The sequence below is a fragment of the Colius striatus genome, chromosome 1 (assembly GCF_028858725.1).
Source record: "Colius striatus isolate bColStr4 chromosome 1, bColStr4.1.hap1, whole genome shotgun sequence".
NCBI lineage: Eukaryota > Metazoa > Chordata > Aves > Coliiformes > Coliidae > Colius > Colius striatus.
This window is the reverse complement of record NC_084759.1, coordinates 44,447,418-44,519,506: the sequence shown is the minus strand read 5'-3', so window position 1 is coordinate 44,519,506 and position 72,089 is coordinate 44,447,418. Positions and strand designations below refer to the sequence as shown.

Below are 72,089 nucleotides of genomic sequence, written 5' to 3'. Positions count from 1 at the left end.
ACGACAGGATTTGCCCTACAAATGCCACAGAGGAAAACTACAGATACAGTTTAGTCTTAGGGAATGTTTTTATTTCTTCCAGTAGGATTTAAATATTTTTTCTGTAATTTGCTTCCAAAGGGTTAACTTTAGGTGGTTTTAAAAAAAATAAATAAATAAAATAAAAGCTTACAGCTCCTGAGATAGTATCAGCCCATTAAACATAGGTAAGAATATGAGAGGGAAAGAGAAGGGAACAGATATTATATATGTAAGGAAAATTAAAACTCAGGATGTTGGGCGTGGGGGGAATGTGCTTTGAAGTACAAAAGATCCATTGTTAATGTGGGACAAAACCTCCCCAGTATGGGACAGAGATAAAAAGAAGGGAGTTTCTAACAGATCAAGGTCAAGCAAGATATATGAATAACATAAATGCTATTAATCTCGTACAGCATGAATCAGAGAATTGCAGCAGGGTATAGCTGTGTGGCGGAGTTCATGGCATGAGTGTTTTATGCCACTTTGTATTAGATAATGAGCGTATTCATCACAGACTCCTACACATCATCCAAACTGGCAGAGAAGGAGCTTTAAGGAGCTTGAGAGAACAAATCAAAGGGCTGAATCTAAAGCTCAGAAAGGTAATAGGGATGTTCAAATACTGCCCCAAGTTTAGGTATTTGCAGGCATCCACACAATCTGACTCTGCAGGAAACGGCGTGAGAAAGAAGCTCTCGGGCAGTTTTCTGCTTAGTATTTATGATGCTGCTTCTGTCATAACAGCCAATTTTAACAATTAGAAAAGATATAGAGCAATGCAGGAAAAGACTACACCAGAAAAAGCCTCTCTTGCCTCTGGGTTTTTTTAATTTTTTTATTTTTATTTTAAATTCTCATGGCTGCAAGTTCAGAGATACAAAAAGAATCAATTTTCATCTTGGAGGGCTTAATCTAAACATTGTTAGGAAGCAAAAGACTGAGCCATACCAAAGCCAAAAAAGTACACAACCAGATGTAATTCTGATTTCACATGTTGCATTTCCACACATTTTAGTCTCCTGGAATTCCAGAGACACATGTGTTCCGCAGGAGAAGCTTAAGGGATAATTTATCTTGGGGCGGAAGGAAATGAAAATGTATACATGTGTGTATATAATTTTGACAACAATCTGCAACCAGATTGTTTGCAGCGGTTTGCACTTCCACTTATTTATTCCAAACAAACATTTTAACTCAATGACATGGATCTCTGTAGCACGGTTTCCTTGTTATCCTTTTCAGATTTTTGAAAGAAAACTGAAATACAGTTGGGACCAAATTAAAATTCCAAAACTGACTAATTCCTTCTCCCTGAGGTTAGCAGGGTTTTCTCAGCATGAACCTAGACTTGCATTCAGTTCCACATTTGGTGCCACGTAATCAATGGAAAAGGGCAAGCTCCATAATAGGGCCAGCTCTCTACAATGAGCACATCCAAACCTTAAAAAAAAGGGGGGGATTTGGAAAGAGAGGCTGCTTGTTTGTAATGCAGTAGCATCTAGCAGCTATGCTGCGTTTGGAGCTGTTCTGCAGTGCTCTATATGTGCAGGTACACACATATATAAACATATGCTCTGTGCATGTACACATGTGCTATGTGGGCATGTACATGTGTGTTGTACATATACACACATGCAACATATACCATAAATTGTTTTGTTACCTGATCTTTAGGAGATACATTGTTTGAGCTTAGGGAAGGGCAGATGGAGCAGGGCAAGGAAGAATAAAAGGAGAAGAAAGAATGGTTAAGGGTAAAGAACCTCTCAGCAAATACCTGGGGACTGCTCACAAAGGCAACGCCAGTTCCATAAGCATGAAAAATACCATCATTCCTTCAGCTGACTTACAAAACAGGCTTTAGCAAGACAGGAAGAGCAATGGGAGGTCAAAGAAAAAGCAGATTTGTTTAAAAAATTTGCAGCACAATCAACGATTTTAGTAGGGAAAATCAAGCAGAAACACAGAGCGACATTCAGACAACTAAACATTCCTTGTGTTTACCTAAGTAGCCAAAGTGTCCTGAAAGCTTACACTGGCCAGTAGCATCCAAGCCTGAAGATCCTACAGTCCCCCAGTGCTTCTCTGGGAGTTTCTAGAGCCCCTTGTCTTGAGCACACTCCTCTCCGGGAAGAAGCAGCCACCTTCCCCTTCCAACTCCTACCATTCTGTCATTCCACACAAGCTCTGTAAGGTCCTGTTCTACATCCCGCAGACCTTATCTACATTAATGAATATAATGAGCCTGAGATGTCTAAATGCTACTCCTCTTAAAATCAGTGCTTGCTGCATCCAGAGTCCCTTCTGGGAATTGGTCTGGTGTCCTATGTGGACAATGTCTCTGGAGAAGACATTTCAGGCTTCACCTACAAGTCTACCTGGAGAGCCTATGGTGAAGAGAAGCGCTTTGATGCTGGCCTGCCCTGCTGCCAGGGCCTGCTACTTCACCTGATGGAGACAAGCCATAGAGAACGTTAAGTCAGAAGAGAAGGAAGACTTTGGGACAGAGGAAACACAACCCTACAGGCTCATCATTAGGGCATTAAATCAAGAGGTAGGAATCAGAAATATAAGATCCAGCTTCTACAATTCTCTGGTCAATACATGCCTTAGGTAAGACCCATCCCTAGACTCCTTCCACTCCTTGAAAATGGCTGGCTACATTAAACAGGTACCCTCAAGCAGCCATTGCTCATACAGAGATGGGCTGCCCTAGTGAGAGGAAATTGAGGCAGCCTCTATTTCTGTAGGGTAGGGGAAGATCTGTTGTGAGAGGAGGCACGAGAAATGGCTCGTTCGCATGAAAAAGCAATGTAAGTCAGATGTTCTTCCTTCTAACTGTAGAGATTTAGAATATTCATGCTTCACTGGTGACAGCAACCTCACAAAGCTGGAAAGACAGTGTGAGATGCTTCAACCTTCGCTCCTGACCCATCACATAGACACTCAGCCAGCACATGAGAAAGGGCTAAAAAAATGGTAATATTCACAGTCACATAGTTATGGAGTTGTGAATGTAACATTTGGGTTGGTTTGGTTTTTTTGAGGTTTTCTTGTTTTTTTTTTTCAATGTAATTGCTACATTCTGTTTAGTCGGATGTGCAAGATCAAAAAACCCTCCTCTCTCAGAAGTTTTTACCTCATAGTTAAATATAGTGGTGAAGCAGTTAATATACTTCTGTATCACCATGTTGGCACAGGGTTTTTATCTTTTATTGGCACCATTTTATGCCTGGAGACAATAGAAGATTGTTCTCGCTGTGTGTAAAAAGATCTTGTTCTGGCAAGTAGGGCTTTTCCAGACAACAAGTTTAAAATCCTTGGTAAGGGATATGTACGCTGTGTTCTGACCGGCCTGCTAAGCATCTCCTCATGGCAGCAGTTGCTTCACCATGAGCTGCTCCCAGGGCTGCTGCAGCACAGAGAGAGCCCGTGCCTGCTGTCAAGTGAGGCAGAGAACACCAAATCCACAACCTTCTGTCATACTGTTACTACAAAGACACGAAGAAAAAGCTGATTGATTGTCTCTAGGCACATCATATACCGTAACTGTTAAAAACTACATGGTGAGAGGAAACTATGTACGCTTAGAAGCCATTTTGTTTGCTAAAAGCCACAAAATCCATATGAAAACAAAGGCTCTGATTCCCAGCTTTGGGTGCTTTTGTGTGCCCCAATATAAAAGATGTACAGGATTTCCTTTTTAATTTGTATCTTCCTGGTTGTATAAATAGCACAATACATAATTACAGCAGTCAGAGGCATTAGGGATAAGAAAGTGTTTACATCAGTGATGTACATACAAGATTATGTGTGCATGGTAAAATTTTATCTCCATCTTTAAATAAATATTGTGCTTTATCCACACCCAGAGTCTTGAAAGAAAGCTGTTTTAGTGTAAACAGTTAACTTCCTGGCTGATTGTTGAATTATTTGATGACTTGCTGCTGAGAAATTCAGATTCTGTACTGCTGGATACACAAATTTTGATTAGACAGATAATCCACCCTAGATTCAGCCAGACGTTGTAGTTTACTTGTAACCATACCACGGTATTTGGTTGGCCCCGTGTTCCAGTTGTTCTCGTTTGCAGAGGCTTTAGAGCCATTTGGCTGCTACTGGCTTTGTTAGCATTTAGAAATACAGGCGTGAGCAATGGCAGCCTCTGCTGTATGCTTCAGGAGTGCCCATGGTTCAGCCTTTCTGCAAAACACGCTTTGGATCTCAGATTACATGGAAAAATAAAGCCCCTAGCAGTTGGGGCTGCAGTCAGCTTTCAAGATGTTTACTGAGAGTAAGGCGGTGCAGCAGCGATTACAAATCCAACCACAGCACCGGGCCCCGTGGCGATACAAACCGCCCAGAGGGTCGTAGCTGAACCACCATCCTATAACCATGACTATTTTCCAGATGCAGTGAAATTCATCATCTTGCAGCAGATGGAAAATGAAAAGCTATCTCCTTGCCCTGCAGGGATCAACCTGCAGCTGCATTTCCTCTGCCTTTTCTCTGCAAGGCCCAGCTAGCTATAGATGTGTCAATACATCCTTTGCATTTGTTTTTGGTTTGTTTTGATTTTTTTTTCATTTTACTTCAGCCTTAGAAGGAAACCACTGAAAAAAATTAAAGAGTATTGTTTTTCCGAAGAAAAATGGGATGTGAAGAGAAGGCCCTCATTGACATTAAACCAAACCAATTGTTTTAGGGCAAACAAAACATCCAAACATCTGCACTTCAGCATCACAACAAAGTGCTCTTATTCCATACCCCGCATGCAAGATTTGGGAGATACTGGTTCAACCTCTGCCCTTCCCCACTGAGATGTGAAATCCTTGGCAGCTGTCTCTCAAGAGAGGATCCTGCCTGCTCCAACAAAGCAGTCTTGCTCTGCCAAGCTCTCCTCCTGGAGCTGTTTCACCTCTTTGTATAAAGTAATTACTTAAAATATACACTGAACAAAGGGAGAGGGAAATGACTTTAAGGCCTATCAGTTAGAGCACTCTATTGGGAAGTAAAGGAAACCAGAGTATAATTCATTAATGATGTTATTATTTCAGTGACTCAATAAATTTTTATTGAGGAAGAAAAAGTCATCACTGGGGATTGCAAAAACAGCCCCCAGGCACCTTATTACTTGGGTGCATTGTTTGAGGGGAGCAGTTGTCACAGCTCAGATGGATGCGAATCAAAAAAAATCCCCTGCAGGTGAAACAAGAATAGAAGCTTCCCCGTGCAGGCACTCTAGTGACAAACTTGTTGGACAAAATGGGAAGTGGAATTTGTTTGCTTGTTTCAGAGGCTTAAAAAGCCTCACATCTTACAAGAAAACAATCACAGCTGAGGCTTTTAAGGAACTAAAATCAGCCCACATCTTTAATAAATTAACTAAACACAGAGACTAACTGCAGAGTTCCTGAGTTAATTGTTTTAAAAGCATCCTTCCTGATTTATTTGGAGGTTCTGCACGCCAGAGGCCAAGTATCTCTGTCTGGTGCAGTTCCCTCTTTTCCTGGTACTGCAGTCCAGGAAGAGTCAGAGGCGCTGACTAGGCAGATACACCACCTAAGAGCATCTTAGATACCACAAAAATCAATAATAAACTCACACATTTCCTGATATACAAGAAAGAAGGAAGACCAAGAGACTTGACAGTACCACAATAAAGGCCCCAAAGACGCAACAGGAAAGTGCAGTTTAAATGAACCAGATGTCATCAGGAGTAATGAACATGACAGTCAAGGAACTTCATGCCCGCAATATTTTCAGCTTTGAACCATAGTAAAGCCGAGGAAAGGTGGTTAGCTACAAAAGGTAAGTTATTGTGACAGAAAGTATGTTGTTTAGACGTTCCTTCTGTAGAAAGAAGTGAGGTGATACCCTGAGGTATCCCACCTCCTCCTGACCATGGAGAAGTCTGCTTCTGCCTTCCAGAGCCTGAAAACTTTGCCATCTGTTCTCACTTGAAGAAATTTCTCATTTTATCTTTTCCATTTGTTTTAAGCTGTTTTCAAACAGAAGAGGCTCAAAATACAGGCTTTGCAATTGCATATGATACAGTTAATTTCTCTTGCCATCTAATGTTAACAACATATGGAGAGGGGCCTGAGCTGCCAAGGACATAAATCTACTCTTGCCTTCCAGTTTGTTCCCTAATCTCCATTTTTTTTTTATTATTGCACATTCTTCCACAGGACTTCACCAATACACCTGGTAGGGACCTTCCAGAGGAAGGAATCTCACTATGCAGAAGGGACTCCTCTTCCCCCAACCCCAAGAAAAAACAAAACATCTCCTGTCAAACTTGTTTCCTCCGAGTCCTGATTTCCAGTTCTATTGGTAAAGCACATTCCATTAATAAAACTGATTAATGTTTATAGTGTTATACAAATGTCTACAGTGCACCGGATGTTTCTTTAAGGCTGTTTGATTTGTGGGTGACTTCAGAGCTCCCGCGAGCAAGGGACATTAGCATCAGCTAGAGCCAAACCGACAGCAGGCAGGTATTGTGCAAGCTTCCTCCTTGTCGTGCCAGCTGACCTCACTCCTGACCTGCCAGTTCTCTGTTATTCCCTTCGCATGCCAAAGTATCTGTGGTTTTGAGATGCACACAAATAAACTATCAGGCTCTTTCCAACACACTGAACTAACCAGTGTTTGAATTCAGGATGAAGATGTTTACATGGACCTTGAACTGCATTGCAACCAAAATTCAGCACTTCAAGGACAAGAGTGATTTGAATTATCAAATGGAAATCAATCTTCTACCTTTTCTTAGCTAACATAGAGAAATAGCAGGTGTAACATTGGGAAGCAAAATGTAACAACAAATGAGTGTTCAGGGCAGCCCTCTGGAAAGCCACTGGAACAGGGAGTGATGCATCAGACTTGAAACAGGCATTTTTCTTTCACTTTCTGAGTACAACTTCAAACCAAATGTGGATGTCTTTGTGCTTCTCTCTGTGTTAAACTATGCATTTTTAGGTACTGTAGCCATGAAAGACGGAGTCTGCTTGAAATCAACACATGTATCTGGTCTCTCACAAAGCTTGTATGCAAATGCTAAAACAGAGCTAAGTCTGAGATATGAAACCCATATCTGCATCAGGTGAATCCAGATATTAACTCATGCTTGTTTGTTCTCCTTTCTATGTACCCAGTCTCTTTACAACATATGTAATGTACACATTTCATTTTCACGGTAGCAGTATGAATACCTTTCCAGTCTATCAGAGATGGAGGACTATGAACTCCTCTCTGTTAAAGCAAAAGTTAAGTAACTGAAGTTTACTGGTGATGGGGTTTTTTAGCTGTCTGTATGATAATTCTGACCAGAGCTGTCCATAAAACTTAGTTCAGGAATACTTTTGTAAAAATACCTAGCTGCATGACCTTGAGCAATAATTCTGGCTTTCAGTATTTACTAGACTATCTTATGACAAACAGCATTATTCATGAGACATTTCTTTTGTCATACTATCTTGCATAGTATGAAGCCGTCTGGGTTTCAAGGAATGTGCAGTGTTCCATCTTGACTTTACTTTTTTCAATTACTTTTGTTAATTATTTTGATACAAGTTTGTAATTTTCCACCTACCACACTCCAGTTCTTAATCCCCCTTTCAGGAACATACGAAGAGTAAAGAATATCAGCATGCAATAAATATTATTTCAAGAAAGAGTCTCTTCTTTGTATAGATAAATTAATACAGAGCTGGGGGAGAAAAAAAACCCTAACTCCTGGAGCAGCAGGCAGAAGAGGAGGAAGCAGGAGAGAACACCATTATGACAGATGCTTGAATCTCTCCCTGTAAAAGCATGATATGCTGCATCCATACCCACTGCTTTTTTGGTGCTCAGGTGCACCACACCTTCCAAAAGCAGTGAAAGAAAGGATGCTGGATGCTGCAAACGCTGCTTTATCCCTATGTCAACAATAGCACCAACTTCGAAGTTTAGCAAGAGCTGTTTACTTTAGGCCTGAGAAGTTTCTGGCTGGCTGGGGCAGATGGTACCCACTCCTAGGTTGACCAGGAAATGTCTCTTTTCTGGTGATGGTACAGCAAGGTGCAGGAATGCAGTGCCCAGCTGCTGTATTTCACAGCTGGTGAGTCCAGGTCAAGCTCTCACTGCCTCAGCTGGATCCCATTGAGAGTAGATGAGAGGGTGGTTGTGGTACAGAGAGCACGAGGAGCTCCCTCCCATCCAGGCTATTTGCCAATGCGGAAAGGAATCTTGCAAATAGGTCACTCATTAAAAGTTGATATAGCTGAATTCAGGAAGCCTCCTCTCAGTAGAACAATGGTAAAGGGGAAAGAGAAAAAAAATAAGAGAGTTTTGTTGAGCCCTCTGGGTGGGCACAACCACCATGCCTGAAGGGGAAGCCCAGGTGAAGCATTACCTTTCAGACACTCATCCAGCCCCTTAGAAAGCAATCAGTTATCATTTATCCTTGCATCAACAGCTCTGCAATCCTTTTTGTACCTCTATACAGAAACCTACAGGAAGAAAACTTGACAACAACATTAAATGAGTCACACTTGCTGTGCTTTCTTTTTAACCAAAACCACCAATCGAGATTTTCTTCTAAAAATCAGCCTGAGAGCCAGCCCTACAAAAAGAGGCCTCTCTTCTTAGCTCCCTCTCTCTTTGAGAGCAAGAGGACCCCTACAAATGCAAAGCAAAGATTATGTGCTAATGTTGGCAGGATTTGAGGCCATACAGCTTGTGAAACTATCCGAAACGTGGTTTCTCTGGCTGGGCAGGGTGAGCGTATTTGGTAACACACCTTCCTTTCATAGCTTTTTCAGACCCTGGAATATTTTCAGAGCTCACTGCAAGTCCTTTCCTTTGTACGGAAACCAGGCTGCCAGAAGATGGGACACAGGGTACAGTTGGGAGCAGGGAGGCCCCTCCTCCATCACACAGGATGGAAATTAAATATTAACTGGCACCTTCTGCCACCTGCCAGGAAGTTGCACAGTCTCAGCATTTTAACTTGTATAGTGGTGGTGAGGGCAGGTTTAACTTTTTAAGTGGTGGGTAGACGCTCCTGTTCCCCAGTGGCCACTACTAAATGCTTCTTGAGTCCTTCACCTTACTGTGCTATGTTTTGGATCACTTCTCATTTCATAGACTAAAACGTTCAGGCTTAATCTTCCTGATTCCTAAGAAAATCCTGCTTAGTTTGGAGGAACGAATCAAGTTTCCATAGCTGGAGAGGAAACCTACACGACTTAACTGCAAGCTCAACAAGATAAAACCCTGCAAGAAGTCTCTAATGCTGTTAAGTAAATTTGTGGTATCATGAAAATAGGTTTCCAGGTTATGCCCATGTTAGTCAGTGAAGGAGTCAGGAAGTAAACACAAGCGCTGGAGCTCCAATCTTCTGCACTGCTTAGCTGCTGGGTCTCTGGTGCTATTTTGGATGGCTCTAGCTAAGCTCTCTCCCCATGATTGAATTTACATGCAGTTCTGAAAATAAATTATTCCAGAGGAGGCTCCTGACAGGCAGCATGGCTAAGACTGCACCAGGTTTGACTTTCTTTCCTCTGCTAGTTTGGTTTTTTTTTAACAAACAACATCTCTGCAGACTTGGAGCCACTAAACAATCTAAAATATTGCAGATCACTTGCTTCATGCAAGAAAAGCATTGGTCTGAAAGCTGCACTATAGGCCACATTTCAGCTACTTTGAACTAAAACATAAATGCAAAACAATACTCTGCCTTAGGATCCAGCAACAGCTGAGGCCACATATACACAGTGTGGATGCAGCCACACAGGTCTAATGGATCACTGCAGCAGAGATGTAAGCCTCTCTGCCACCATTGGCCTTGGGGCCAAGGATCCCTCTTTGCAGTTATTTAGAAGCCTAGAGAAAAGGAGGCTGAGAGGAGATACGACTACTCTCTCTACAGCTACCTGAAGGCGAGTTGTAGTGAGGTGGGGGTCAATCTCTTCTCCCCAGTAATGAATGATAGGACAAGAGGAAATGGGTTTAAGTTGCATCAGAGAAGGTTTAGATTGGACATTAGGAAGAATTTTTTTTGCCAGGAGGGTTGTTAAGCATTGGAAGGGGCTACCCAGGGAGGTGTTGGAGTCACCATCCCTAGAGATATTCAAAAGATGCATAGATGAAATACTGAGGGATATAGTTTTGTTTGGTGATGGGCTGGGCAGTGTGAGGTTAGTGGTTGGACTTGATGATCTTAAAAGTCTTTTTCAACTGTAACAATTCTATGATTCTACCAAGAGTCTCTGGCAGCCTGTCAAAACCGGTTTAGTTCACAGCATTTTAAGTTCCTAAGGCCTATCTAGAAAGTGTTGTTGAGCTGCTGTGCATCACTCTTGCAGACAGTTTGTTTTTCTTCATGCCAAGCTGATATGACAGATTCAGAACTGGTAGAGCTCTTGCTTTCACAAGGGGAGGATTCAAGCATCTAGTGGGGCTGTAGGTCTCAGAGCACTTGGGTGACCTGTCAAAATTTCAAAATTACTGATACAGCCATTAATCAAGAAATAACAGCTACAAATACCATTCATAAAGTAGGTAAACAAGCTGGGAACGTGACAAATTTTGACCAGCAGCTCACTGAGTGGTATTCCTAATACATCTTGCCAGCTTTATCATGAAAACAAACATCCCCCACAAACTACATCAAAGCCATTTCCATTCTCTGGTCACAGACATTGGTTTCTCTGGTCTTTATAAAGACCTTAGTCACCCTAATCACAACAAATATCAAAATAACAGGGGAAAGTGTCTCACGGCTCAATTGCATGTTTTGTGCAGTCAACATTTGCATATTTGCTTCATTATGTCCCCTCAGTTCTTCAATCAGAAGGGAGGAAATGTCTGATCTTTATTTGCTTGTGAAACAAAGTCTGTAGGGAAAAAAAAGGGTTTCACAAACCCCAAACCATTCCATTAGAAACACCATAGACTGAAGTCTACTGCCAAATACGAGGCAGGATACTGGGAGAATCCAGGAGATTGGCAACTCTGGAAGTTGTGGTATCCTCAGCCACAGGACTGATGTTCCCGAAGGACAGGAACGTTGGAAGCTGGGCCAAATTGTTCAACTGGATTTCAAAGAAAGGAAAGCAATTTTCCTATAAATACAGAACACTTCAGCAAGCTCCAGAGTGACCAAAAGCTCTTGTTTTCAGAAGAACCCATATGGCACATTTTTCAAAAGGAACTGACAGGTATATTTGCAGTCCAAATGCTTTTCAATGCTGATTTGGTTGACTCCATTTTGGACATATGGCTTTAGGTGGAAAAATGCACAATTTGCAGAAACATCTCTTGATCTGACTAGAGAGTAATCTTTAGTAATGACCTTAGATGAGCTGCCTAAACTTTTAGGTAAATGAAATCAGATTACACAAGTTCTGCTGCAAGTGATCCAGACACAAACCAATAGTTAGTCTGAAATTGGAATCATGGGAGAATACCCAGGTGTCATGTATGGAGGAAGAGTCTTCATAGTTGTGACAATTTTAGGAACAATTAAATGAATTCACAGCATCCAGTGCTCTGAATGCCAGGATGCTTAAACAAGTTGTCAGGAAATAGTGGAAGACCCACCATACTTTTCTAGTGTTGGAAATGTGGGCAATTCATTAGAGATCAGATACTCTCCCAAAATGCTTCGTCACTTGACAGCTGAGCAGTTTGCAGGGCTGCTTAGTAATGCAGAGACCCAGGTTACATCCCTCCTCACAGAGGGACCCAGCTGCCAAGAGAGCTCTGAGCAGCAAGGTGCTGCAGGAACCACTGAGCACATCCCTCTTCAAAACTTGGTCAGTGCGGACGACAAATGGGGATAATGAAGCACTAGGGAGCATGGGGAATCACTGTGCTCTGGGGTCTTCAAGATCCAGCTGACAAAGTCCTAAGCAATGTGGTCTGAATTCAACACTGGCTCTGCTCTGAAGAGGAGCTTGCATCAGATTACCTCCTCTGGTCTCATCTAGTTCAAATGACCGATTCTGCAGTGAATGTGGAAACTATTGGTCCAAGGGAAAGGAGGTAAAAGGCTACTCAACTCTTTAACCTAGCTTTACCATTCAGACAGGAGTTGGGACACTCAGAGAAAGAGATTTTCATTTATGTAAAGCACAAATGAAAAATAATCCTGAGAGCAGGAACTCAGCTTCATCCTGTTGTTTACTCATGGAATACATCTAAAACTGGGTTCAGAGAAGAACTTAAATGTTATATATATTATACATTGATACTCATGACTCACTACCATGAAAAAAAACATCTAGTTAATATGGATACTCAAGATGTGCTGAAGAGTGTGATGTTGATGCTTAGACTGGCCCAAAACACATATGCTTGAGCCTGACCACATTTGTTTTACCTGAGTTACAATCAGCCACACCAGACCCAAGCTGTCTCCATATTGAAATTCCTGCATGGTGTTCCCCACTAGTCCAGGTACTAGAGACAGCCTAGGAAACTAGAAATGGCTTTGCATGTTGCTAGCTCAGTTGCAAAGGACTTACTAGCTCAGGATCTGGGACACTGGGGGGCTATGATAACTTCAAACTCCAACTTAAATCCAGGCTCATTGTAGTATAATTGCTGTAACTAAACTGATGAACACAGAGCTGGCAGCCAAACAAGACCACTGCGGGTGTCAGCCCATGGCATTTACCATGCAGATAAGCTGAGAGTTAACCGTATGGTATTTCTCACCTGAGGGACAACACAATTCTGTGCTAATTCTGAACAAAAATATTACTTGTGTGCATTTTATACATTTCACAAACCCCAAACCTGGATTAAAAAAAATCACACACACCAGCTCTCCAATAGCTTTGTAATGCAGATGCTGTATAATTAGAAGCTCTAGAAAGATGGGGAGCAGGACTTTGCTAAGCACTGCACAAGTATTAACACAGGCCTCAAAAAACACAAAAACCCCAAGGAAATAAAGATGCAAAAATCACCACTATCACAGCAATTTACTTTACAATTTAGGGCTGAAATACGTAATAAATAAATAGTCTGCTGAAACTTCCAAAGGAAACCTCACTAGATTTTTTTTCATTCTAAAAAAATGAACCCATGGGGAATCTTTTCTCTTGATATTGTAACAGAAATATATACTGCATGCACAAAACACACAGTAGGTCACTTTATAGGCATAGACCACAGAGGCCAAACTCTATATACAGCACTTACGTACCCAAATATCATCATGAGAAAGACTTTAAAGAAGCTGCAGGGAAATAACAACAGACATGTAAAAACACTTTGTGATAACATTTACTGGCAGCATACATAGGAATTAGAATAACAGAATTATAGAATCGTTTTAGTTGGAAAAGACCTTGAAGATCAAGTCTAACCACTAACCTAACACTGCCAAGCCCACCACTAAACCATATGCCTCAGCACCTCATCTATGTGTCTTTTAAATATCTCCAGGGATGGTGATTTATCTGCCTTTCCGGGCAGCCCATGCCAGTGTGAAACAACCTTCTCAGTGAAAAAACCTATTCCTCATGCCCAATCTAAACCTCTCCTTGTGCAACTTGAACTCATTTCCTCGTGCCTTATCATTCATTACTGAAGAGATTGACTCCCATCTCACTACAATTCCCCTTCAGATAGTTCTAGAGAGTGATATCTCCTCTCAGCTTCCTCTTCTCCAGGCTAAACATCCCCAGCTCCTTCAGCTGCTCCTCATAACACTTGCTCTCCAGATCCTTCACCAGCTTTGTCGTCCATCTCTGGACACTCTCCAGCATCTCAGTGTAGTGAGGGTACCAAAACTGTACACAGTATTCGAGGTGTGGTCCCACTAGTGAATGACTAAGTTACTTTATTTTACCTTCCCAAGTAATCTTCACATTCACAGTCCAAAAGCAGTACAATCCTCTAAGCACAACCAAATAAAGTGACTCAGTCTTTGAGAACTGCAATAGTCAGTTGGTTGGTGTTTGGACTTGATGATCTCAAAAGTTTTCTCCAACCTAAACAATTCTATGATTCACCCTTTACCTAACTACACTCCCAGAGGAAAAAAATTTCTTACAAATTAAACATAAAAATTGAAGTTAGAAGCAAGTAAAAAAACCCCAAATATTCCAACATGAAAAATTTAACACAATACTTGAAAATTTTCATTCACTGATATATTATATTAGACACTATTAACAAGAACTATTAGTGTTTTGGGCTATGCTCCTCTTCCAGCTGTTGCCATAACTGGATAGATAACATTTCTACTAAGCAGAAGTTCTCTTTAAAAAAAGTACAAGTTTCATGAGTAAGATAGCAATGCCCAAGAAGCCAGCCACAAATCTGAGTGGCCCCTTTGTATTGGGTAGTTACAGGGAGTTTTATCCTAGATCAGGAACTGGTGTTCGTGAACACATCACATCATTTAAAAAACATGCTGGGAGGGAACATACCTTTTTCCACCTTAAAGTGAACCTTGTCTATCTACCACACAGTAAGATCTTTCTGGTAAGAAAGATGCCCAGCATCACAAGATTTGTGACAACACTGATTTCTTTTTTAACATAAACCTCAATGTCAGAGGAGCTTAGAAGGGTGCACATGCCACACTTCTTGTATAATCAGAGACAAAGATGTAGGCTGCATTCCCGCTGGCAAGACAGCGAAAAAGCCAGTGGTATTTCCTATGGGAACAGCTTGGCTAACAACTGCTGGCCAAGAGCCTTTATGGACAGCCAGCTGGGACCTCCTTCTCTCTGTCCAAATGGAGGAGAGTTTGCTACTTCAGTTGTCTGCAGGAAGAAAAGAAAACGTAATGGCCCTTTTCACAGATTATATAGATACATAAAGTGGTTGGTTGACAGGGGAGGAAGGGGGTGAGGACTGTATTCAGATGTGCTCCCATCATTTGCCAGAAACATCTGCTATATCAGCTGTTGCAAATCCAGAGTTAAAGGTCCTTCCTCTGTTTCTCTTGCTCCCTTCTTGAATACACAGCAACCCCAGCTTGAACCCATGACATATCCAGAGCACACTGCATAGCAGCATTCACCATCCTTATGAAGGAATAATTAAGCAGAGACTCAAGCCAAAGCACATGTAACCTGCCAAGGCCAACACATCACATCAGCTTTCAGTCAGAATTCAGAAACAAATTTAAGTCTCCTGAATGCATATGCTTAAAGCTTTTAAACCACAGGGTCACCCTGTCAAGTGTTTCTTAACATATCACAGAATCACTGAATGGTAAGGGTTGGAAGGTACCTCTAAAGATCATTTAGTCCACCCCTCTGCTAAAGCAGATCCATCCAGATCAGGACATATGCCTATGTAATGATGAACATCACCAGGACTGAAATAAATGTTGCAAGTTTCCTACAAAAAAAAAAAATACCCAAAACTATACCTAAAACTTTGACTCTTCAGGGAAAAAATAGTAGCACCTGAGAACCCAAAGTAAAGCAACACTACAACCAATTGCCAGTAATTACTTACAATAGAAATTCCTGCTTTTGCTTAACTATAGTGTCAAACTGTCCCCAAAATAACAGCTTTTAAGTAGGATCTGATTCACATTTCAGACAGAAATAGTAGCATTTAGCTTATCAGTTTGATCTGGAGAAATGATTTCCATTGTTCTGTGTACACAGAGGACTGAACCGATAGATAGGGCTGTCTTCAGAAGCTCCTTATTCCGAGAGGTGCGGAGGTAAATTGGATCCATCAAAAACAAACTGTCATCCTGGAAGACAAATATCCATACAGACTGTCTATGAAAGTTGCATGAGATATTGTCAAATCAATTCAAGAGCAAACCAGCTAAGCAATGGTCCCAGAGGCTACCAATTACACAATCAGTACTGCCAGTGCTACTCCAGCAATGCTCCCATCGCTAAGAAATAATTTATAGCAGCAGCAGCAGTCTGTTCCATGTGAAAGTGAGCATTTGGAAGCCATGGGACCACATCAACCTAGAAAAATCAAGACAGATGGGCATCTGTGCAGCCGTGCAAAATGAAGAATCAATGAACAACTTCTTGTATTAAGCGAAGGATACTCCACAGACACAGTGTTTCTTTGTCCAGGAGAAATAAGAGTGAAAACTACAAGAATAGATGCAAAAACATGGAGATAACTGTAACCATCTCTCAATACAAAATATACAAACCAAAATGTTTTAAACTTCTTTGAATATACACCTTTCTGTTTTACACACAAAATATGTGACCAATACCTGGGGAGCTTAAGCTGTTTGTGATACTTTTAACCCTTGCTGCATGCAAATTTCCTTATGCAGAAAATATACCATCAGCAAAAATCCAGAAAAGCTGACTTTTCTTTCATTTGGGAAGGGTGGAGGAAAAAAAAAAAAATGATGTATCAAAAAAATTTTTAAAGTTGATCATGCAGATACTTCAGGAGCTAAAAGAAAATATACCTAAAACCAATTTGTGCCATTGTTTTGATTCCCCTTGCATGTTCATTAAGTACAACAGGTGGATGGCGCAGTCATATAGTTTAAGCATTTTCAGTTGTCTGAAAGTCACTTTTTAAAAAGTTGGCTTACCTGTAAAATCTAGATGTATGAAAACACAAAGCATCATTGTAGTTATAGAAAAATTAAACCCACAAAACCAAGCAGAAGAAAGAAAATGCTAGGTGGGCTATTCATTAACTGCAGCCAACATGCTGCAGGGCAGCCTTCTGCCTGTCCTTGCGGAGTACGTAACAAACACATAGATAAAGGAGAAGGGGTAGGGAATTGGAAAGGAGATGCTAAGCAGAGATGATACAGATGATACAAATATCCTTGGAAGTATGAAGGAAAAAGGATCTTGAGATGGTGGAAGAGAATAACATATCTAGGGCCCCACTGCTGCTGGGTAGCTGTGCACACATGCTAATTACATTTTAACATTATTAGATTTCTTTTTTGCCCCCTATTGACAGTTATCCATTTCCACATCAGAGGTTATTCATCTTCTCTTCAGAAGTCCAGGAAGCAATAGTAATGTTATGAGGTGAACTTTTTGTCCAAGTGAACAATGCCAGCAACCACACAGGTGGGACTAGTGCAGAGTATTATGGGAAAACACTCTCAAATGGTGGAAAGGAGATTAGCAGATTTCTGATGTTAGGATAGGGTGTTAATAAAGCCACTTTTCCTCACCTGTTGTCCTTGTTCAAAGCATACTTAAAAAGAGTAAGGTGTTGAAACCAGGCTAAAAGGTACTGCAAGATGAGGAGGGTGCCCCTACTCTAGGTAAGACAGCAAAGTGAAAGCTTGGAGACAGTCTCCTCTCCGTAAGAGGACCAGAAGGGTGAGTGATGGATCATTTCTGAAATGTGTTTAATAAGATAAGGCTACTTAAGATACAGGCTACTTGAATCCCATTTGAGATGTCCATCTTCACATGGCATCCACATCCATACAAGCAGATAAAACTCAAGAAATTGTGCTTATGACAGTTGCTCAAACAAAACAGAATTTTCTCTCCCCCAGCTGTTCTTGCCCCAAGCTTCAAAGCCTTATTTGCATTCTCACAAAATCTGTTTACAGTCAACTTCACTGTGATACTGGAGCTTCCCCTTCCCCTTTTCCCCCTCCAGCCCCTGACTAAGATACAAAGCAAAGCTGGCCAGGTGTCTCTAAACCACAGAGCCAGCTGCTCCTAACCAAGCTCACAGGAAATAGCAAGGAAAATATGCAGCATTTGACACATCTGGAATAGATTGCAGAGTCTTTGAAAACAGTGTCCCAATTCCCTTCCTCCTGCTGATGAGATTTCAGGCTACCAAACTGCTGCATCAACTACAGAGGATTAGATAACATGTGTACATTTTTAACCCTACATATTCTTTCTGTCTAAATAGGAAATTTTCCAAGATAATCCCAAAAATAACTCCAAACCTGCAACAAAACCAAGTATCTGTATGAAGCTTTCTGTAAAACGCAGAAAACAGAGAAAACGGAATAATTAATTCAGAAGATTGCTCATGAATTTGGTAAAATTAATACAGTTAGAAAACAGTACTAGGTGCTACTGGCAAACATAGAAAATGAATTAATATTGTATACTTTGTACAGCTGTATTAACTCATTAAAAGAAATGCCCTTCTAGTTTGTTGCCACAAAACACGAGATTGAAAAGGAGAACAGAGAGCATTGGTTTGTACCTGTTTTGCCAAATAATCCGTCTATAATTCCATGCTGACACCAATACTGCACTGTGCACTTTTTAACGTGAAGTACGATGAAACAAAAAAAGCATTAAGTCTTAATTAGCAAAACAAAGCAATGTTTTATTATCTTCTTCTTCTTCATATGGACAATGAATGCAAAAGAACACAGAAATCAACAGGTAAGTTTGGAAGGAAATGCCAATCAGATATTGAACATAATACTTGATTTTATTCTTTCCATAAAAAGGTGAGAAGTGGAGGTGCCCCTAAAGCTTTAATCACTTTTAGTATCTCTGAAAGATTAAGAAAATGAATAATGTGACCAGTCTACACATGTATATTTTAAACATTCATTATAGATACAAAACGGAACACAGCACTAGCTTAAAACAACATAAACCTCATTGTTTTTAATGTTAGTAATAAAGAGGCAGAATTCTAAAATATAAAAGAAAAACTGGAGGAAAGTATTTGTGTTTTCTTTCCTTAAAGGTGCAATCAACAATCAATGTATTTTTGCAACTGAGATTCCAGTTGTACAAAGGACCGAGAGATGTATTCTCCTAATTAAGGAGGGGAAATACATTTCACAGACTTTAAAGGAAACCACACAGGCATGAACAGTAGACAGTACTCCTTAAAGAGATGATATTTATAAGAAAGTAATAGTATACCTTAAATGAATACTAGGAGAGGTGCAACACACATTTTCTACTTTCAGAGCTTTGAAAGAAAGATTCGTTTTTTTTCTTTCAGTGATTATTTCCAGAATTACCTTACATTTACATTAGTTTATTCTTAGGAAACGGCAAAGTATTTATTCTAAACAAGCATTGTAAGATAGCTGCATGAATTTCTGTTTTTTGAGAAGTCTTCCAAGTGGATGTTGTATTTGTATTGAACTCCAGACTTCTTACACAGAGCCAGAGAAGAGAATTGCAATACTCTGTTTTCAAGAACAGAGGTGCATCTATGAGGATCCAACTGTATGACCAAGGACTAAAGATGTAAGGCTGTCCATCCCTGCTAACATCAAACTCCATGTTTTAATGGGATCATGTATATGAGTAACAACTTTGAGGCTCAAGCCTAAACCAGTTAACAATACTTCACATGAGGAAAGTTAGGATTAGACCAACAATCCAATGCCTTTACCTCCAAAATTACATCTAACAGTAACTATACCCTTAATAGCCAATTAACAAAAAATACATATGTAGCTCTAAGATCAAACAAAATTGAGAGAATATGCTGTTACAAAATATATTTTGACATATTTTCCTAAGAAGCATTTCAAACAGTCATTTATGCAGAGTTATTTACAGGGGACTCGAAGTGAAGAATCCATTTTAAGCAAACCAATGTACTGGTTTGAATTTGATAAAGTATTGGTGAATGCAAGTTTGCGACAACAAGGAACTTTGGGGTTTAGTAAACTTAAAAATGTTCTACATAATCATTAGATGAATCTAAATTATAAAAAAACCTGTCTGAACCGGTTAATCTGAATCATTTAATGCATTTAATTGTACTCAAAGTTCAGATCAACAAGTCAGTGGTACGTACATGCTGTGAAACGAGTTACCACTTAACTCTTTCAGATACAAGCACAGACTATCTGAGTCTGACTGTACCTATGGTATACTAAAAAGATGGTTTGTTCTTACTTCAACATTATCTTTTTAATAAGCACATAAACAAGTGTGCCAAAACAAAAGGCAGCAATTATAAATATTTCTAGAATGACCAGAACTGATATTTGAGCATAAACCATACTGTCACTCGTTTTTGAAGCCGTATCTTCACTAATTTGTCTTCTGGTTTTAGTAGACGTCTACTAACTCGAAGGGTTACAGATCATCTGGAAGTTTCACACTGGTACAGGAAAGGAATGTCTGTTCGAAGCAGTCTGGAGATAAAGAGAGAGTTGTATTTCAGTTCGTTGCAGTCATCTGCTAGAAGCAGCTCTGCTAACTGTTGCTAAACTCAGAGGCAGCAAAGCAGCAGCCTTCCTCAACTCATGTCAGGATGTGAGAAAAAGTGAAAACTTACTGTTATTTTGCAATCACTTCAAAACAACACCTTGAGAATATTTTGTGTGGAGGCAATATTTGTTGTTTCTTAAATCCAATAGAAGAATGCTTATTAAAACTACAGAAGAACTGTAGAGAAAGTTAGGTGACTGTGAGAAGGAGTATATTTAAGTGTGATAGCAATTAATTTGAATTTCTTGTTTCAACACTTAAGATGCTTGAAAAAATTAGTACTTATGTGGTCATCTCTCTAAACACTCCACAGACCTTAACAGCCCATACATCTCAGTGATGCTTATAGTAAAAGAAAAATATTAAAGCCACAGAACTCAGACAGTAAAACTCATTATCTTCACTTAATGCTGAATTAAATAGTATTTTGTCCCAAAGCAGAATTTAAACTGCAGGAGAGCAAAGAACCCCAGACATTATCTTACACTCTCATTATTCCCTTCAAGCTACTGTTTTCAGATACTACTTAGTCCCAACAACTTGTTTTAAATAGTATCTTTAAACTTTATTGTGCCAAAAGCTAAAAGATATCTTCAGTCTCGTCTCTACAAATTTTCGTGCTCTGAAGTTTATCATGTTACTAAGAAAAGGAACAATCTTGAAGGACTGTAAAGAGGAAATGCTGACATACATATGTCAATTCAGGTTGATTACTGAAAGGCAACATACACTGTTGTTATTTGACTTAGTACATAATTTTGACAAAATGGCACATTAAAAAGAAATATCTTGTGGTTATGTTAAATAGACTTATTCCATGACCAAGAACTATATCGTATAGCACAGATACATATTATTAGCAGTTTTTAAATGTACATCACTGCCTTACATAAAAATAACTGTTGGGTTTTTTTTTTCTAGGCAAATACTATTTCAGTTTTTTTCAGGTTTCAACAGTGTGTTGCTGGTTACTTCATATTGATCCTGAGACCAATCTTGGAGGAAAATTACAAAGAACTGCTTTGTTAACGGCAAACATAGGTCCTCAGCTAAGTCACTACACCACATTTAAGCATTTTAAGTACCTGCAGAGTAGCAAAACTGCTACAGTACTTATTTCTAGTCTTAAATTTATCTCATCATGCAGTTCCAGTAGAAAAAAGCTGAACACAAACTTAGACCCCTGGTTTAAATTACATAGTGAAGTCCAATAGATGCACCTAAGGGATAAAAAGTATTTTTAATGTGAATGTGCCAGAGAGAATATGTGCCAGAATGATTAGTCAGCTACCTGAAGGATATATAAAGCACATTGTTGCATACACAATAATAACACTTGTACATGACTGTCTTAATCCAGTCATGTAAAAAGAGACAACATTCATCTATTGTTTGCATGTTCAGACCCATGTCAATTAGATCTAATATATAGGCAGATTAGTGCTTCCTAACTCGCTGACAACAGGTTGACTACTAAAGTCAGTTTTCCAACACAAAGGACAGTATTCTGACAAGCAGCAGATACTCATTCTTGTGAAGGAAAAACAACAGGTTCCTCTTCATTTTTGTTACAGAATGTTAGTTCCATGGAGGACTGAAGACAACCAGGATCTGTTACTTAGTTTCCAATTTAACGGCTTGAAGAGACTTCAGATATTTCCAAGACCGTGCAGAATATATGCAACATTCATGACAGACGTTCAAAAACATCACTTACCTTCAGTACAAGAAAAAAAATCTTGTTCTGTGAGCAGCTGCCATGCTTTCAGACATATTTCTGACTTTAAGATAATTAACAAATCCTCGAAAGAAGAGGAGGAGTCCTGAAAACATAGAAAATGCACAAAACAAAGTATATCAACCAAAGTACATGCTAATACACATTATTCTTATTAAAATAATTTTTAAAAAATCTACATTACAGCAAGTAAAGCGAGGTCTTTACGCATTATTCACAAATTCAACAAGCAATTCTTCTGCTTTTATCTTGTGATATTAGGATACAGCCTTATGGAAAGCCTTCAGAAATTTTATACTCATTCTGGATTCAAATATCATCTGCTAAAAACATTGTGTGAAAGAACTTAAAATTAAAGGGGGGGGGGGAAGTACATGCTTCACATTCTTTTCAAGTAGAATTCTTAAAATGTTATTAGTGTGTTCGAAGATTACAAAAACCACAAAACGTACGTCTAGAAATGTGTAAGATAAACGTATTTCAAGTCAAAAGAGGAAAAGGAAATTTAAAATATAGACAGTACAGACTGTTTTAGCAAGAAGCCAATAATAAATTATAGGAGATTATGGCTTGGAATTTAACCATGAATGAAAATGCACCTATTCAAGAAGAGGAAGAACAACAATTGATTCAAAGAAAATTACTCAACACTTGTTAGGATTATATTTCTTTGGTCAAATCCACATTTCCAATTACTTTTGAATATTTAAATTAGAACTGCATTTGAAAGAGTAATTCAGCGCCAGTAAGAGGAACAAGACAGATAGAATACTGACACAGAAGTTACAGTTGAAAAAAGGGAAATCATTAACATGATGTTGTCAGCATTGTGTTATCAATTCGGAGATTCATTGGACATCTGAACAAATTAACCCAGAAAAACACATTGTTGCATTATGGACACAGCTCCTTGGCCCACCACCAGTTGGATGAGGGAGAACCCAACATAGATAAAACCATCTGCCAAACTGCTGGGAGTGGTCAAAATCTGAATTCTACACCCAGTGGAGAGAAACACGAGTCTAGAGAGCAATTCTTCTTGTTTAACGAACACACAGGTGCCTTAAAGACCTAAGCCTATGTGTATATATATAAGCATACATTACGATTCCAACAGTTCAAATGAAAGCTTAGCAAGTTTAGTAAGATTTAGTCTTCTCATCACCTTACATCTCAATAAAAAACCTCTGTGCTTACACTGATGTTCTGCTACGCAATGCACCTTTATCCCCCCCACTCTCCAGGTTGGGACTGAATTTTTTCCTCTGCTCATTTCTTCTCCAAATGCTTTTTACTTGTACATTTTTATTTTATTATTTACTTTCTTTTTACACTTTTAAAACTGAAGCCTCGTTAGGACACACACACAAAAAAAACCCCGACCGAAATGCAGACAACGCTCCACTTATCACTGGAACTTTGAACTAAGCCAGACACATTTCTGTGATTAGGGTGAATTGTGAAGAGACAAGAGTGCACTAAAATCAGGACCAAAATTCTACTACAAAAGCTGCTACTCAGACGTTACCAGAGATAGTCTCACATAAGCAGCTAAAACAGCAAAAGGTGGGCAGGCACCTCTCTAAGGTGCCTGAAAGCATTTTTCATGCATTACACATGTTGGAAAATCAGTCCAAGTTCAACTCATATTTTATATTTCTCTGTTTAGGAAGAAAAAAAAATTTAAAAAAAATCAACCCACTAACACTTTCCATTGTGTTCCTCAAAAAGAAACATTAGCTAACATTTAAACTTAAGTTTGAATTATCTCTCCAACTTGTTCACTGTACATGACAGCTCCTTGGAAGCAGACCACTTCACTTTTCCATGAAGTGTGAGCAGATTTTTCCAGACATTGAAAGAAGGGAGCAGAAACAGATAGGTGAACACAAGAAGAGAGAAGATGACAAAAGATGGGCTCAAACATGCCAAAATGATACACAATGATACAAAGGAAAGAATCCAACTCCATTAATTCACTTCTGAAGAGACTGAGACCATGCTACTTCATGTACTCTAATGGGAAAGTTATCAGAAGCAATGAAATATAGATCTGCTTGGCAGAGCTCCCATAACTTGATAACACTCCTCCATGTCCAGCTAAGTAAGTATCTTTGTTGGGTTACATCCATTTGTGGTGTTCTGTCAATCTCGGTACATTCACTATCAGTTTAAAAACACTGTTGGTGTATTCCATGCAAAAACATGGGTAAGATGAGGGAGTGCTGACAGCTGGATTCACCCTGACTGTCTCACAGTGTCTTTTATTCTGAGGAGTATCATAAACTTTGTGAGTTATAAAAAAAAAAAACCACAAAACCAAAACAACCTTCAGACAGTTAAGGCTGAAGATAAGGCTTTCCTTCAGCTAACTTCTGAACAAGTGCAAGTGAACCTTTTGCAAGGGTAAGAAAAAGAGGAACCACAAATGCATAGACATGGTTGGAGGAAAATGTTAGGGAAAGAACACACTGTTCTCATCCAAGTGAACACAGTGTCAGACTCCAATTTCAGGCACCACAAGGGTTTGTGTTAAATAAAGGTTTATCTGGAGATGTTTGTACCTGTACAGAGTCATTTCACTCACTACTTAAACGCAACCACTTCAACCAGCATATGAAAGCATTCAAGAGACTGCTGCTGTGATGTGTTAAAACATTTGCAGTTTCTGCATATGTCAAGTGAACAGTAAAGTGAGTATACAGACCTCTGATTAATGTCCTCAGACTTTACTAAAAGGCAGGTAAAGTTTTAGGTAACATAGTTTAAGATTTTTGGCATTTCTTGCAAGATAGATATTGGGTCACAAACAGACAGGATCCTAGTGTTGCATTCTGTTTTTTTATAATTTGCTCTGATTTCATTCCAACATTTGCTGTTAGCCATTTGAGTCAACGGACTCAAAGGAAAGAGTGCCACCTACTGAATCACCAACAATCTACTGTGCTGCCAGAGATAGTAAAATGAAAGGGATGACAGCATTCACTTCTGTAAAAGAAAATCATTTCAGATTCCATATTCAAATTACAAAATCCACAGTAGGAAAAAAGGTAGAGTGGTTATGGTATGGTGTATCCTAATTAAAAACAGACAGAAAAGCAGAATTTGATGCATGTAAGGCTTTGAACATGGGCAGACAGACCTCTTAAGAGAAAGCTGACATCATGGGAGCACTGTGATCAGAAAGCATGAAGCCATTCTCTTCTCTGACTGAGAAACTACTGATGCAGTATGCATTTCAAAGGACTAGCAAAGGACATTTCGTGACCTATGTCCAACACATCCAACTCCACCTTCCTAGGAGCAGTTACAGTTCTTAAAATTTAATATTTGACATGCAGGTTTATGCATGTGAGTACTAAGTATCATTCACTTTCCAGTAAGTTCTCCACACAGACCTGAAGTTTTATTACATAGTTCTGCACCCATACATAAAAAGCACAAAATCACAAGCCTTGGTTATGTAGATAATTCCACATGTAGAATAAAAATTTTTGAGCTGAAGGTTATTCAAAGTGTCTGCAGTTCACACAATAACACCACCGTGGCAACCAATAACCCTGTGAATGTAATGGAAATAAAAACAACACACAAAACTATCAGCAGGTCAAGAAAAACACATAGCTGAACACGCTACAGAACTCTTACTTACAGAACTCTCACTTAAAATGACATGATTCATCTTCAAGTACTTTCATATCAAAACAGAAATGTTTTCAATTGGTACTTACCCAGTACAAGAAATATCCACCAAAGCCAGTACTGTCCATTGAAATATCCAGTGAAGTAATCTGAAAACTGAAATTCATACATGAGGCTTAGCTGCAGTAGGACAGATGACTAAGGCACATTTAATGGCACTATGCAAGTACAGAAAGCATAGAGGAAATTGCAAATTTAAATAAAAGTAATATATTCAACTAAAATGCCAAAAAAAAAGGTATTTGTGCAGCAGTTTAATATACAAATAACAATCCCAGTGCCAGCTGGTCTATGGAAAAGTTATTTTAAAACCTCTAAAAAAAAATACAAGTGTGTGTAAAAAAACCCAGCTTGTATCTCTTGCCAGAATCTCTTGACATTTTCTATTATAATAAATTACCACTTGTCGATTTTCCTTTTTTTCCCCCTCAATGCCTGCCATCCCAAACACATTACAGCAGCCTGCTGCTTTAGATATTAACACCAAAAGCCACATTAGTTTAATCTTATCAGACAGGGATGTTCTGCTGACCCCTCAAAAGAGGAGCTTTTGACCTTCTGTATACCCCCTACTGTTAATCGCTGCCAAGAATACCAGCCCCATAAAGACCCCCAACTCATTAAAGTCTTTTCATTTTCAAACCAGCATTCAGTTCCCAGCAGTGAGTTGAAGCAACTAAATGAACCTTGAAGTGGCATTTCAACTGTTCCTGTTAGTGACCATGGTAGACAGTTTTGTCCTCCCTGTGATGTGGGAGGCAGCTGGAGGGCAGCGTGTGATGGTATTGGAGACAGGTATCTGTGCCTCTACCAGACTACAGACTGCATGCTTCACTGATAAAAAGGCTAATCAAATGTCTCCAAAACTCACATAAGAAGTAGGAATGAGGAGATGTGTGAAAAGCTATAAAATAGCCTGTTTAGTAGTTCTACACGCTTTTCATACACTTCTCATTCTAGTAACATTCAGTATGCTTACTGTATCCTGCCATAGTGCTTCCCATTTGGCATTTCTAAGATGCTTCAGTAGCATGAACCAAGAAATCATGGAATTCAGGTACTTAATTCATTGTACTCTGTGCCACATATACAAATAGATAGAAATCCAGGAGATTTAAAGAGCTCCAGATACAGTTGTTTTTTTCTTCAAGTAACTGTGCACCTAAATGCACGTTTTCTACAGAATAAAGCCATATCCTGTGAATTCTTTACAAATTTAATCCTGCACTGTACACATTTCTATGAGCAATCCAAGGAAAAAAAAAATAAATCAAGAAACACAATTGGTACTTATCCCTATATAAATACTGACATTTCTATGATTTGTCAAAGAATGTATTTTGTATCTTGACACCTCATTAAAATACCAAATGAATACTCAATTCCCAGGAAGATGACAACATTATTAATCCCATCTCACCTGACAGTATTTTCAATTCTCTAAACATAAATACATACCAATGCATTTTTTTTAAAGTTACAAATTCATTTAATTGGAAAGAAGATTTACTAAAACCAGTAATTAAACACTGGCCTGTGTGCATTACTCTCACACTTTGTTTAGGCAGAATTTCCCAACGCCAAATTGTGCTTTCGTTCTCCCCTCCATCCACAGTAAAAACTGATACAGAGCAAGCACACATGAATTCAGACTGTTTAGACACTATAAAGTTTTGCATGACTGACCCTGAGTGAGAAAGGGCAGCATAAGGTTGTGGAAGAGCTTTAAACAAAGGAACAGAACCATTTTGTGCATATATTCATGCTTGTGTGTCAACACTAAAACAAAACTGCTGCCACACACCTTAGGAGCTTTCTGCTACTGTTTCTAGAAAAGGAAACAACACAGGAAGATGATAGTCTTCACTATGAAAAAATGCCACCTCTGAGTTCTTGGAATTGGTCAGCTCTGATATTTTAGAACTAGCAACAGATTATATACAAGAATTTAAATGTAGTCTAGAACACAGTAATTCTTAAGGAAGTTTAGCATATGTTAATTTTGTGTTTGTTATGAGCATATTTTCAAGCAGACAGGAGTAATAAAACCAACACAATGAGCAAGTTCTGCCCTCTGTTTCGCATGCCTCAAGGGAAGCTGAAAATATTGTCAATGAATGCATAGTTGAAAAATTCATGTCTTCTCACTCCTTTAAGATAAATTCCATCCCCAAACCCTGAATTCCAACTAAATGCATGAGAGTCATGTCTGGTCCCCCAGCCCTGGGAGGAAAAAAAACCTCAAACCATCATCAAATAAAAACAACCACCAAAAAACACTCTCAGGTCTAAGAAGGATGCAAGACATATTCAGGAAGGACCATATAACCTCTTATCTACACAATCCTGGCACTGTCATAATAATACCAAATCAAGTTACTAGCACATACAGGATACAAAAAAGAAAAAAAAACCAAAAAAATCCACCAACAAAAAAAAAACAAACAAACCAGAAAAAATGTGGAGTTGGAAAGGCAGAAAAGATGACTAAGTTATTCAAGATCCAGGATGATATTTTAAATGTAGTGTCTCACAGACATGTAGAATTCATGTTCAGAAAGGATAATTAGATTTCATCTAGCATCCACTTAGTCAGATAAGTAACTGCCATTTGGCCAACATACCTTTCTGAAAAAGATCTAGGCTTGCAGTGAAAAATGTCAAGAAATTTGACATTTAAGATGGTAAAAATGTGACTAACTTAAACATCAAGTCAAACTTCATATATCTGAATGTTTCTTATTTTTCTCCTCCTTCCACACTATAGGCTGAGCCATTTATATATCTTTTTACATAAGACGCTTTAATACCACTGACACTTTAGGTATGTGCTCCACTTCTTCTGTATGCTTTTATGTATTTGGGCAAAGCGTGAGTCATACTGCATTTATTTTAGTGGAAAGAGGAACGTAAAATGCTATACTGCATAAAAATAGACTAAGCTTCGTCATTAGTAAGCACATAGGAACATACAGCAATTAAATTCTCTTCTAAAGTCCGAGATAACTCTAGACACCATGTTAAGTACTGGAATTTAATATGCTCATTTTTAATTCTATCATTATATATCTTTTAATAAATTGTTACGTTTTGGTTCTACAAACAGAGTGTGTACAAAGTGAATGAAGAAACATACCCGTACAATGAGAATCCATTTGATCAGAGACAGACCAAATCCACAGATTGCACCATACCTTCCAGCTATGGTATTTGTTATACAGAAGGATAAACAAAATCCAATCCAGTTGAAAATAAACGCCACTATAAGATAAAAGAAACAGTAGCTTCTGTTAATCTGTATAGCTAAGCAAACAGACTTAACATTATTTTCACTTTTAAACTTATAAGGACATGCTTACACAGTCAGTAATTCCCTTCCGGTAATTCAGGCTTTCAGAGACTGACTTTGAACCCAGACATTCCTCATGGTATAGTCAATTAATAACAAAGCAAATGGTAAACAGGCTGGAACCTACTACTTTAAACAAGAGAAAATTCCACCAGAAAAGAAAGTATTACATTCCTACAGAAATCTAACCAGATGACACTAGACATGAAAGGTAAACACAAACAAAGGACTGTAACATACAAAACTTGGATTAAAACAAAGGGGGGAAAAAACCTTGCTACACTTTTATAACCAAAAATAGACTTATATGCACACATACGTGCATGTATCAAGGCTGCATATTCAGCTTTATCCAGTTTGGATCAGATTAAAAGTATCCTCTCTTTCTCTGTAAACATAGTATAGAAATGATGGTAAGTTGAGAAGCTGATGTTTCATTGGTTACTGTCTTCTCTTATAGACCTATATTGAAGCATAAGATATAAGAAGCCTTTAAGTTTTACATACAAGCTTAAGAAAGCAAGAAACAAAAAAGCAAGAAACAAAAAGGACAATGAGCAAAACTACCACTGTTACTTCATTTAACATTTTTATACAACTCCCCCTAGTTTTACAATCTGAAGTTTCATATCTGCATATGTATTTGACAACCAACAACATCACCTCTACTGACATCAGTTTGTGTGCATTAGGCCAAAATGTGGAAACTCTCAATTTGTTGACATCCCAGTTTGAGAATAAGTGAGGGCAATTAATGAGAAAACCACCAAGCAGAAAAGGGAGGGGAACTGGCAAATGACAACAGTTCAGGACTTCTGAAGAGGACAAGACAGTGAAAAATTGAAAACGTTTGGGAAACTCACAATAAACACAAGAACCACTAAGAGGCAAGAGGGAATGTAAGGGTGGTAGAGTGGAACAAAACCCCTGCACACAAATTCTTAATGTTTCAAATCTCCAAATTTAGGGAAAAAAAATCCAAACTCCAAATAAAATTCAAACATTAAATCACCATAGGAAAAAAAATTGGCTTTTCAGTAAAAATTTGAGGACTTAATAGCAAAACATTAGGAACAGGAAACTGGTCAATAGTTTTCTTAAATACAAGTAAAATTAGGAGGATTATCTTCAAACAGACACTTATTTTTTGTAATTTAAAACCCTGTTACAACTCCTCCAACAATCCACATGAGGATGCATTGATTTGCCCACAGATGCAAAATCAGTCTGAAAAACTGAAGATTTCATGGGCTGCTAAGAAAGTTCTAAGAGAAGTTTTGGAAGACCTTACATCAACAAAGCCATTTCATACAAGTGAGAAAACACCTTGCCTTGGACATAGACATAGGTAATAGAAGGGGATAATGAGAAAACTTATAGCCTTTAAAAAAATCCCACAATCAAAACCATAACAACTTTGAATAAATGCTGATCCAAATTGGTATATGCAGGGAAGGAACAAAACCACATTTCTATTACATAAGAACTACAGAACAACACTGTGACTCCAAGATTTATGCATCTTTCCAAAGCACAAGAAAAGCATTTGCATTTGAGAAAGCCTGGATACACTGTTTTGAAAATAGTATGTCCCTAGTTTAAGCAAGCTCTCTAAATCCATCGTACTTTTAAGAGGAACAGATTTCAGAAGCTAATTCTTCAATGCATCTCTGTTCTTGTGTCAGCATTAACAGCCTACTGCCCTCTTAATTTCTCCTCACTACTCAAGCTACAATGGCTGAATTCAATTGTGTCTCCAAAGATGCTAAAAAGGATAGAAGATAGACATATTTCTAATGGACTATGCAGACTAAAGTAATTCCTAAAATACTTACAATTTTAATAGGTATATATTGAAAACTTAGGATTTCTGCAACACCTTTGTACACGCATTATAAAAATTGGAGACTCCCAATCATAAATATAGCAAGGGTAAAACATTAATTCTTAAAATCAAAGTTGAACACAGTGACAATTTCATCCTCCTTCCAATTTGACTCTATTCAAAATAGAGTCCACAGTCACTGGTTGAATATTAGATGTACTTTTAACACTTAAGTTGTTTGACCAGCTCCTGAAAGCAAAAGCATCATCTGTATGTTCCAACCTTGTTCAAAATAGCTTTTTCCTCTTTTAAACAGTGTGCTGTTCCATCAAGCTATATAAGCAGACAAGGCAAGTGGGAAAGAAAAGGCATAACCTACACAAGAGCTGTAAACTACGCAAGGTCACATACCCTAATAAAAATGGACTATGTAGAGGAGAAAAATCTCACTATTTATGTTTCAATCTGTAACTATTCATTGGAAAAAGTCTGCAGTGAGAACCTAATAAAAATTCCCTGTCTTCAGCAGTTTGAGGAATGTATTATTTCCACTTCTCTAAAATCTAGGAAACACGCTGGGGAAATTCTCCCAACATTGCTTTGGTGTTGTGTCACTTTAACAAAGTTCAAATAGGTGATAGTAACATTTTCGATATTATTTTCAGTATTTCCCATTAGTTCTCTCTCACCTTCCCTGTCCTATTGCTATTCCAAAAATCATCTTCACTGTCTCATTCTGGTTGCAAAATCCATTTTTTCCTTTCAGAAATACACCTCTGTCTTCTGAGCAGACTGCAATATACGAGTCTGTCTATCTTCCGATCACTCTTCTCCACATCAAGATTAGCCTCATCTACCGATCTGTATCTTTTTCCATGTGTTATCCTCTGCCAGTCACGCAAGTGATCTGAGCTTTGGGGACTATGCTAGTTAAGAGTTAATGTTATTTTCTGTATAATTCCTGCCTCACCTCATTAATGCAATAGAATTTGTCTACAATTTTCATTCTTATATTGACATAAAGAAGCCACAGCACAACTTTATCCACCAAGCTGATAAAGAAAATAAAATGATGAGGGAAGAGACTAATAAAAGGAAGTATCTACTATTTTCTCTAGACGTATCTACTTCGTTCTCTATCTGCTAAATAGAGGCAACTAGGTCATTGTGTGAACTTCCTGCTGCAACAAATGCAATCCTCCACTATTTGCCTGTATCCACTCACTTTGTGAAATGTAAACGACACTGCTCAGCAGTTAAAAAAAACCCTCATCCTTCATATCTTTTCAGCTTCCCATGACATTCTCATACAGACAACGTTCTTATCTGACACTAATAGATGCCATCATAGAGATGAAAGTCATTCCGAAAAATGAGATAGAAAGTCTAACAGGCTGCTGCAACTACATCATAGCTTTAACTAAAAAAAATGTTAAGTACTGTCTACCCATCTTCTTCATGCATCACTCTGATTTCAGTCCCTTTCTTTGCTACTCTAATATCATAAAGACAAGTGGAACTAATAAAAGTATGATTTTGGGCATTTACACTTTCCTGAAGTGACAACAAGAGATGAAAGTAGATCTATATTAATGGAATTCACATAAAGAGAATACAATCAAGTTGTTTCCTCACAATGAAAAAACTTACAATGAAAAGCAGGTAAGAAGTTGCTTTTTGGGAGGAAGAGGGTTGGACTAAATGTCTCAAAATAAAAAGCCTTCCTGATATCCATTGTAGCACTTGTAACAATTATGTTGTACTTTTATCTCTCTTCATGGTTTGCTGTAAGATAGCCCTAGCTGAAATACAAAGCCCAGGATATTCTAAATGCTGTAAAAGTCTTAGAACCTGACACTCAAAATAAGGCTATTTGTCAGCTATTTCCACACTCAAAGGCCTCTTATAAGGGCCAGTGGTCAGTAGAGAAATTTTCATATCAAAAATTAAAGTTAGATAAAAGATTTTATTATTATCAGCAATTTCAAAGAAGCTGGAGTAAAATAATTCAACTTGGTTTTGACAAACAAGCTTGTATCTATTGACATTATTTACACTCCAATAAGGCAAGACAAAGATCATGTATGAAGCTGTAATTTGTCACTAATAATTCATTAATCCATGCCTGCATTCTGTCACTGCTCATTAAGTTGCAAAGCAATTTGACATGTCCTCTCATTCTACTCCCAGAATTTACAGTAAAAAGATAAGAAAACTTCATTTTTCAAGTTATTAAGCAGTCTTGTGCAAAGGTTTTGAACTATACATATTCCAATACATCAGAAGATGCAACAATAATGACAAGCATGCTAGAATAAATCTGGTTTTTCCTCAATTGTTCTTGTATTTCACCTGCTGAACTTTTTTTTTATTTAGCTTTCAACAGCTACAGATTAATCACTTAAGTTTGTATTCAGTAACTGGAAAAGAAGCCAGAAAAACTGGCCTGAAGACCTATGCTGGTTCCAGATTTTAACCACAGCTCAAGTCTGTGCAATAACAGCAACTACATACACAAAAAGCATTCAAGCTCAGTTCTAAGCTTTTATTCCTCAAATTATTTGTCCAATGATCTATTATTTTATAGACAGCAAATACACACCAAAGACCTTAATGTTTCCTGCCTGGCCTAAGCTTACTAAGGATACTGCAAAAAATAATACTTCCTAGATCCTCACATACCACTAGAAATTAACCTTCCCTACTCCTGCACAGAATTTATTCCATTTGTGAACTGGCACATATTTTCACTCCTTCCTGAAGGGCTTACCTGAAAGTCTGATGATGATCACTAGAAGCATTTGCTATCAAATTCAACAGACAATTTTGGGGTTTTTTTTTCCTACTCACTGGTGAATGCTCAAAAACATCTTAGGCAATTTATTTCTACTCCTTTGTTACCCTTGTTGGTAAATTTTTTTAATGTCCAATTGGAAGTTTCCTCATTCCAATTATTTTGCATTACATCCAACACGTATTGAACCCATTTAAGACGAGTTCTGTCTGCATAAAGAAAGAAGTTCAATGACTGTGTATGAAGGTTAGCCAGGCTCCACTGATAAACAGAGGGAAAGAAGCACTCCGAAAATATATCCTTCATCTCCTTTCAACCTTAGTAGTTTCAGTCAAATGACTTTACCTCTCCTTCTCTTGCATGACTAAGGGAAACCTGCATAAACCTGCATATCTTTCAAGATCTGGTCATACAGAAGTCAGGTTTCCTAAATTCACACAGAGGAATTCTCCCACTGGAAATTTACACCATGCTTACCACTCCTCAGAGAGCTACAACTCTGTCTTCCAACTGCTGTTTCTGAGTGAAATCCCCTAAGTATATGTCCTAATTTGTGTGCAGTTTATTGACCATTTGAACCATTTAATGGCTTTGAGAACTGTATGAACATTACTTTACAGAATGTTGATATGATTATTACCTGTTCCAATACAACATCTAGGACAACATCTACATTTACATTTTTCCACATCATGAGATTTTATTGGTGTCAGTTGTACAGTGGTTGCATTGCCTAGATGCTGTTCAAAAAGAACAAACCAGATCTCTATATGATAACTTCAACTGTGGCTATATGATCAAACACTTTTCTCCATTTCTTCCTTTTTACTAACCATGAGGTTCAAATTAATATTCATTTTTCCTAGCTTGTAGCGGTAACCCAAGACTCCCTTCCATGGTTTCAAATAATCTAGATGAGCTCTGCAATTCCTTCTGGGATCCATAGGTGAAAAAAATTGGTTGATATTTCTAAAGCACTCCTTAAATATAAGAGAAAATTGTATAAGTCTTTCATTACTGCCCAAAACCTCCTCCTTCACATAATGAATCAGGATGAATCAATCAGACATGATTCAAAAGACTTCCACTATGAGCAGATTAAGCATGAAAACTAAACCCATTGAGTCATGACAATTACTTGCTCTATCACCATTACAGTTCTGTTCAAAATGGGAAGGAAATAGTCCAGAAATTTTCTTTCTTGTTGTGCAAATCAAAACCAAATTAAAAAAAAAAATCACTGAGAAACTCACCTCTGGCACTCTGAAAAGTTTATACTATTCTGTATAAGGCACAGATGACTTAAATATACATCATAGAAAAAATAAGTAATAAGTGATCTGATAGTAAAATTTGCTACATTTCACATTCATAGCAAAATGAGTATGTTCACTAATATATTCATACACTTCAAAATCAAAACTGACAAACATCAATCCTGAACATTGCAGAGCAGATATTTGCTTGCCAACATCATCGTAGATGTCAAAAGCAACACCAGTTTCTTAAAAGATATGATATTACCATGTATTAGAAATAAAATAGACTGTTTTCCAAATTTTTTCCATAGTGCCTCTGAACCAAGTGCTAAAGCAAAAATCTCCACTTGTTCACACAAAGTACTTTTAATCTTTAGAGAGTATTGTCTCATTCTATTTCATTGGGCTAAAAAGAAGAGTATTTTACAACTTAGATGAGAAAGAGATTTGTAACTTTCATGCACCAAGCTCCTAAATCAACCAAAACCCTAGATGTGGCCACTGGATCGCTTCCGAATAGCAACTGTATGCAACTTGGGTAGCTACCACTAGATGGTAGCTCTATGTCACTAGTTGACTGCAATATGCACGTTAGCTCAGTAAAAAAATTATTACACTTCAGCTGAACAAAATAAGATTTAAAAAGCCAACTTCACTGATTTATATTTAAAAGAAAGGCAGACTGCCACCTTTCTCCTCAAAGATCTTTCTACTAACACTGCATGTAATAGTCAGAGTGGGAGGTGGGAGAACATATCTGGGACAAGCCATTATTTCCATACTCCTCTCACTACAGCACAGATCCTGACGCCCTTCTCCTGCATTCTAATTGAGGGAACTTATTATAGGCTCTCTGTGATTTACCACCTCTACCTGTGGCATTTAAATGTATCTCACCCTGAAAAAAACAAAAAAAAAAACCCAAAAAAAACAACACACAGATAACCATACTGTAAATCTCATTTCAATTCCTGCTTTCTTAAATCTACATTAACTTTCTGGAGTCTTTTGTCTCCTTGTTAGAGGGACAGGAATACATCACCTACTATTTACAATCTCACCTTACTAAGTTCAATTTTTTCATTTAGTTCTCCCATTTCCCTATGAAGAATTACTGAAAAATAATATTACAAGTCTAGAAATGCTTTGCAAACTCCCCATATGGTAAACAACAAGTTTATCATTTCTGTAAGTAGTCAGTATCCACAACAGTCAACATACATCCCAAGTAAGCACACACTTGCACAAATATCTTGCAATGTGCAAGCAGTCATTTTATGCATTTCATTCAAAAGCAAAGTTGGCAGTAACATAGTCTCAGAATAACCAAGAAAAATTATGATCTACCGAGTATTTTCACCCAATATGTAAAAGCAGTGCTCTGCGCAGTCAGTCTCAGCTAAACAGCTATTTGAATAGAAATTTGCCAGTTTATCCAAGTAAACATCTGCATTCTTGAAAGTGCACACAAGGTTCTGGGCATGCAGTTTTGGCCAACTGTCTGCGAGTGTCACTGGAGCCTTTCTGGAGCCTTTGATTCCAGTCCAACTTCTTCATAGCAGGAGTCCTACTACTACTGTGCTCCCAGTTGCAAGAAAACAATTCTGCTTGCAGCTCTGACTTTAAGAACTTACAACATATTAGGGCCAACAATTAAACTGACCTCCAAGTGCAGGATCTAAAAGCAAGAACAAGGTCACACAGTACCTAAATAACCTAAATAGGTTAACTACAAAACATTACAGTACACAGAGAAGGGAGAGAAAAGGGAAAAAGCCATAATCCCCCACTGCCCTCAAGAACAGACGTCCTTTCTGTGGTCCAACTATAGAAAGAAGTCAGACTACAAAATTCACTTTGTCATCTTACATATGCATTTACATATTTGGTATGTGACGTAGACATATTTTTATCTCAAGATGGAAACATCACATGTCCTAGTACGTCACATATCAATATGAAAAAATGTCCATGAACATTATGTAACAGTTAAATAAAGACACTGTGAAAGACATTAAAGAAAAAGGAACTAAGATGAGACCTAGGTTGAAAGATGTAGATGAGATTTTAGTGCATAATCTATCAGCTTTCACCCTGATGAATGCTATAAACAGCTACATCCCCAACACCAAGCTTCCATCCAGGTTGCCAAAAACATGTATTTCAGAAAGGGAAAATATTCTCAGAAATTAAAAACAAATATACAATTGGCAAAACAGAAACAGCTTCTTGCTGGAAGTAACTGGAGTGGCTAAATCTAACTCTGTTCAATGCAGTAAGTTACAAGATGAGACATACACAATGCACACACAGAGTACCTGAAGAAGTGCCACATTAGTGCTGGTTGCAATCAGATGTTACCTGAAGACAGTACATTTTCATATGCTAGTGGTTAGTTCAAGTTAAAAATAAGAGTGTTGGATTTGTTCCCAAAATCCACCCATAGCTATTTAATTCATTACGCTAACATCAGCAACTTTTATATAGCAGATCATCTCTCCAATTTTTTATACTTAAAACTCAATTGCCAGACTTCTGTGATGCAGCCTTTAATTCAAGTTACTAGTCCAACTAGAAGATAACAGAATTTCCCAATTCATAGGTAACAGCATAGCCTTGCTACACCTCAAAATATTTACTATGATCTTGCTTTTTTCCCTTTTGTGTGCCAGATGCCACAGAAAAAAAAAAAGGAAACATATTTGTTACACATCTGGAACAGGAAGTACTTATATTTGCATACACATAAAAAAAAATCCAGTCATCACAGTACATTAATGCAGTGTATCACAGCTATCTTTTATATTCTAAAGCAAAAACGTACAATTAAGATATACCTCAGTAGGTCTGGGATACAAGATAACTTACTGAAAAATGCCAACATGAAGATGCCATCATTGCCCACTCTAAGCTGATCTGCATCACTGAAATCATCCCGTGGTGGATACTCTTCTTCCTGGATTTACAGGTTAGTGATAATTTAATGAAAAGTTTAATCCTACAGGTAGTTATTCTAAAATAAAGTATTAATTATGTTTCTAAAGCTAAAAGAAAATCAGCATTTCTGTAACATGTCCACATCAAGGAAATTTAAAAGAAAAATAATTCATATCTATAAAACATGTCTTATCTGTTGCTTATATTGACAGAGACAAAATTTAAGAGAAAAGTTTCTGTAGAAGATCTGAACATACTATCTATTCACCTTCAATGCAGTCAAAAATGATTTCAGGTGACTACTTTGACAATCCAAACTAACAGAAATCTCTTTGTCTTACTGTAACTACCTTGATATATAGCCAATCCATTATTTTTAAAAAAAAATCATTACATAGTAGTTTTTCTTTTTTCCTGCTAAAAAAGTCTTTTATTTCCCCCCAAAATCTAAAGTTTTAGAACAATGTTAGTAGCTTTAAATAAATTGCTGATGCAATAGCACTGCACTAACTAATTTAGCTACTCTCTAAACGACAGGAAAGCACATGCGGAGAAAAGAAAATCTCTAGGGACGCTAGAGGGCGCGAGCGCATTAAAAGTGTTAACAAAAAACCCATCACAGCACTGGGAGTCAAACTACAGCGAACAGATACGTAAGGCAAAACCACACAAAGATTTCTGCCGTTGTGTCAAAACATTAGATCTCAAAATAACGAAAGTACGAGTTCTTTGTTTCTCAGTACTTCAGCAGCACTTGGCAGATTTTATGAGTGCAGTTCTGTGAACGAGTGAAACTACTGCAACCGTAGAGTGTGAAACGTTTTTATGATGCAGCACTTACTACAGAGAGCCTGATGAAAACTATAAAATCAGTTCAACACAACGTTTTTACACTTAGATGAATAACAGCGAAATAATGCAGGATGATACAAGTGAAATAACGTTGCCAACAGCAGCAGTAACATGGTTTAGACATAAGCATGAGGAACATTCTTTTGCTACTTTTTCTCCTGTTAATCGTAACATATTAGAAATAAGAAATTATCTATAAAAAATGAAATCAAGGGAGATTAGTTCAAGTCAGATTTACTTAGCTGTTTCAGCCACGGGAAACACTTACTGTTGAAATAATATACTTCTGATTTTAACATACTCTTCAGTCACTGTAACAAATGGTATTTTGTATAATAACTTCATAACTAAAAGGGCATTAAACAGTCAAAGTCATTTAAAGCTCTGTCATGTGATTGACATGTTCACCTTTGTCAAGATAGCAAAATAATTTATCAGGGTGTATCAGTTATGGTTAAAAATGTGCTAGTACGAACTGTACCAATTCAAGTCAGCTGGCATTACTCTTTGTAACACAGCCATGAAATTCCAGCTGTGCTATTTCAGTTCAGATTAATTAACCAGGACTCTGTATCAGATAAATCACTTTAAAAACACTGCTATTAACATAGACAATACTAAGGAACACACCACAAAAACAGCTGAGCAACAATCTTAAGGAGTTATCATTCAACTCTACACAACCTCAGATGTTTGTATATGGTCATCTCAAGTGACTTTGAAAGCATTACTTTATTGAGTTCAACTTAGTTCTGCAGCTACAAGACTGATGGAGGGAAGTGAAAGAAGGGCTGAAAATGCATTCAACCAACAGCTACATTTGAATGTGCTTATCTCTGAAAAGTATGCCACAAAAGTTCCTTTTTCAAGTCAGAGCAACAAAAAATATTTTCAAATTTAATTTCAGAAGGTCTATAAAACCCCATATAAAATAATTTCTGGACTTTTTAAAAAAATTATCTGCTAACCACTGTACTTCACACCAGCGTTTCAAAACCAATTTGTGAATTATGTTCTATGCAAAATGATGCTTCAGAAAAAGAAAATTTTGCTCAACTATAGTAACAAGTTCAGCAGGTTTCTCTGTACACACAGGCTTTTCTAAGGCTGATACACAAGAAGCACAGGCAAACATACAGCCCAGGGACACAGAAGCGGGTATTTGCAAGTAGGCATTGTACCAATAAGTGTGAACAAAAGGGAACTATATTAAACCAAGTTCTATTTGCTGTCTCTAAAAATCGTCACATCAAAATTTTAAGAATGTTTAAGAAATGAAATCGTTTCATGTGCTTAAATCACATTCAGCTCATGTCAACATCATGTAGTACTATGCGGTTTTGTCATCAGTTCTGCAGGTAGAAGGCACTAATTGGCTACTGGCTCAAGCCCCACTATACTTGATGTCTTTCATCAGTGCTCTCATTTGGCCTAGGTAGTGTGAATTGCCCCAATATTTCTTCAGAATTTAATGATTTGCTACCATTCTTAAGAAATGAAAGGGGACAATGAAGAATGTCCTCTCTGTTGATGCTTAGAATTAAAGGTAATTTCACAGCAATACTTCTAGCAAATACTGTTATTTTTATCAATAAGAATAATTATCTATTATATTTATACTTCTTTATTTTTAATGTGAAGAAAGTCATCTAACAACACAGACAAATCCCTAAAATATATAATACTGTTTCAGTAGCTCATATAGATTTTTGACAAATTTAGCTATGTTAAGGATCATGGACACTATTTCCTTGTTTGCTAAATACACTGACATGTGTATAAACTGAAAACTTACTGTTACTATGACCAGAGAAATATTTAACAGTAAAATACATTATCAACATAAACAGCATGTCACACAGTAATTTCTCTATGTAAAAGAACATCAAATGGTACACAGCCCCTACTAAGGTCAAATCTACTAACTCCTTTGAAACTACAGTGCTCTGTAGTATTCTGCAAGAAGAGGACTGCTTTTTCCTCCCAATGTTTAACTTCTTTCAAATTGCAACCTAGCATGGCATAAAGAGACAACTGTCTTTAATCAAGTAAATAACTAGAGTTTTCAGGAACCCCTTGGATAACTAAACTGATATAATTCTCAATGCAGTGGATTTACAGAGCAAAAACTTCTAAGGAAAGGGTCAAATTACTTAATAAACTCCATAAATAATACAAAACAATGTAGAGAAGTTAATGGTGGGGAAAAAAAGGCATAATGAACCCCAGAAGTGTGCGTTTGCCAGGAGGAAAATTCATAGTTAAAGTCTAAACTAGAGAGAACTATACCATACCTCTGGACGACTGAGGAATATTTCATCAAACAGACTCCTAGACTCCCTAAACTGGGCGTGCTAAGCATGTAAAAACAGAAAAACATAAGACAAATGCAACTGAAAAGCATTTAGTAAAAGCCATTCATTTTAACATACAAACAAGTTATTTAACTGTTAGCCATATTCTTGTCCATTGAATTAAACCTTTCAAAATTGGCCTTGAGAATTTGAAAAGGAAAACCATCAAAATCCAGGGTAATTAATTCTATCACTATTGATGACATATGGCTGCTACAATTTCTTTGTGACATTGAACTAGCCGTGAGCACTTGAAAGAAATAAATGTTTATGCACAGTGTATTCGTGTAAGACCCACTACAGAAAGGACTACCAAAAAAAGTACTGGAAGTTTCAGCAAACCTTAAGTTTGGATTGTTCATCCAATCTGTGGATGCAGTGTCTATGACAAAGTCTTTAATACAATCACACTTATGGGTTTTCTAGATCCATACACAATTCAGGGGGAAAAAAAAAAAAAAAAAGTAGAAGCTGTTAAGTGTGCTGTCTTTTTAAATCACTTTCTTTCACTCAGTCAGTAGGTTTGTAACTTTCTTTACTGCATACTTTGGACTACAGTATGAAACAATTACCATCTTCATGTATCACTCAAGGTAACATAAGGACATTTAATTTCTTCCAATTGTTCACATTACTGTAGTGAGGAGGCAATATATTCTCATTTTACAAGGAAGAAACTAGAAGCACACATCATAGCAGAGTAATTTCATAAGGCTGAAAATAAAACCTGAAAAGGCTACACATTATATCATTTGTGTATGTTTTGCAATGTGTGTAATATACATGTCAGAAACCATCTCCAATTGTCACTGTGATCTCCAAGACAGTGAAAGTGAGAAAACAATTAACCAGCAGTGCAAACTTCAAGTGACTTCATGAACTTTTTTTGTTTTCTAGTTATCTTCCAGATTAAGACAGTCTTATTACAGAGTCTTAGTCACCCCAGTCTAAGTCCACCAAAGATATTAAATAAGGCAGGGATTTTGTGGCAGTATCATATGGTAATTAAAATGCCATTAATTAAACCTATGCTGGCACATAACTATCACCTACAAAACTGGAACTCAACTTCAGCATTTCTTACTTTTTTCCCAAATCTCAACTTTGCAACCTTAACACTGATGCTTTAATATAGCTTGTGTGTATGCATGTGTGCGCTTTAAAAAGAAAAAGAAAGTAAAAACCAAAAACCACAGAAGCAAACTGAGCAAAAATACTGTCACTCTTGAGGTCTTTAGCAGTCAGCAGGACTGTGGCTTTTACATACACTGAGACTAACCCAGTACTGCCGTTAAGTCTACAATTTTTTAGACAATCTCTGCTTTGGGGGAATTGTGGTACATTCCTATTGATTTTTTACAAGTGAAATTCTTGTTGTGTTAGTACCTAGTTCTTGGATGTCAAGTTTTATCGTATGTAAAAGCTTATTTCTCACTCTGTCACCACATCCTACTCTACTAACTCCAGATTCTGTCTCCCTCCATCTTCCATTTTTCTCATACACTGGCTCCAGCTTCTTTCTCGGGACCACATTTTGTCTCCATTCAGGTTCCTTTCTCCGCTAATCCCAATTTATTCCTCTCTTTCCTGTTTCTTATTTAAACCTCTCTCTATTCTCTCCATACCACTGCTCTATATTCACCTTTGTCTGCCCTTATTTTGACTCAGATCCTCTCTGTTGACTTTGAGATAGTTACCTCTTTGCATAACCAAAACCAGACTTCTCTTCCCACAACAGGTAAGCTTCAGAGGCTCAGAATTTCTCCTTCTCTCTGCCTACCACTGACGCCCTTGCAGTTGAAACGAGTGGCTTTCTCATTCCCTTTTAACTGAAAATCAAGAATAATAAAACTCCTTCAGGGTATACCTGAAAACCCTATTTCGCAGTTCCAATGTTTTCACCAAAAGCAGCCAAAAGCAGTCATAAGGTGTACCTACTTTTAGTCCCACAATTCTACTCTGATACAGAACATTTGAGCATGTTCTCTGGGGGCAGTACATCTGCAGTCCCATCCTCTTCAGAGCTATGAACAGCCTAAACTTGCAAGACAATCTCCACACATTCATTAAATTTCAAGCTGTATATATCCACTGTGGAAATTCATTTTTCAAAAACTTGTAATTTGATCAAGACCAGGCAGATTTTCTGAGGGAAGGCAAAAGATTTTTCTGACACAGTGACCTGAACTCATGAGAAAAAGTTCTCCAAAGCAAAAAAAAAAAAAAAAAAAAACCCAAAAAAACACACCTTAAAATGACAAGGCAAAATTTACTGGGGTTTCGGGGGTTGGGGTGGGGTTTTTTTTGTTTAGCTTTATTCTGGAAACTGCCCTGAGATTTTCCCTGTGAAATTCAGGTGAAGGGAGATTGCTTCTCTGATTAAAAGTTTCACCTCATAGGGTTCTACATATACAAAGTTAAAAGCAACAAGAATCCGGCTAGAGGTATTGCAGATGTCCTGTCTGAAGCATTACAGGACTAGTAATGGCACCCTAAATTTTAAGGTCTGGGTTGCTAATGTTGCAAGCAAGTTTAAAGGTCAATGAACTCAGATTGAGGGTTTCATTCAGACCAGTATTTCAGCAAAAGTTTTACTTATAAGTAATAAGGACAGATTACATAGAATCCATGCTACTGTCAAAGCAGTTAAAAGGTTACACCTTATAGCAGAAACTTGGCAAATAACCACTCAAATGTCCCTGGATCCCTGCATTTAGTAAAACACATTTGTGTAACACCTTCACTGGTAATGTTACACAAATCCACTTCAACTTTAGCTGTGTGTGCCTTAAAGTGAGTACTGTGCACTGATTACCACACAGCAGTCAAGGAAGAAATAGCCTCTTGTTGAATGGGTAGAATTTCTTGTCCAGTCACAAGCACATTGCAGTCAGTAAAGATTTTAAACGTATCTCAAATGAAATCACATTTGATCTCAAAGTGGAGATTTTCAGTGAGAGCACCAAAAGCTTAATTTAGGTATAGTATATATATGGCATACCAAACAGTGGAATTTCCACAATTCAAAACTTGGAAGAATAAAAAGAACTTTGCTGACAGAACTAACATTTAACACTGATTACAGATACTGATTTTCTATGTATTCTTTATCACATTAATTCTCACAAAACTATAAACACTGAATATATACCTACTGCCAAACCTACTGTTTATCATAACATGTGGCCTGTGTTTTTGTTTTGATTTAAATACTTGGAATATTTATTTGAACTTCTGTATTTAAGTTTTCATGGACCACACAGAGACCTTTCTTTTTTTAAAAGGTCCACATTTTCTTGGGTTTTGCCTCTTCCAGACTTCTGGAATTCTCCTTCATCTCTAAAGGTCTCCTTTGTTCATATGCCTCAGAAAAGAGTGAATACGATAGACTTCTCATAGTACCTAATGACTAAGCTACACTTTCTATGCAAATCCTAAGCATCCAAGATACTTAAATGACCATCCCATCATTATTTTAATAAATAGCCATAATATGGGCGCAATTGTTAGAAACAATTAGATGAGCCTAACATGTTTCACAAAATGGAAATAATGTAGAACTGTATCACTTACTCGCTGGGCAACTTCTGCTGCAGCAGCTGCCATTGCTGCAGCTTTGGCTTTCTCTGCTTCATCATAAGTAGGAAGAGAGGTAGCTACACTGTATGGAGGTGGTACAGGGTAAAATTCATTGTGTGTTTCTGTTCAAAATAAAGAGGTTAAGCATTTTAAAGTCAGAAAGTTGTCATGAATATAGAATTTTACATGTACACAACTATTAAGCTTTCAAGTATATTTTCTCCAGAAGCTAAAATTGGTGGCTTGTATTTTAAGTTCTTATATATTTTTTTAAAAACTTTTATTTTTATAAAATGAAATAGTGAGTAGCTTGTTGATGCTTTTAGTTGCTATTCTAGGCAAAAACCTTAACCTAGATGCTGCAAGGGGCCAACAAACTTATGAATAAAAAATTGTAATTGCTGAGTTACATCCCTAGGCATTCCAACCTTTTTATCAAATAATACAAAAAATATGCAAAGAAATATCCTAAACAAAAAAAGCTTTTGATTATCAGTATCAATGAATTACTTAAGTCCAGTAATAATCACACTGCATTTATAGCATGGCTTTGTCGCTAACTCCGGTTATTCTCTGAAAATCAGTTTTTCGAAGATTTCAGTTTCATCACATTCTTCTTGAAATGTTCCTTCTATCAAACTGGACCACATACTTTATTCTTCTATAGTCAACTAGTAAAGCAGCATCATGTAGAATAAAACTATTAATAAAATTAATAAAAACTATTTTAAATACACCTTGAGCTTTATCCTAAGACCAACAGTAGCTTGTAACAACATAACTTATGTGGTAAAGGTTTTTCAGCATAGGTCACGTGGTAAAAAGGTTTGCCAGCACACCATCAAAAAGATATATATAGGGATAATTCTGCATAGCTATGTATTGCACTTGTAAACACTGTCTCAAAGAACGGGGACGGGAAATTGTTCCTTTAGTCAATATGAAAAAAGTAAGTTGGGTTATTTTTAAAATAGTTACTTGTCACAAGGGAAACACTAGTCCAAGGGACTTTGATGCCATCTGCTGTTAAGTCTCCCATATCCCAAAGAAAAGTCACAACCTCATGATAAAGTGAGCAGTGAATAAACGGAGAAAAAGATCCACAAGATGTTTTATCAAGTCTTTAAAGCAAAATAAATCTTTTCATTGTAATATTTTCACTAAACAAGTAACTCAGGAGGTCTGAGCTTTGAAAAAACTTGGTGCTTTGGTTTGGTTCGGTTGGTTGTTTATGAAGAGGCAACTGCTAATGAGGTAGAATAATGGAGCACTACTCAAAGACGTAGAATAAAGGTGGAACTGAACTACAGGCAGACTTAAATAAAACCTATTACACTAATTAATGAACACTCATTTAGTCTAGTAATCTGGAACAAAACAAGGGTAATTTAGAAGTGGGGCTGTGTGTGAAAGCGTAGCTTTTTACTGCAATTGTGTGTGTAGAAAAAAAGCAACGCACAGCAGCACTGTACCACTTTGAACCAAGTGCTGATTCACACACACTCCTCCTTGCCAAGATGTTATGCAAGAAAAATACCTGAGGGTGCAGCTGCTTCTACAGCTATGCTACAGTACGGTGGAGGAGACGTATCTGCTTCAGATAAGGCTGCTGTCTGGGGAGTCTGTGTAGTCTCTGTAGATGTGGAAGGCTGCTCATCTGTTGAAGACTCTGGGGGATCATCCTCATTGTGAAGCTTAGAAGAAAAACACACAAGTTTCAGACACATTCAGGGAATACTTTCCATGATAACACATTACTTACAGAACCATCTTCAAAAAGAGGGAAGATTACTCTTCAATAAAACAAAAATTATTTACAAAACAACATGTGATAAATTTTAGTAGTCTAATTAAATACTTTCAAGCAAAGAGATAATGTTAAGTGCCTTTTTTTCCCCATATAATAATTTCACCTCATCAGCGATGTTTACAGAGCCTTAAAAAAAATCTGAGATTTTTTTATATTTACTATATCTGGGAAAATGCTGACTATAAAAAAAATCTATTATATGGATATTTAAACACTTTTTTTCTTAAAACAACAGGTGAATGACACTATCTTTTACTGCATTAAATTAGAATTTATATAAAAATACACATTCATACTTCTGAAACTCAGATTTTTTATACTCTCGCCTCTTATAACAGAGCTTCTCCACTCAAATATGGAGAGATTTTTCAAAATAGGCTGCTTTTCCTTACAGTTTGGAAAACATCCTTTCCCTATAAAACTTACAAGTTGCTACCTTGGCTAGTTGGCTGGTTTTTTCAAAATGCAGTTTTAAAAGGACATAAGCACATAAAAAAGTAAGAATTTGGATAAGCAAGAATGTTGATTAAAACTGTAGAATTAACACGTAAGAACTAATATCTTTTTTTAGAGAAGGTATTTTTTATTACTTTGGCTAACTTGATAATGTTTAGAATATGTATCAAACTTTAATAAGAGTGCTAACATGAAACAAAAAAGCGCTAGTTCCCACAAGTGTAAACTAGAAGACAAGATGCCTAGAAGGTAACTGTTGAACCACCATATTGGAAACCCGTAAGATTAATAACTTGAGTATTTCTGACAAAATAATTCTGTAACTTTAAATTGGTAGTTTCTACAAACATCCTCCAGAAAAGTATTTTTAATTTCAATAACAAAGACATTAAGACTACAACTAAATTAATTTCATATTGGGCAAAAGTACAATCAGATTATTAGAAAAAGTACATTTTGAGAAGAACGCTAAATTCCTACTTAAGTAGTGTGAAACTCACACCAAAATTGTTCTATATCCAGAATATATCAAAGTTCACAGAATGGCTGAGGTTGGGAAAGGCCTCTGGAGACTATTTGGTTCAATTCCCCTGTTTAAGCAGGGCCACATACAGCTTGGCACCCAGGACCTTGTCCAGTCAGCTTTTCAGTACCTCCAAGGACTCCACAACCTCCCAGTACAATGTGTTCAGTGCTCAGGCACCTTCACATTATAATTTATGGGATTTTTCCTTCTTAAAAAGAATGTTTCCTGATATCCAGAGGAAACCCGGGAACCTAGTGTCGCTGTCACTAGGGACCACTGAGAAGAGCCTGGCTCTATCCCCTTTGCACCTTCCCCACAGGTATTTACATACCCTGAGGAGATCACCACCTCTGATTCTTCTCCAGGCTGAACAGTCCCAGCTCTCAGTTTATCCTCATATATGAGATGCTCCCTTCATCACCTTGGTGGCCTTTTGTTGAACTCCCTCCCATGTGTCCATGTCTCTCATACCGGGAAGCTCAGACCTGGGCACAGCACTGTGGCCCCATTGGTGTTGAGCAGAGGGGAAGGGTCACCTCCCTCAACCTGATGGCAAAACATTGCCAGCACAGCCCAAGGTACTGTTAGCCGCCTTCGTGGCAACGGGACACTGCTGGCTCATGTCCAAGTTCTGCAGGTTACAAACACCATGCTTTTCTTTCTGATGACAAACTAATGATAATAGCAGGAATTACAAGCATAGAAGACATTTCAATAGCAGGCATGCAAATTAAAAAGATAGTTCAAGCAAAACCATAAAATGTTTCAAAAGAAGTTAGGGTAACAGAACAACTTTTTGCAATTTTCATATGGCTTCTCCCACCCTCTATTTAAACGTTTTAGAAAAAGTTAGAAAGTTACTTGCTAAAACATTTTTTGTCATTTTTCAGAAGTCCCTTCAAACACTGCATTCAAAGAACTATAGCTTAAAGGGTTTATCTATACAGATAAACTATATACATATGCACACACACACATATATATATATATATATATATATATATATATATACACACACACACCACACACACATATATACGCAGGCAAAGTACACATATGAGCACATACTATTAAGGGAAGCCACCATAAATGGAACTGATGGTGGTTATTGAGGAGTTTTGGGTATTGACCAATCAGGTCATTAATGGCTGAAGTAGTAACATATGTATAGCCACTTACAGTAGTTAAGGCCAAAGAAAACAAAACCACTTCAAAATAATCTAATACATTTAAGGATACAGAAAGCAAGCGAGAAGACAAAACACTCAATCCTAAAAACCTATAGCAGGTCAGTAAAACCGTCTGAAGAACTACAAATATTACAGTTCTAAATTAAGTACAATCATTCACAAGAAAAATCTAGTATTGCAATGGATATAGCTAAAATAAAACCATTTTTACATAAAACTGTCATTTGATTAGCAATTAGACAAATACCAGAATATTACTGGCATACTTTTAAACTAATGGCTGGTACCTTCACCCTCATTTGGGATGTGTGTGTAGTTCTGACTACCCCACCACAAAAAACTGGGCTATGAGCAGAGGAAGAAGTAAAGCCTAGCTAATGGATCTCTGTCTGTTACCTCCATTCTTCCTCTCCTGTCACCCTTCACTTCAATCACTGCAACTTTTTTCCATACCAAGCCACACATGGTAAGCTGTTGCTATCCTGAAGATACACAGATCCACAGCAGATCATTGTTCAAAGAGCAACTGCTCAAAACTCACATTTTAATTAATTAATTTTGTCTTCTACATACTTTCTTAAAATTTCCCTGTCTCCAAATCACCTGTTATTTAGTAAGAGAAATAGCAGAAGTAACATGAGGCTCAGAGAAGAACAGAAAAATGAGATTTCTTGCCTTCAAAAATGAGTTAATAAATCATTAAATTGTTGTAGCAACTGCAATTAGGAAAGAGAAAAATTCCATCCTAGGGGCTCCATAGAAACTGGTTCCATTATGCCCTTCAGTGTGTTCAAAAGGTCTTTATCTTGTAGGATTCATTTTCAGGGACCAAGTATTTCTATTTATCCTGTCTTCTACTATAACGGCCTTTTGGAAATTCTGAAAGGCAAAAAAGGTAATCCTAATGCAGTAACTTAAAGAAAAATCCTAATACTCCTTACAGAACACACCATCATTAAAAAAATCCCATAAGTGGATTAAGCAGCTTGAGTGTTTACAGCTAGAATAATAAACACAAGTTGCTCCATGAACAGAAACCATCTTTTGTTAGTTTTCATTCAAGTGTCCTGCCTCCTAGTCTCTCTCCTCAGGCGGTAACTTCAGCTCCTCTCAGGGGACTCCACAAGGGTGAAAACCAAACTGAAATAATAAAAAGCCACAACTGTAGCAAAATTTGCCCCAGCAAGCTGTAAATTTTGTGTATGCCAGCTAAGTAGACAGCACTGGTTATAATATTTTGTCTTGTAGCAACTCAGCCTCGTCTTCACAGGGTACTGATTCTCCCCTGTGGAGTCATCAGTTTGCTTGAAATCAGTAGGAATCTGACAAGCTCTGAGCCTCCCCCTTCCCTTCTAATTTTGGCTTATACTGGCTGGTAAATTTAGAAGTTATTTTTGGAGACAGGAGAAGAGGCCTGACACTCTGCATAGGTTCCATTGCCATAGAAACCAAGCTAAAAACACTCAGAAGGGAACAGAAAAGGTCTGTTTCAAGGCATTACTTATTAATATAACTTAAATGTTACCTGAAATGGTATTTAACACTGAAAGTATAGAAAACATACCTAAGACATTGTTTTCCCCAACAGTAACATTATTTTGTCCTCTTATTTAATTAAAGCACTAAGGAGAACTCATAGTTTACCATTTCAGTCTCCTCCCAAGCCCCCAGTAAACTATTATGGTAGCAAGCAATACAGCTGCTTTTGCCAAGATTATAACCAAAACAATTTCCAGGACCTATTAAACAAGATACAACTGTAAAGCAGCACCTTCCCCTGACCCTCTTACCCTCACATTTTAAAAGCAGGACATAATGACATTTTTTCCTTCACATTTTAGTCTATACACAGGGAATTCAGTTGACAGCAAACATTTTGTTACTAGATACATTTGTCTTAAATTGTTTATACAAGTACTTCAAGCCCTGCTTTCACAGCCCCTGAACTACAGTACATTACAGGCTCAGAAGTCATGATGCTCATATTCAAGGTATATCTATGTTACGACATTTAAGTCAAAGTCTAACCAAAGAGCAATGGCTTTTTCTGCCACCAATGACTCAAAAATCTCATTATAACTACTATATAGTACAGGAAAAAACATTAGCTTCCATCATATGATTTTAACCCTATACTATCTTCAGTTTCTTTCCCAGAAAAGCTCTCTAAAACAATGAATCATTGTTTCATTTCAGAAGAAAGTTAAAATCAAAGTCAGACCTTCCAGCAGCAAAATATTGTGGGAAATACACCAGCTTTGTTTTTTCCTTTTTTTCTTTACAATTAATTTATTTTACAAAAAGTACTGTATCTGTTCCTGAAATTCACCTCCTTAAGTCCTCCGTGTTATTGTGTCTGTGTAATTATTTCCAAAGTAATCATATGCAATGGCTGAAATCAGCTGACACTCTACAAAGAACATTAACCACAAGAAAGTACAGAAGTCTTTCCTGAGGAGACTGGTGCAGATGCTTTTAATTTTTAGGCTTTTCAAAAAAAAAAAAAAAAAATTAACTGGGAGGAATATGTCATTCGCTACGGAACACTTTTTCTTTACCTACAGGTAGCAGTTGTGTCCGACCTACAAGTTTGCTTGTCTGGATAAACAGAGATTGCTTAATTTGTGATGAAATGACTGATTGCTCAAAAGTGACAATAAAGGCCAAAACATGTCAATTTTAATTTTTTTTTTAAAGTCAGGGTAGAACATTATAATGTCTTCTGTCACCTGTACCATACATACACAAAATTAGAATGATGTTTTCTGACAAACTGCATTAAAGTAGCACACACTAGCTCTAGTTAGTGTAACACAAAACCAGCATGTTATCTGGTTTTACAAACATTTCAAAAACTGTTTTCCCACTTCATATGATTTACAGAAATCAGTAATTATAATATAAAAGTACATATAAAATAATACATATAAAATCATAGTATATAATAGTATATATAAAATGATTTACAGAAATCAGTACATTGTCATGTCAGTCTTCAAAAAGGGCAGGAAGAACAATCCAGGAAACTACAAGTCGGTCAGCCTCACCTTCATCCCTGGAAAGGTGATGGATGAACTCATCACTAAACATATGAAGGATAAGAACGTTATCAGGGGGAGTCAACATGAATTCACCAAGGGGAAATCCTGTTTGACCAACTGGTATCCTTCTATGAGTGCATAACCAGCTGGCTAGACGAGGGGAGAGCAGCGGATGTCATCTACCTTGACTTCAGCAAGGCTTTTGACACTGTCTCCCATAACATCCTCAACAGAAAGCTCAAGCAGTGTGGCTTGCATGAGTGGACAGTGAGGCAGATCAAGAGCTGGCTGAATGACAGAGCTGAGAGGGTGGTGATAAATGGCACATAATCAAGTTGGAGGCCGGTGGACAGTGGAGTTCCACAGGGGTCGGTTCTGGGGCCAATCTTGTTCCACATCTTCATCAACAACAACCTGGATGAGGAGACAGAGTGTACCCTCAGCAAGTTCGCTGATGCCACCAAACTGGGAGGACTGGCTGATTCCCCAAGAAGGCTGTGCTGCCATTCAGCGGGATCTCGACTGACTTGAGAGTTGGGCAGAGATCTGGGAGTCCTGATTGATAATAAGCTAAATATGAGCCTGCAATGTGCCCTCATGGCCAAGAAGGCCAATGGCATCCTGGGATGCATCAAGAAGAGTGTGGCCAGCAGGTCAAGGGAGGTTCTGCTCCCCCTCTCCTCTGCCCTGGTGAGGCTTCATCTAGAGTACTGTGTCCAGTTCTGGGATCCACAGCTCAAGAGGGACAGAGAAGTGCTGGAGAGAGTCCAGTGAAAGGCCACCAAGACGATCAGGGGACTGGAGCATCTTCCTTATGAGGAAAGGCTGCAGGAACTGGGGCTGTTTAGTCTGGAGAAGAGGAGGTTGTGGGAGTATCTCACTAATATTTACAAGTATATAAATGGTGGATGTCAGGAGCTTGGGACATCTCTTTTTTCTACTGTATCTAGTGACAGAACAAGGGATAATGGGATAAAGTTGGAACACAAAAGGTTCCATTTAAACATAAGAAAAAATATTTCACTATGAGGATGATGGAGCCCTGGCACAGGCTGCCCAGTGAATTTGTGCAGACTCCTTCCTTGGAGGTCTTCAAGACCTGCCTGGACACATTCTTGTGTGATCTGATCTAGGTGAACCTGCTTCTGCAGGGGGGTTGGACTAGATGATCTCTAAAGGTCCCTTCCAACCCTTACCATTCTATATGATTAATCTTGACAAAGCCAGACCTTTGGGTAAGCTTTTGCATAAGATTTAGTAGTGATGGTTCTGACATCACTTAAAACACATCCTCCTTTCTAGCCTTTCAAACAATATTATATTTTTAAGTAGCTTGCCTCCTCTAGTTTTGACCTCACACTGACCAGTTGATGAGTTCTTTTAAATTGCATTAAAACAAATTCAATACAAAAAAACTCTCTAACGCTGGACTTAATATCCAGCTCTAAGTAAAAGTGTGGAGATAGTTAAGTGGATCATGCAGGCTCAATTTTGTATGCAAACCAGTCAATTGGTACACTTCCTCCAGAAAAAGCAACAATCTTAGCAACAGAGTTTCATCATCTTCACTCTGTAGAAGTTAACAGTCTTTTCCAGACAGTTTTTCAGACTATGCCAAAAGGTCAACCAAAAATAGCCACTTAAAGCAGCTTGTAGCACTGGAGAGAAGGGTAGGAAAGACTCAACTCAACCTGTGCAGTGCACAAGAAGTATTCTAATATTTTTGCATTCAACTCGCGAAATCTTCCATCCTGGTACACAGGTATTTACTTCACAGAAATTCTACTGTAATAAATATGAAAGATGTAACCACTAGTCAATTAAAAAGAAAACTGAACATCTTAAGCTTTCAGGAAGTTTCTCACCTCTGTATTATACCTGGTATCTTCATTTGCTGAAAAATTCAAAGGCTTTTACACTTGTCTAATGTTAGTGATCTGTAGATCTGTACTAAACTGTTTCCTACAAATAAGACTTGAAAGCAAAATTCTCTATCTACATAAAAATAAGTTAACTGGAACAAATATAGGTTTATTAGATGCCTGTTTTGTAACCATATTTTGCATTTTTCAGTTTTAGTAGCTGAAAAATAGGTTTATTACTCTGTAAATAGGAACATATCAAGCTTAGGCCTTTCAAGGGAAAAAACATAAGGAAATCTTGAACTAAAATTTAATTCTGAATCTGTTATAAAAATACTTCATGGTGGAGACGGCTTTGACCTCTGTTTACCCACCTGCCTTGTTTCTGAATAACATCTAGTAGTTTCCACAGCTCATGCTATTGACTATTACTTTTTTTAGAAAAACTCATAAAACTCAGATTGGTTCATACCATTCAAGTGCTAAGATCAATTAGCCCTAATTTTGGTTACTAGAAGCCATTGAACAATCAAAGCTAAAACCAATAATATGCAATTACACTTTGATAAGAACTGTAAGAGCACAAGACATAAATAAAGCATGTATTTTGCAGAAAGGTTTATTTTTGTTGTTTATCAGCACAAATATAGTAATCACAACAGCCTTTGAAAGAAATACAATTTTATAAAACATTTTAATTCTTGAGCAAAAAGAAAAGACAAGTCATATGGTGTTTTAACTTACTAGCTTTTCCCTCAGTATTAGTTTTTTTCATTTTCTACCAATTAGGTAGTTTACGACATGCCTTTTTCTTCAAATGTCAATGTACCATGAACCCATTCAGATCACTTAGTAGGAAGGCAGCTATTTGCAGTTCAGCATTGGACATACTCTCTCTTGAAATACAATCCTAGCCACAGCCACAACACTCTAGAGAAGTATCATTCTCTAGAGACTGAGGAGCCTTCAGATTGATAAATACTCTGCTAAAGTACAAAGCAATTAGGCTTATAAAGCACCTCAGTACATTCCAATAGAACACAGAAGTCTCAGCTACTTCTTGCTTTTATGTGTTTAAATCTAAGCAATCAACTCTGATCAAAATTCTCAACTGCACAGAATAGATCCACATCATTTTTTCCCCCATCATCCCATGGCTTGGCAAGCATCAACTATCACATACTCAGATCTAGCAATAGCTCATCATGACAGAGAAGTAGTCTTGCTTTCTTCTTGATGCACCTCTGCAGAAAGTTTTCAACAGTACTCAATACATTAGAAAGTCAAAGATGTAAAATCTACACTAGAAACAGGAAAGCTGAACAGAAGTCCACTACTGCCATTCCACAGCTGTGTGGAGATACCAAGTGTGTCTGCTAAATAAGGATTAGGTACCATGGAAACCCACAACCTCTGCAGACAAACTTCTACTGAAAAGAATCCAAAGAGATCTTTGACTGAATGTTGCTGAAAAATGTTACAACAGAATGGCTTTTCTGACAAAGTGAGACTTCTCACATAAAAATAGAGTGAGCCATAGCAAGTGAAAGTGTTTTTACATGCACTTAAGTGATAGTTAAATAATTTTAGTCAGTTCTCTTTAACTAAGGATATATTCCATTTTTCAAGCTTTTTTTTTTTAAAGATACTTATAAGCATGCCAGGAAAAAAACAAACAACCAAACAAAAAAGCCATCCCACAAGGGTGATCAGTGTGTGTAATCTGTTTGTGTAAATAGATATATATATATGTATCTCTTTCTCTCTCCATCCCAAAGACTACTTTACATAGAACATTTTAGTTGCTTCTTCATCTTCAATAGATTATAATCTAAATTTAAACAATTAATCACACATTTATCAGCCCAACATACATATTTGCATTAATTCCTTATGGTTTCTAAGACATCTATTCCTTCCCATCCCTCACAACAGCAATCTTTTTTTTAACAGCAAAAAAAGAGCTAATAAAGGACAGTAACATACCATATGCCAATACGAGAATCCTTTCAGAAAATTAAGTATTCCAAGACTAGTACTACTAGAAGCATAGTGTTATCCTTTAAAATATATCCATATAATGAAGATATAAATAGACAGATTATATATACACACACATGACTATTGGAATTCTGGTATGATCCAAATAGATTTACACTCATAAGTTACAAATCAGGCAGTTTCTAATATTTTTTCCTACTGCATCATTACAGGAATCAATCATGACATTTGCCATCAAAAAACAAATTATTCTAATACTAACAAAGATTATGGCTGGGACCAACATATTCCCAATCTTCAAGCATAAGTATAAAAAAGTATTTCTAGAAAAAACAAGTTGGTAAATGCTTACTCTAATGCTTGTACACAACAAGGCATTGTAACTCTGTTCTACACCAGAATTTAGAAATTACTAAAAAGATTACCATGTAGCTTTCTGTTTGTCGAATGGTAACTTGAGAACAGTTTGAGGAACTGGTTTGTATTCTATAAATAAAGTACAAAATGAGGTTTTCCAACTTGAATGCTTTCTGTTTAGAAGTAAGAGACCCATTAATAAAACAGAAGCATGTTACAGAGACCAGCTGTCAGTCTAAGGAACTGTTTCATCTCCAATACAATAATCAGGAGATACACGAACAGCACATGAACTTTAGTCACTTTACATCTGTTTTGCTTCAACTGCCCCAACATTCACAGCTGTTATGATGGCTGGTAAAGTGTACATCTCTGCCATTTGCATCTGCTATGGATTTGATGGCCATGAATTTGTGTTTCCAAATCTACTAGTACTATCTGCCTCAATGATTTCCTGTATTAAAAAATTATGTTCTCTCTTTGTTGTGTAGCTTCTTTTCACGATTTAAACCAAACTTTGGTGAGTGCCTTCCACTTTTAACATTTCACAATTTGGTGAGTAACAGGTCTAAAACTGCTTTATCCACTGCCTTGGAGACTTTGTAAGCATTGGAGACTTTTGTAAGCTTTGATTCACTTCCAACTCCCACCACCACTACTTTTAAGAAGCCTGCTTCCCCTTATCTTCTGTAGCTTCTCTAGGTTCTTCTTTGTGAGAGACCAAAACTACATACAGTACCCAACATGCAGGCAGGTCCCAGATTTCACATAATGATGTTTCCTGTCCATTCTCACTATCTCCTCTGATGATGAATGTTTCATCAATATCTGTTGGCAGCTGCCATTAAGTAATAACTTCAGCAAACCATCAGCAACAGCTCCAAGAACTGCACGTCGAAAGGTCATGTATATAATTATCATTAGCTTTACAGAATCAATACAGAAAGTAGATTCCAGTCATTCTGAAGTCACACATACAAAACATGTAAACAGCAAAAGTAAAACAGCAAAAGAGAATAAGACAGCCTGTAAAATTAAGAAATTGACAGGGCTGTCATCAAGAGCCAATTCAATATTCAACAGTTAGTTCCAGCTTCCACTTTAGCCTACATTCATCTGGGCTGAAAAATTCAAGGTTAGTTGACTGAAAAAGCTGAACATTTCTCTAAACACATTGCATGTTTCACTTAAAGGCCCAAGTACAGAAGGAAGGCTCAAGGAGAAAGCCTCCTAACAAAGACAATAGCAAACTCATTTTACAAAGGGAGGAGTAAAGAAAAAGAGGCTTTTTTTTCCTGGAGAACTATCATGGAAATTGAACTGCAGAAGCAGCATAAACCTTAAGTCTTGATTTGAAAGTAATAGGAAAAAAGGGAGTTTGTGCCTCCTGTATTACATGCATGTAAGTGTCCTTGAAGATTCTTCATGGAAACTCAAAAGTGTCAACTTCATTGACAAAACAGTACACACTTGTGTATTCAAATAAAGCTAGTCAAGCAGAACAGTTTCCTACTTAAGAGTACACAGTAGCCTGAAATGAAATCACTAATTAAATAAAATATAAATCATAATATATTATTAATTAGTAAAAGAGTTGGTCAATCATGCCTGAGTTTTTTAGCCTAACTAATTTTCTCAGTAACTGGAAATGGAGTACTGAATTTACAGAGATAATACAGACAGAAATTTCAACAGCTTAAAAAACCCCCACACATACCCAACACCAGTTGAACACACTTATTGTGCATTGCATGCAGAAAAACAAGCTCAACTGAAAATATTCTCACTTTGATTTGTGGGATTCATTCTCTTCCATCCAATACTGGACTCGTGGCTTTAATGAAGTTTAGTAACAAAGACAAATGCAACTCACACAACAAGAGTCTTTCTTTAAAGAATGCATATTTATATCTCAATAGGTAGTATTGAGGTTTTTTTTCAAGCCTACAGTTAAGAGCTAAAGAGTGCTAACTAAGCATTTCAAACCTAACCTACAAAACATGTGGCCCAATTCAGGACAATTCTCTGGATTTCTTAGTTGAAAGACAGGTGATGCATACACCTGGGATCAGGCACTTTCCAGCAGGTTGTTTGACTATAAGGCAGTTAAATAGAAATAGAAAAATAAAGAAAGCATCGGTTCAGGAAGCTCATCTCTTTCTAACAGAGCTGAAGATTTCTCTACATCACAAAGAGTATTTTAAAAAAACAGTAGTAGACATGGAGGTATGTGAGAAAAGAACACACACTCCATCATCAGCTGTGGCCCAGCACTGCAGCGCATTAGTTGCCCCACTCATTTGTTTGAATTAGGCATTCTCATTCTAGAACTTGGAACAGGTTTTTAAAAGTAAACAGCTTGTGCAAGTCTTTTTCATAATCAATTATGCTATGTATTTGATGCAAGACAATTTTGTGATCACAATCATCAATTAAGAGTACATTCCTTAAAAATATCTCAAGTACTGTTTCCTTTAAATTTCAAAATATGGTAACTGATTCAACGTATCATGATGAAAATGGACAAGTGACCTCAGTATCATGCAGGACTGTCATCTCACATTGTCTCATGCTTTACCAAAGGCATCACTCACTCCCCAAAGATGGCAAGTGTTAACTACACTAACCATTACCAAAGCAATGCTTAAACATGTGCTACTACACAAAAAAAATAACAAACAAAACTCACTGAAAAATCCCACTTTCTTTTCTGCAATAAGGTGATAACTGGTACTGTAAGCACCCTCTTGTCAATAACCTTTCCTCAAGGCTGCTCTGCCTAACCTTTTCAGATAATTAATCTTTCCAGATAATCAGACAAAAGCAAAGACACATTTAGTAACCCAAGCTACTTATATATCTTTACCAAGGACATGATTTTCACCTCTCCTACAACAACTAATAGTTAACATTAACAAGATAACTATCAAAAGTTAAAATTATGTTTAAAGCTAAAATGGACAATGTTTATGAATGTGCTGTTACCACACAACAGCTAGAGATAAAAATTTTTCTCATTTTTTTTTACTGGAAAGCCACATTTTACAAGAAGAGAGATGACAGATCTCTGCAAGCACCTTGAACTCAAGAAAAAAGAAAAATGATATTACAAACTGAAATAAAGTAATATACAGGTTATTGACCAGATTTTGTTGTGTCTACACCACTCAAAGTTTGAAGTCTTCTTTTCTAAATCATTCTGTCAATTTTAAACACAGTTGGAGGAGGCACAGCCAGGAATGGAGTTGGAGAGCGACTCCCTATCTAATGTTTTGTCTAGAGAATGACTGAGGAGTTAGGCTACATCAGCTTTAGGCTAATCTTAGCCTACCATAATGGAAATGATGCTGAAGTGGAATAAACAGCTAAATGTTAAAATGGAAATATATTTTCCACTTTCACTGTGAATCTCAAAGCCATAAGGCATCCACATCCTGACATGTGTTGTGAGCCCTGTCTGTGCAAGCCTAAAACTACTTCAGCACAAAACAGAAGTTAGTCATTTTCATTAAAAATACAGCTGGTGAAGGGGATGCCCAATTTACTAATATCGGCTAGCTGTGACACTACTTGTGCAGGAAGTGGGAGACCTAAGCCTGAGACAGCTCAAGCCAGCAGTCTTGGCTGTGTAATAGCTATGTTTCAGTAGCAAGGGCTGGCAGCACCTCCCTGACCTAACAAGTTGCCAATTTTTTCATTCTTTTTTTTCATTCATAACCTCTTAGGATTACTTTCCCTCTCCATTTGAAAACAGCTTGCCTAATGTAGGCATACTGGTATGAGTCTATTTGTTCCCCTTCCAAGGCAGCTGACGCACCTGAAATCTAGAAGGAGATTTGAGGCTACGAAACTCAACACAACATTGACACCTCTGACTGTAATCTGTGCACTGAGGTCTCACAGGGTTAGCTGTGATGACATTATCAGTTGCCACATCTTCCTTGTTTTGTCAACACTGTCACTGAGAGGAAAATTTCAAAATAAGCCTAGAATCAGCCTTTGTAAAAAATACTTCATTTTCCTCATCGAGAAGACTACAACTAACTTTATCCTAATGTGGTTCCTACCACATTTTTCAGACAGGCTGCAGTAGTATGAAAAGAGCATCTTAGGTTGGTCACATCACAGCTGACTTCTACTGAGAACTTCACTGTTTGAAGGTATTTTATTCCTGTTACTGAACTTCTGTCTTTTTTATTAGAAAATATACTAGATGTGGCAGCTATGCATGCCACAGTTTGAAGCTGTTCTTTTACATTACATGACTTAGTGTCACTGCACAGGTCAAGTATATCTTTTCTTTTTGCTTTGTTCATCTTTCAAGAACCTAAAATCCCCACAGTTTCCTAAGATAAGCTCAGACATGCCAACAATTTGCTGCCACTAGAAAGGACACTCCTGTTCTTACTCTGTCCCTAAGACTCAACCTCAAATTTTGCCCTACCAAGATCTCTGGAAAAAAACAAGAGTGGAACAACCCAGGTGCATTCTGCTGGGTTCTAATATTCATTCTGCTCAGTATAGTAAAACTGGTGCCTTATATAAATAAACCAATTTTGTGCCAACTACCTTATGTACTTCTATACTCATATGAGAAACAAAGGACACTGCCCATGTCCCACAGCCTGTGCCCACATAAAGAACTAGAAGGCTATTGTAACCACTGCTACTACTGTTGTACCAGTAAGCCAGCATTTCTTCCTCTGAATCTGTTGCAGAGCTGGGTGTTACATCTGTAGTCCTCCAAAAGAGATTAAAAAAAATCAGACAGTTTTGGCAATACACAAAGTTAAACTACTCCTCTTTAAATTTACAAAGGGGAAGAGACAGAAAGGATTGTACCTGTCCGTTACCTCATCACTTTGATTTAGAAGAAACATAAAGAGATTTGAGGTGTGCAAAAAATGCAAAATGTATTACATTTTAAGCATTAACTGCTTCACTACTGTATCTTGCAAACATATCTCAACATTTACAATTCTTTCCCTTCATTTGTAGCAGGATTCTTCATAAAAAATAGAGGAGAATGATTATAAAAATATTAAAGCTATTCTTTCAAGAAAAAAACACCACCCTATTTTCAATAGGCAAATTTGTCACAGAAAAATGTTCTAAGAGCTAAATTCAAAAGCTAAAGTGTTTATTAATTTTTTTTAAAAAATCAGATGCAAGGACAGCCCGTTGTTTAAAAGTATTGTTTACCTCATTTCAGAAGATCCTCATTTGTCAACTATCAAAGGTCTAAGTATTTCAAGTACAAAAAAGCCAATGCACTGAAAAATTTTATCTTTGATGACTAAGAGGTTTATATCAGTGCAAAAATATCAGTGCAACTGTCATAAGCAAGCAGCAGTAACATTTATCAATGCATCTTTACTCAACATTTTTCAGTACTGTAAACACAGTACCCTAGATGCAGTATTTTATCTTCCACTTACATCACCACCACATCTGTGGAAAGCAACAGAATTAACAGAATTTCCTTACTGTAATCTAGCTCATTCTGTTCAGTAACATCAATTACATAAGACAATAAATGCTACAGAAACTACGCTAGATATAAGATAGAAGTCCTAAATCAGAGGTTTTATTTGCAAATCACTGTTAAGCTCAGTCCCATGAAAAGAAAGGAAGGAGGAAGAGATTTTTCTGTTGTGTAGGCTGACTTTCAGGTGTTTGAGACCTAGGAAGACGACTTTGATTAAGATTTTTAACCAGATAATATTGCGAGAGTAAAGACAATGGAGTTGAGATATAGAAAAATAACTGAGATAATTGTAAAACTATTCACAACACGTAGCATTCTGCAGGCAAAAGGATTGTAATAAAGTGTTTATAGCAGACATTTTAATCTCTCAACCCTGTTTCTAAAAAGCACACTCAATTTGCATTCACAGAAGATTCAGACACCTTTGAGAAATGACCATTTCTTTATCCCTGTATACTGCTGTACAATAGCAGGCTGCTATCTCAGAGCCTTGCATCACATCACTTAAAACCCCACAACAAGCCCAGGTGCTACAGCAGCATGGCTACTTCAGTGACTGCTGAACCAAAGCCCATGTGGATGACTGCCTTAGGCTCCACCTGTCCTAGTTTGCTACCAACCCACTTTACCACTTACCTGTCTAGTTCTGATCACCCCATAGGTCAAAGACTGATGACTACATAACCCTAGACTGATAACCCAAAACTTTAATCAAGAACGACGGGGGGGAGTGGGGAGTTGATTATAGTTCTTAAGCAGTTCAACATATAAATCCCACAGCCTTCAAGGGGATTTCTGCGCCTAAATCACTCATATGCACGTGAAGCCTTCCCTTGTGACCCAGTTATCTGGAAAATCACATTTCACAGGAAAAAAAAAAGAAAAGACAACATTTCTTTTCCTTTGTTTCAGTATAGATTCACAAAGCACCACTCAAATTACTTTTTCTGCAAACAAGCTGGATCAGGAGCAGACATTTCAGACAAGACAGTAATGCACAAACTAAGGTCATATGACAAAGAGCTACAAGGTAAAACAAATCACAAGAATGATCACTGAATAACTGTTATTATAATTTTCCTCCTCAGTTCCTGCATCCAACAATAAGCGGAACAGGGGGAGAAAAAGAACAGAATAGAACAATAAGGAAGCAACATGACTGAACTGACTATACCTGTAATGAATGTAAAATTTGAGACACGTTTAACAATAGGAATGCAGCATATAAGTGACTAAGGAGGAAAAAAAAAAAAAAAGAGGAACTAAAGCAAGACAACAATGACATATTCCTGCAGGGAAGCCTGACAAATTCTTACCCATCAATGAGTTGTCATTTTGCCCTACGAAGAGAGGACAAAAAAGAAGGGGCAGAAAGCAATACAAATCACACATGCCTGCAGCAGGTAGTTATGTAATGCTGATGTGCCCCTGCTTTTTGCTCACAACACTTTGCTGTAATTCCAAGTACCAGCTTTTAAAACTGCTTTTTAAATAAAATGCAACACACAAAAACCAATGAGATGTAGAATAAATCCTCCATGCTATTTCTGACAGAGATAAAAAACAAGAGAAGCTGAGGATTAGCTTCATGATCAGATATTTTCTGTTTCATAAGAAGTCATAAAACTGGCTTCTTATGCTAAAGCTCAAAACCGAATTGCCTGCCATTCTTAGCCTTTTAGCTTAACTTACTTGAAGAAACCACAAATAAAAAGAGGCAGTAGTGAGACAGCCCTTTTAACTTCACTGAAGTGCTAAGGCTGGGAACAGAAATGAGCAAGTCTGTAATTCCTTCAATAATAATGTATGCCTGTAAGTCTCTGTATTTAGAAGAGAACTTGTCCTTATGAAAGCAAAACAGATCAGTTATAAGTAAAAGCAGAATGGGTACTGCTAAAAAAATAAGGGGTTGCTATTATTCAGGGGGGGAAAAAAAAAAAAGAGGACATACAGTGAGTACAGCAGAACCAGTCAGATTTCGTAAGCTTAGCACTAGGGAGTGCGACATTCACAAAACTGATGTGACATTAGTCACATTAAGTTGTATTTTTCATCTACATTTTGTCCTTAAAAATTAGGATGTAACTATAAAATCTGCACTAATCTATTGCTAACTACCAAATGCAGCCCTTATGTAAGCATATTCATCCTAACACTTAAGATCACATGCTTAATAATCAAGTGCTAATTAAGAATATCTGCAGTCACCTTGTTTCTTTCATTCTCTGGCCCAGTACAGTAAGTAAATAACATTATAAAAATCTCAATGTCTAGCAGTCAGATCAAACAGAGAGAGGTTAAAACAACACACTCTTTCCTACATGACAGCAATCAGGAAGGTAATATTTTAAACTCCAGAGTGCATCTGAGATTAAGATAACACTTTCATTGTGATTTATCACAAAGCCAATGGAACTTAATGTGCTGTAATTGCACCAGAGAGCATTTCCATAACAAAATTCAGCAACATGAATTGACCACAAAGTTTCATATACACAGTAAACTGATCAGGCCAACTCCTGCTGTTAAATATAGAGATAAACTTTTTTGGACTGCCACACCAAAGAGCATTTACCCAAAGTTGGGCACCAGCACCATCACTGAATGTTCTTAATCAAAAGTAACATAAAAATACTACAGTGGCAAATTATTCATTTGTTCCATCTTACCATGTTCTTTTCTTCCTCCTTTGAGTAATGGGATTAAAATTTCCCTTGTACTTGTCTGAAGTTTAATAGCATATACTTTTAAGGCCTTTCAAAACATACCCAGGTTACTTCAGGCCTCAGGGAAGACAGTGTCTGTAGGCTCTTAAGAAAACACTCTGCCAGCATTTTCGTTCTCCATTGCAAAGAAGACAAAACGACTTTACGACTTCTGCTGATTTCAGGTTATGGTAGCACCGTGCAGGAAAACCAGCATTCTCGAAAGCACTGACCAGTAGTAATGCACTTGGCAAGCGACTAGCATCCTAAAGGCATACGTCACTCCTGTGAAGTCACAGGATGCTAAGTTTGTTTGTCAGCTATATGACAACCCCAGTATACAATCGTTCAAAATCCAACAGCAATTTCACATGCTGTAAGACTATCAAAATATATATTCCCAACTTATTACAAGGGTTCTCCTAGGGATTTCCTTTAGATCACAACCTAGGAACAACCTGGATATAAGTATCAGTATTTAGTTCTATATATGCACATAAATAAATGTGATTACTTCACAGCTCAACTGTAAAACACAGATAAATAATTCGGGATTCAGCTAAAAGAGTGTGGTAGCAGAGATTTCAGAATTCAATAGCATACCCGCACATACGTAGCAAAGCCATAAGTACAAGGAATCGAAGGATAAAACTGAAACTTTTGAGGAGGCTGACTGCATCCAAGTCATTTTTGTGACCAGTAATCAGAAGGGTTTATACATTTTCAGTATAATTGATATTAAGCTAAGAACTGCCAGATTACTATAACTCACAAACTAATAACTGGAAGAAACAAGCAGTACAATCAATCTGAGCATAAAAAAAATCTGTGCGGCCTAAATAACTGCTTCTGTAGTGATGTTCGGGAAGAAAAGAGTGCACGTTTAAACTGGACACAACAATCTGCAAAGTATAACGGCTGCTCAGTAAGAAGGCGGTGTGCTCGCGTGGGTCGGTGCGTGTGCACGCAAGCACACGCACTCACTGAAGCTTACTGAAGGTCACTCTTCTGCGTTGTACAGTCCCCTGCGCCTAATATTCGGTAAGCCGGCATACACGTGTGTTTGTGTGTGTATACCGGCTTAAAGATGGCAATGCACACATAGCATTACACTCTACCCCCGTGCCAGAGTTATGAACTATCAAAAAGAGTAAGATCGGAAACGCCGCTACACTCCCAGATACATACTAACCAGAGATAACCCACCCGATTCCTTTCCCACCCCCACGGCGACACAAGTGTGGACTGCAGTCCTGCCCTCGCCTCCGCTCCCCGGAGCGGCCGGCCGCCCCCTCCAGCGGGGCCGCGCTCGGGAAAACCCGCCGCCTCCGCCGGACGCCACCGCCCCCAGGCCGGGACCAACCGCCTAGGTGAGAGCCAGGGGGAGGGGAAGGGGAGCGGGCAGAGGTGGTGTTGCAGCTCAAGCCGCCGGCGCGGCCGGGGCCGCAAGCTGCCCCCTCAGAGGTCGGGCGCCAGAGCTGCCGGGGGGAGGGTGCGAGGTAAGAGGGGGCAGCTCCCGGCGGGCCCGCGCCTCCCGTGCAAGGCCCGGCTGTCAGAGCCCCACCGCCCACGGGGCGCGGACGGAGGGCCGCGCTCGGGCCCGTACCGGCGCTAGGGAAATGCTAGGAGCTCCCTGACAGAACCCTGGCGTGGGAGTTGAGAGCCGAGGGGGGAAGGGTGGAGAAGGGCGCCCTGTCCGCCGGCTCCCCCGCGCCGCCAGTCACCCGAAGAGGCCAAGGGAGGCAAGTGGGGCGTCGTCGGGAGCGCAGGACTCACCACTTGGTAGCGACTGACGGGCTGGTGGTGATCCATCCTGGCCGCCCGTGAACGTGTACCGGCGCTGCCGCAGCTCCTCCGATCAGAACGGCCTCACGTCCCTCGGCCCCTTCCCCCGCCCGCTCGACCTGAGCTGCCGCCGCCCCGCCCCGGCCCGGCGCTCCCCCACCCACCCGGCGACACAGCCCCAGCCCGGCCCCGCCTCCTTCTCTGCGCCCCGCCCCTGCCAGGGGAGGTGTCGCCAGAAGCCCCGCCCCCCGCTCTGACGCACTGCCGCGCGCGTGCTCCGCCGCGCGTGTCCCCGCGGCCCAGCGCCCCGGAACTGCCGCAAACGTGTGCGCGCAGCGGCAGCTGAGGGCGCGCGGCGGTGGTGGCCATGTTGTGTTCTCGCTGTGGGACGTGTGTCCGGGCTGGTAGCGGCGCCGGACGTGTGGCCTCCCCGTATATCCCCGGTCTGTCGCCGCGGAGTCAGTCCTTGTTCCCGTATGTCCTTCGGGTCTGCTCCACGACTTTTCTCATGTAGGCACCGCCGTCTTCTCTGCCGGTGCTACAGGCCCCGAGGGTTGCCGTCGATGTGCTGGCGCAGGGTGCCGCACACCTGCACGGTGTGTTGAGCTGAGATGAGCCCGCTGGCTGTGCTGGCAGCCATCGCCTGCCTCTGCCCAGGTGGCATACACGGTACACAGCTGTGATGAGCTGTCTGCACGTCAGCCCAGTCTCTGCAGTGGTGTTCTGTGAGGTTGTCACAGCGCAACCCCCCACCTGGCTCTATACATGTATCTCCATGGGGCGAGAAGAAGTGTGTTATGGCACAGAAGGCATCTTGGTGGATTTGAGGAATGATTTTGGATAGGCATGTACCTAAAGTAACAATGAGTTTGAGCACCTTTGCCCTCTGTTCCTTTGAAGTCAAAGCACCAGTCTGGAACAAGAAAATACAACTTCACCCTAAAGCTGTAGATGTTAACATGTTTATGACCTCATGAAGTGAAAATGGTGAAAAACACCTTCAGTGGCACATCAGATAATGACTCATTCTGAGGTTCCCACTCTCAGAAATGGCAGTTGCCGTAGGAAGCAATTTCAAAGTAGCTGTAGGTGCAGCTCCTAGTTGCAGCAGAGAGGAGTATTTGTGTACTGGAGTATAACTGATCTGCAAGGGAAACGCGTTCACAAAAGCAGCTTCTCACTATTGTTAACGGCTTGCATGCAGAACTTTGTCCTGCAGCCCAGATCATTGCCTTTGTCTAGGCTGCTGGCTGACCTACACAGCAGGGTGAGTGCTTTCGTGCATGCAGTCATTGCTGAGTAAGGACTTGAGGGAGTGAAGTCCCCTCCTACATCCCGGCACGTAGGAGGGCAGAAAAGCAGAGAGCAAGCTTGAAGTTTTGTTACTAGGTGGGGGTGGGAGTGGAGATTTACAGAATTAAGAGGGAGGAGGAGGTAGAAGCGTGGGGTTTTCTCCGTGTGCATGGGACCCTGCTTGCAGCCCATATCTGGCTAATACAGCAGTTACTAAAGCTACCCAAACAAAACACATTTGGGAAGTTCGGCCTACTCTATTGTTCGTTGCATTTCTGTCATTCCTTACACAAGAACCCTGTTGCCCATCAAGAGCCCTAGCAGTAAGGAAACTAAGTTGGCAGAGAAGTTGGCAGGTTAGAATTGGATTAATGTTATTAGTTTCCTAACAGGATTTCCTCGTTTTTTCCTCATTACCTCTATATGTAATGAAAGTGTCTATGTTTAATTATTCTATCTTAAGAACAGTTAATTGTAGTGGTCATATTGAGTTTCAGAATAGATTGTACAGAATACTGCACTGTGCTTCAGTGCCCAAACAGAAGGAAAATCTCTTAATTGTATTACCAGATTTTGTGAGAAATGGAATTTAGACTGTTCATTAACAGATTTAACTTCTAGTGCCTTCTGTATTGTTAGAAACAAATTTCTCGAAAGTAAACTATTTTCTAAATATTGCATGTGACATCTCAGCCCAAGAAGATGTTTCATGAAAAAATGGTGTGCAAATCAGAAATGGAATGCTGATTTGAAATTTTGAAAATATCACCTGACCTGCACGGGGTTTTCAAGTGGAATGTTTTGCGTCTCGGTGGAAACTCAAACTTGGGTGCTAGTTCATAGCTGACAAACAACATTTCAGTCTGTAAATGTTGGAATATAGTTGAGATAGCCATTATTAAGATGTAACTTTCAGTTTTAAACTTGTGCAAATCAGTTATTTTAAGGGAAGAAAGGACAGTAGGCAAGAACTAGAATATCTTTAACAGGGAAATTAGAAAATATTCCATAGAGCTTGGGAAAACAGTATGTAGACACAAGCAGATTCTGTAGAGGTAGTAAAGGTGTATGTGAGTTTCATACCTGGGGGCAAATTTTGGATGGGTGATAAAACCCAACTGCTTTTTCTTCAGGAATATTAGTGGTATACTTACGAGACTTACCCTCAAAACTGACAATATGATTAATTTAGGTTTTAAATATGTCCATCTTTCAGTTCTTATTTTTTATGGAACATTGTAGCTCTTTTGTTGTTCTGTCATATCTTTTTATCTTCAAAATAGCATTAACTGTATATTTTAATTAAGCTGTCTGGTTCCAAAAGTTTTGACTGTGGCAGAATACTAATCTATAATGCAAAGTGATCAGCAAGCACTGAGTAACTCACAGAATGACTGTGGCTGGAAGTGATGTCTAGAGGTCACCTAGTCCTGCTCAAGCAGGGCCACATATAGCTGGCTGCCCAGTACTATGTTCAGGCAACTTTTGAATATCTCCAAAGACGGAGAATCCACCAGCACTTTGGGCAGCTTGTGCCACTACTCAGTCACCCTCACAGTAAAGCAGTGCTTCCTGATGTTCAGAGGGAACCTCTAGTGTTTCGGTTTGTGTCAGCTACCTCTGCCCCCGTCACTGGGCACCACTGAAAAAAGCCTGGCTCCATCCTTTTTGCACCCTCCCTTCAGGTAATTACATATATTGTAAAGAACTCTCTGAGCCTCCTCTGCTACAGGCTGAGCAGTCCCAGCTCTGTCAGCCTCTCCTCGTATGTGAGATGCTCCAGGCTTTTCATCATCTTGGTGGCCCTTTGTTGGACTCTCTCCAGTATGTCCATATCTCTCTTGTACTCTCTTTTATGAAATATATATTGAATGGGAAAAATATGTATTTCAGAACTGCTAGGACTTTATTACTTACATGAACACCAAGGAATAGGAACTTTAAGTAGTATTCTAAACAGCACGTAAACAAGTGTCAAAATGATATTTAAAATAAGTACTGTTTCAGATTTATTTTAGGAAAGAAACTTAATTGTTTTTAGTAAGTTTACAACAGTTTAAGCTTTGCTCCACCATGAAAATAAGCCAGAAAATTAAGCTTCATGGTAGTAATAGCTGTTGTGAGCTCAAAAAGTTGTTGTGAAAGATATGATCTGAATTTGGACAAGTCTGAATATAATTGCACCAAGGCAAGCAGTAGAAAACTGTGAGCAATTTTTAACTTGTTTTGCATTCATTACTCAGCCAATGGACAACAAATAAGAAAGCACTGTATTAGTTGTACACTTTTTCACCTGTATAAGCCTATTCAAATGTTTAAGGTTTCTGATGGAATTTACATAATAGGTGTATTTCAGAAATAGGTTACTTTTACCTTAATAAACATACATAAACCCAATACCGCATGTTTATATTATTCTACAGTTTTGCGCTACTTTAAGTAAATATTATGCTTCTTGTCCTATTTTGCATGCTATACCATATAAAGAATTTAGAGTAAAAGCTGTACACTTCTATCAAAAAACTGAACAAAAATAAATATCAGGTTTTGTAGCTTTGTTCTGCATCCTAAACCTTGGCTTTCAAGCCTCTAATACAGATAATATCATCATGTAAATCTAATGAGATTGATGTACCTAATTTACTCATGGACCAACCTGAAATCAGGCTGTGAATTTACTGACTACATTTCCACACTGTTTTCAAACTCTGTTTATAAACAATTTCGTTTTAATTCCATGTTCAGTATTATGTAAACTGCACAAAATTTCTGATCTCTGTATGAGTTTAAATAGCTGCTTTAAGCAGGAAGTTGTCTTAAAGAAACTACTGCGACAGAATTTCTTAGAAACAGCAGGGTGTTGGCTTGGTTTTCTTCATCATTTCTTCTCCTTTTGTTGGCGATGTAGGCAATGCCAGAGCCATCATTAACAGAGCTACTTTTACAATTTCATAATTGAATACAGATTTTCAATCACATTGTCATCACCTTTGTTTGGTGTGTATATTACATCTGTATAGTCTTGCAAATCTGGTCCTTGGATATGGCCAAATGCCATGCGGACGTATCCGAAACAGCTTTTAATGTCGTTACTGCAACATGAAGCTGAGGGTGGGAAACATCACAAATATTTTTGCCTCGGTTTAGGATGGATTTTGCATTCAGGATGGATCTCTATCCTGCCACAGCTATTTCCTGTTAGTCACAGAGACATTTTTAAACTACTTCAGGTATAGTGTGAAGAGCTCTTCATCGCTGTGCACAGCTCTGCATTGTCTAAATTCGTGGCATGGTTGCATCCCTATGTCTCTGTTGTCTCCCTTACGCCTTACCCTAATTGCTTTTCCTGGCCACAAGCACACTTAAAACCGGAGATCATGGAAGTGAAGGAACACTGACGTAGCTATGCTTCAGACAAATTCAGGGAGCCAACTCTCACATTAGCAGCAGCACAGCTTCTCAGTATAGCTTGGTGTTTTTGCAGAAAAAAAAAAAAAAGCATAACGAGTTGCCACTGAAAGACGATTGCATAGCCATGAAGCTATGAATCCAGAGGGAATGGTACAGAGTCCATAAATAAAGGCTGGGGCAGTGTGTGCTTCTCTCTGAGTGAGGATTCTTCTTAAGCAGTCATATTTCCACATAATGTGTCACACGCTCCATGTCTCTATGAAGAATGAATGGAAAGACTGACTGTTCCATGCAGGGAACAGAGGAAGGTCAAACAGTAAGAACGTTATCAGGGGGAGTCAACATGGCTTCACCAAGGGGAAATCCTGTTTGACCAACCTGATAACTTTCTATGAGTGCATAACTGGCTGGCTAGATGAGGGGAGAGCAGCAGATGTCATCTACCTTGACTTCAGCAAGGCTTTTGACACTGTCTCCCATAGCATCCTCATCAGAAAGCTCAAGCAATGTGGCTTGGATGAGTGGACAGTGAAGTCAATTGAGAGCTGGCTGAATGACAGAGCTGAGAGGGTGGTGATCAATGGCACAGAATCGAGTTGGAGGCCCGTGGCCAATGGAGTTCCACAGGGATCGGTTCTGGGGCCAGTCTTGTTCAACATCTTCATCAACGACCTGGATGAGGAGAGAGTGTACCCTCAGCAAGTCCACTGATGACACCAAACTGGGAGGGCTGGCTGATTCCTCAGAAGGCTGTGTTGCCATTCAGTGGGATCTCAATCAGCTTGAGAGTTGGGCAGAGAGGAACCTCATGACGTTCAACAAGGACAAGTGCCGAGTCCTGCATCTGGGAAGGAACAACCCCATGCACCAGTACAGGCTGGGGGTCGAACTGCTGAAGAGCAGCTCTGCAGAGAGAGACCTGGGAGTCCTGATTGATAATAAGCTAAATATGAGCCAGCAATGTGCCCTCATGGCCAAGAAGGCCAGTGGCATCCTGGGATGCATCAAGAAGAGTGTGGCCAGCAGGTCAAGGGAGGTTCTGCTCTCCCTCTCCTCTGCCCTGGTGAGGCTTCATCTAGAGTACTGTGTCCAGTTCTGGGCTCCTCAGCTCAAGAGGGACAGAGAAGTGCTGGAGAGAGTCCAGTGAAAGGCCACCAAGATGATCACAGGATAGAACATCTTCCTTATGAGGAAAGGCTGCAGGAACTGGGGCTGTTTAGTCTGGAGAAGAAGAGATTGAGGGGAAATCTTATTAACATTTATCAATATCTAAAGGGTGGGTGTTAGGAGGTTGGGACATCTCTTTTTTCAATAGTAGCTAGCAACAGGACAAGGGGTTACAGGATGAAGCTGGAACACAAAAAGTTCCACTTAAATATAAGAAAGAAACTGTTTCACTGTGAGGGTTGCGGAGCAGTGGCACAGGCTGCCCAGAGGGGTTGTGGAATCTCCTTCCTTGGAGGTCTTCAAGACCTGCCTAGACATGTTTCTATGTGACCTGATCTCGGTGGACCTGCTTCTGCAGGGGGGTTGGACTAGATGATCTCTAAAGGTCCCTTCCAGCCCCTACCATTCTATGATTCTATGATAAGAAGCATCAGCTAAGT

The 72,089-nt window shown here is 38.4% G+C and overlaps 1 protein-coding gene across 2 annotated transcripts; it reads right to left on the bottom strand.

Moving 5' to 3' along the window:
- Nucleotides 1-18,392: 18,392 nt before the first annotated feature.
- NDFIP2 (Nedd4 family interacting protein 2) lies at nt 18,393-65,902 on the bottom strand. Of its 2 annotated transcripts, XM_061995937.1 has the most exons (9): nt 65,770-65,902; nt 46,095-46,251; nt 44,552-44,679; nt 40,919-40,978; nt 37,704-37,791; nt 28,745-28,869; nt 25,638-25,704; nt 21,886-21,991; nt 18,393-20,092 (listed from the first exon to the last, which is right to left on the bottom strand). In XM_061995937.1, exons 1-8 carry the CDS (start codon nt 65,803-65,805, stop codon nt 21,888-21,890), a joined length of 765 nt encoding a protein of 254 aa, XP_061851921.1. In that variant the 5' UTR covers nt 65,806-65,902; the 3' UTR covers nt 18,393-20,092; nt 21,886-21,887. The 2 variants fall into 2 exon arrangements, with proteins under 2 accessions (XP_061851921.1, XP_061851927.1); XM_061995943.1 differs by lacking the exon at nt 40,919-40,978.
- Nucleotides 65,903-72,089: the final 6,187 nt, after the last annotated feature.

What these genes read in the sequence shown, in the direction of transcription:
- NDFIP2 (XM_061995937.1), bottom strand. Translation starts at nt 65,805, where the DNA reads ATGGATCACCACCAGCCCGTCAGTCGCTACCAAGTG. An exon ending in CCGTCAGTCGCTACCAAGTG is followed by an intron (nt 46,252 to 65,769) that starts GTGAGTCCTGCG and finishes TTTTCTTCTAAG; the next exon opens with CTTCACAATGAGGATGATCC. An exon ending in TATTCCTCAGTCGTCCAGAG is followed by an intron (nt 37,792 to 40,918) that starts GTATGGTATAGT and finishes CTGTAAATCCAG; the next exon opens with GAAGAAGAGTATCCACCACG.